The 60000-nt window shown below is 42.6% G+C and overlaps 2 protein-coding genes across 2 annotated transcripts in view; one reads left to right on the plus strand and one right to left on the minus strand.

Moving 5' to 3' along the window:
- Positions 1-4026: 4026 nt before the first annotated feature.
- On the plus strand, positions 4027-32792 carry flad1 (flavin adenine dinucleotide synthetase 1). Its single transcript, XM_080426372.1, is given in 13 exon segments — positions 4027-4063; positions 8593-8772; positions 9391-9768; positions 16679-16792; positions 18431-18698; positions 21078-21110; positions 21113-21139; positions 21142-21174; positions 21177-21222; positions 21741-21839; positions 24144-24333; positions 30468-30541; positions 31618-32792. Coding segments are annotated over 12 exon segments (1575 nt in total). The 5' UTR covers positions 4027-4063; positions 8593-8595; the 3' UTR covers positions 31754-32792.
- A 19821-nt stretch (positions 32793-52613) lies between these two features.
- The window catches only part of efna4 (ephrin A4), a 107338-nt gene continuing 99951 nt past the window's right edge, over positions 52614-60000 (minus strand). Inside the window, exons 5-7 of the mRNA XM_080426397.1 lie at positions 54878-54904; positions 54492-54628; positions 52614-52871 (exon numbers count right to left, since the gene is read on the minus strand). Of these exons, the coding sequence (XP_080282523.1) occupies positions 54525-54628; positions 54878-54904 (131 nt within the window). The 3' untranslated portion in view covers positions 52614-52871; positions 54492-54524. The remainder of the gene's footprint in view (positions 52872-54491; positions 54629-54877; positions 54905-60000) is intronic.

The following is a 60000-nucleotide window of genomic DNA, read 5'->3' on the forward strand; positions in this document are numbered from 1 at the left end:
CTTCCTCCAGTGTGTGACGCAGTGTCGCTGTCTTTGCACCATGTCTGCCATGGTCACGAATCAAGCCACTTCCGCGAAACAAATGGCGACGTCATCTGGCCCCGCTGTTTGTTTTCTGGGGTTTTGCACCTGGCGTGTGAGTCACGGGCGCACGCGCGTGCACGATACGCGCATCGTGTGTGGCGCGCGCGCGCACGCACGCGCGCACACATTAATCTCACAGGTGCTCTATTGACACGAAGAGCAACAGTCGTTTTACTGTCAAAGCAAATCCTACAAAAACAGTAGCCCTCTCACATGCACGCGCACGGCCGCACAAACACACACATCACACACACACGCGCGCGCGCGTGCGCATCCCTCTCTCTGGCTCTCTCACACACACTCCTCCCTCTCTCCCTCTCTCCCCTTCTTTCTCTCTCTCTCTCTCTCTCTCTCTCTCTCTCTCTCTCTCACACACACACACACACACACGCACGCACGCACGCACGCACGCACGCACACACACACACACACACACACACACACACACACACACACACACACACACACACACACACACACACACACACACACACACACACACACACACACACACACACACACACACACACACACACACACATTGCGCAACAATAGAATTTCCGAGATCCTACAAGTCATACCTAGATACCTGGTAATAAAGGACTCATGTCATGACTTATAAGAGAACACTAGGTTGAGACCTAGCAGAAATAATGCTACAATAGGCCAGTGGTTCTTAAGCTTTTTAGGCTTTTTTTCAGCCCCCCCCCCCCAAAAAAAAAAATCATATTTGAACTGGGGACCCCCACCCTGACAAGCACTTGGAATTGTAGGAGTTGAGGCATTCAATTTTGTTTGAATATTGTGGGCATTGCGAGGCGTTGTGAGCGTGTGCTATTATTCTTATATTATATTATTCTTATATTATTTGCCAATTTCCCAATGTTTCACCAGTTTTTATAGTCTATATGATTAGCCTACTTTTGAATCAATAATGGGTTCCCCCCCCCCCTCTTTTTTAGATATCAAAAATGTCTTAAAAGTCCTTAAATTGTCACTTCACTGTCATCTGGGGACCCCCTAAAAGATCATGTGGGGACCCCTCTGGGGGTCTCGACCCACAGGTTGAGATCCAGTGCAGTGGGCTAACTGACCATTGTGGACTTCCTGCCCTTCATGAATCATGAACATTCTTCAGTGTGTAACTGACTCACCCTCAGTATGCTTTAAGCTGTGATTACATTTTACATTTTATTAACCACTTCTAACCTGGCATCCCCATTTTGGGCATGTCGTTATACGGTGAACCCTTTTGTTAAGTAAAGAAAGAAAACAAATACAAATCTACCGAATTCCAAGAATAAGAAATATCAAAATTGTCGCACTGCGACGTGTTGTGAGCTTGTAGATCGTCTATTTCCACTATTTGTGGAACGAAGAATGAGGCTAAACCACATTTGGGACTATGCATCCCTATTCTGAAATAGCACAAGCTAACCTGCCCATACAAACAGTCTGGGCTGGACAGACAGACAGACAGACAGACAGACAGACAGACAGACAGACAGACAGACAGACAGACAGACAGACAGACAGACCCTGTCCTATAGACCAGGGGTCTTCAACGTTTTCAGGCCAAGGACCCCCTAGCTGAGAGAGAGAGATGAAGCAGGGACCCCCTCTATATTGTATAAAATTGTGTTTCAGTTTAAACTTTTTTTATTTACTTGGTCTGCTCTTTTTTCCCTCTACCCCTAAACCTCTTTGCCAAAAATAGCAGATCTACAAGCTCACAACGCCTCGCGCTGCGAGGCGTTGTGAGCTTGTAGATCTGCTATTTTTGGCTAAAGTTTTCCTCAGAAAAGGGATGCTAGGGTTCAAGTGGTTATGGTAAAAAAAAAATCTTATCACACAAAGATTTGGCGGACCCCCTGGAGTAACTCTGAGGACCCCCTAGGGGTCGTGGACCCCCTGTTGAAGACCCCTGCTCTAGACCGGTGGTTCTGAACCTGTGGGTCGGGGACAGATGATTTGCTTAATGTGCAACATAGTTTTCTCAACAGTAAACAAAATATGTGAAATATAACCTGAGAAAGAGGCAACATTTTTGAAAATTGCCAATATTTATCTGTGGAACCGACAAGTCAAACTAAATGTGATATATCCCCCCCCCATTCCCCCCATGACTATTTTCCTTGTGACCCATAAAAATGGGTCCGGGACCCACAGCTTACAGTACCTACAGAGTCACTCCATAGAAACAAAGCCTCCAGGTGAAGGTGGTCGTTGCTAGGTTACTTACAGATGAGGTAAACAAAGTGGATGTGAGCGTGCAGTTATTATCAGGATATAATTGTTACATTAGAATGCCTCTCAGCCAATCACTGAGGTATAATGACAACTGGGTGCAACAGTTACTCGAAATCATTTATTTAATCAATTATAAAAAATATTAAAGTGCTAAAATAGCAGGTCTACAAGCTCAAATCATGTTGCATCACAACATGTTGTCAGCTCATATACAACACCACTGTATGACAACGTATGAAACAGGTTTAGTTGATTCTAAAAATCTATTCATATTTTTTCGATTCATGGTTCTTGATTATTCGATTAATTTCAAAAGTAATCAATAGAAAAATCACTAAGGAAATAATTTATAGCTGTGGCTCTGCATGAGGAGGATAGTAGGATATGTGCGTGTGTGTGCGTGCGTGCTTGCGCGTGTGTGTGTGTGTGTGTGTGTGTGTGTGTGTGTGTGTGTGTGTGTGTGTGTGTGTGTGTGCGTGTGCGTGTGCGTGTGTGTGTGTGTGTGTTGAATAAATGGACTTTTATTTCTGGCATATTTTTTTATTATGTATTATCCCCCTCCTTACAAATATTAATAAGGAAGTTGTTCAATTCTGCCTCTATGTCACACATTATCATGAAACTCAGTGGTGGAAAGTAACTTTTACTTTTACTCAAGTACTGTACTTAAGTACAATTTTGAGGTACTTTTACTTTACTGGAGTTTTTCCAATTTTTGTACTTTTACTTCTACTCCACTACATCTCAGAGGCAAATATTATACTTTTACTCCACAACAATTATTTGAAAACTTTAATTACCTGTTACTTTATAGATTTTGATTAATATTACAAAACATACATTAACACATTTGAAAATATCCGATCTGCTCACAATACATCGCGATTCACTGTGAGCTTGTAAATCGGCAATTTTTTTTTATTAATTTGAAAACTTGTGAAATTGGACATTCTGCACAATGAGTAGTTTCTACTTTTGGTACTTTAAGTACATTTTGATACAAATACTTGTGTACTTTTTACTCAAGTAAATTTTGAATTTTGCTTTTGCTCGAGTATTTATACATTGCAGTATTGATACTCAAAACATTTAAGTACTTTTTCCACCTCTGATGAAAATAAAATCAACCTCCAGACAGTCCTCCGACACAGCAGAGCCAGCAGAGCAGCTGAACTCTTTTAAGTGGCGTAGAAGAAGAAGTAGAATTGCAGCTTAGCATAGTTAGCATGCTAACTAGCATGCTAGAGAAAACAAAAAAAGCCTACTAAAATATTATAATACACTTTCATCATTCATATTTTTTTTCAATTATAATTGGTTTTGTATCTTTTGGTAAATTCTGTATTTTCGTATTTATCTTCATGTCCTCACAGAGGCATAAAACCACAACAAATTGTCCTAAATGTTTTATTATTATTATCATATAACCAGCCCTTTTTGTATTTCGTCCGTAGGACGGTGTCGCGTGCCAAAAATAGCCGATCTGCAAGCTCACAAGGCGTCGCGTCCGCTACGCCTTGTGAGCTTGCAGATCGGCTATTCTCGAGCGCCGTGCCAAAGCATGTCATTTTCATAACTTCCCCTCCTTGAGACCCGCCTCCCCGCGACGCCGATTGGCTCTCTGGGCCTCCCGAGGGACCCGGTGTGAGTTGTGATTGGACGACTGACCGCCTGACGTACGTGTGACGTGTGTGTGGACCCATATGGAGGACATTCTGCGACACAGAGGGTAAGAAGATGACTCTGCTTTTAATACTTTATAATACGATAATATAATATAATAGCAGTTATTTTGCAGGGCATTAATGTCGATAATGTTACATTAATAATAGTCATTATACGCTTTATTTATAACTACTATGTTGGGAGGACAGAAACGACACTAAAAGTCACTTCATTCCTGAAAGTTCCTTCCTTCTTTTCTCTGGCCATTCCAAGAGAAGGAGACCAGATACTGTCTAGTAGTGTACTGTGTGTGTGTGTGTGTGTGTGTGTGTGTGTGTGTGTGTGTGTGTGTGTGTGTGTGTGTGTGTGTGTGTGTGTGTGTGTGTGTGTGTGTGTGCGCGCGCGCGCATCTGTACACTAGTACAGATGCATAATAACATGTTGACTGTTGTTGATAGGTTGCATTAATATCAAATCAGTGGTGGAAAAAGTACTCAAATTCTTTACTTTAGTAAAAGTACCAATACTGCAATATAAAACTACTCTGTTACAAGTAAAAGTCCAGAATTCAAAATTTACTTGAGTAAAAGTACTAAAGTATTGGCATCAAAATGTACTTAAAGTACCAAAAGTAAAAGTACTAAATATTTGAAAATAGCAGATCTACAAGCTCACAACGCGTCGCGATGCGACGCGTTGTGAGCTTGTAGATCGGCTATTTTCAAATAGCCTAGGTATAAAATAGGGTTAAACTGATTAAGGTATGTTTCATTATATCATAATTTATATCTGAAAAGTAACTAGTAACTAAAGTTTTCAAATAAATGTAGTGGAGTAAAAGTACAATATTTGCCTCTGAAATGTAGTGGAGTAGAAGTAAAAGTATTGGAAATTGGAAATACTCAAGTAAAGTACAAATACCTCAAAATTGTACTTAAGTACAGTACTTAAGTAAATGTACTTAGTTACTTTCCACCACTGAATATCATGAATCAGAGGGGTTTACGGTACCCCCTCATAAACATACTCTCATATACAGGTACAAGCACTGAAATGTTCCACATAGACTGTGCTAACACAACAATAATAATGATAATAATAATAATTATAATAAAATAATGATATATTTATACATACCGAATATCTTTTTTGTTGTGTCTCTCTGGTTGCTGTGGCTGTTAAATTGACACAAAAAAAAAACTTGAATGACAAAAAAATAATAATTAAAGCATTATTATTATTATTATTATTATTATTATTATTATTATTATTATTATTATTAAATATAAGTAATAATACTGGATGCAGTGAAGTATAACTAATAAATAGAATAAAACAATTCACTGTTGATTGTTGACTTGTAATTGTTATACTCACAGGGCCATACATTTATGACCCATCCACACGTGAGCTTGAAGATGCAATGTTCATATTTACTGGTGATAGATTCTACAGTAACTTATATTTATTGATAGAATATAACTCAGCCAGAGCAAGTGCAGATGACTAGTGACAGACTATTTTAATATTTTAATCTTTATTCTCATCTGTCTACTCTTACGTTTACATATCCTGTGTTTCACTCTTACTGCTGTTGTTGAGACTTCACCTGAATTCCCCCACAAGACCAATAAAGCTTTCTTCTTATCTTATCTTATCTTCATACGCGGTAAAAACCCAGGGGGTCCGGGACCCCTAGGGGGTCCTCAGAGTTACTACAGGGGGTCCGCCAAATCTTTGTGTTATGATTTTTATTTAAATTTTACCTTAACCACTTGCAGTCTTGTCTTGCACTTGAACCCTAATTATCCCTTTTCTGAGGAGAACTTGAGCCAAAAATAGCAGATCTACAAGCTCACAACGCCTCGCAGCGCGAGGCGTTGTGAGCTTGTAGATCTGCTATTTTTGGCAAAGAGGTGTAGAGGGGAAAAAGAGCAGACCAAGAGAACAAAAAAAAGTTTAATCTGAAACACAATTTTATACAATATAGAGGAGGGGGTCCCTGCTTCATCTCTCTCTCTCAGCTAGGGGGTCATTGGCCTGAAAAGGTTGAAGACCCCTGATTTAACTGATAGTGGATAAAATGTGTCCAAATGGACCCGGGCCGGTTACATTCATCAGAGTTACAAATGGATAAATAATCACAGAGGATTTCGTTAGGTCAATTGCGTTGTTGTTTCTTCATAGTAATAATCGCTATACATCTCAAATGATGTTTGTCCCCAAGATGTCTGACTCATCTTGTTGCTCAGTGGTTTGTACTGGACTTCCATCTGTGACCTGCTCCTTCGCTGTAGCTCTGGGACTCGGTCACATAGCATTATATCATCCAGAACTGGGGGTTTGACTTATGTTTTCCAATGTTGTATCACACATTCAAAGGATTTGCAGAATTTCCCATTCAAAAACATGGGAGTGCTCTCTTCCTTGCTGCCTGGGGCCAGTTGCACCACTTTACACTAAGTTCAAACTTAGCCTAGTTATAGCTTAAATGGCTTTTAAAAAAGATCTGCTATTTTTTGTTTTTTTAATGTGAACATTTGTGCAAATCTTTAAATATATATATTTAAACAAATATATATATGTTCACAGATTTGCACACATTTTCAAGATTAAAAAAAAAATAGCAGATCTACAAGCTCATTGCCGCGCTATGAGCTTGTATATCTGCTATTTTTTGAATAGCCAGAGAAATCTAAAATGACAGATGTGTCCCCGGATTGAATGTGTTTAAAGGAGGAGTTCACCCAAAAAATTACGTATTTTCTATCAATTGCACACCCCATGAAGCCTTGAATTCATGGATTTGTTTTTGTTTTTGTGGCATTCCTAAGACAATAATTTGATGACTGTGCGTGTATCCGGTAGGAGACACAAATAATCTACTTTGTGTCTCCTACCGGATACCTTAGCCGGTAGGAGACGGGAATCAAATTATTGGCTTAGGAATGCCACAAAAACAAAAATGAATCCATGAATTCAAGGCTTCATGGGGTGTGCAATTTATAGAAAATAAGTATTTTTTTGGGTGAACTACTCCTTTAAGCTATAACTAGACTAAGTTTTGAGTGCCGCTTAGTGTGAGCGGTGGTGCAACTGGACCCCTGGACACCGATGCTGATCGGAAGCATGCTTCTGTGTGACGTTCTGCACAGGCTATAAAAAAAAACCCTGAGAAAAGAAACGCGTCGAAAGCTAAATCAAATGTATCTGCATATATACTATACCAGGGCTACTCAACTTAAGATGGCTCAGGGGCCACTCAGCAAAATACCAAAAGTCCAAGGGGCCGCAAGCTAAAAATGACGGTCCTATTTTGGATTTTGTAACATTGTTATTGTTATAAGAAAATGTACATTTTGACATCATATTCTTTTCACTGTACCTGTTTATTTTGTGTGTATGTCCAGTGGCATCAGTTCAGCAAAAGCTAAGGTATGGCAATGTTAGGGTTGCCAACTCCCAGAGATTGAAATAAGGGACACCTACCCTGGGCGCGCGGCAAAAAAATGGGGGTCAAACCCCCCAAAAAAACAGAAATGCATAGAAAACTATGCATTATACCTGTAACAATTGATGTTTGTTTTTGAAAAAAAATGTAGCAATCCATATATTTGAACGGAAATGTATATTTTTATCCTGTGCTTAATTTCTTTTTTTTTTCTTTTTTGACCATGAGGGGCCGCCAAGACGCTGCGTTGGGGCCGCATGCGGCCGGCTGCGGGTTGAGTAGCGCTGTACTATACTGTACAGCATTTAATAAGCATTGTAAAATATGTGCGTGAGGTTAGACATAAGGTGCAAAAAGGACAGCAACATGAGACGGGCAAAAAAAAGGAATCCTGCACGCTGTCTGTACTTACAGCCAACAATGTTTTATTAGAGTTACAACGTTTTAGTCGCTCTGACCTTCATCAGGTATACTTTTATATTTATATATTTTATACCTGATGACGGCCCTAGCGACCAAAACGTTGTATGTCTAAGAAAGAAGTAGGTGCGCAAAAGGACTTTTTGGCAAAAAGTAGCTACGCCAGCGGCAGGTCCACATAGGAAAGTGGACCTAAAGTGGAAAGTGGACAAGCTGGTACAACATGAGTAACATACTAGGGGTGTGCCGATACACTAATTTCACCAAACGATACGATACGATATTTGGCTCACAACTTCGATACGATTTCGATACGATACGATACGCACTTTTTTTTATTATGAAAAATATATGGGGGAGAAAAAAAAGCAAATGCAAACAAATAATTCTGTTTTTGCATTATTCAGATATGCGAACTTGTAGCTTTTCAGCTACAATAGCCGTTTTGAATCCAAATAGGGCAATAGTGTGACACCTGACCCGAAAAAAAACAAACATGTTGTCACCCTTTTCACCTCGGGGCTGTTTGCATACCTGATTATTATTATTGTAATTTTTTTTTTTTAAACGATTTTTTTTCTTCCAAAACGATACATATCGTCACGAAAATGTATCGCGATATATCGCGGGACGATATATCGGCACACCCCTATAACATACAAACTAATAATAATAATAATAATAATGAACTTTATATTTCTATGTGTTTGTGTGTTTGTCAGCCGATGCAGGCGACTGTCAGGTTGAGTAGATCAGCGGTCCGACTGAGGAGAGTGGCGGCTCAGGTTACCAAGGCAACCATGGCTGAAAACCACACGAGTTCTGGCCCCGCCTCTTCCTCCCCGGTGAAGGGCGGAGCCACAACGGCGGCCATCCTCATCATCGGAGACGAGATTCTCAAGGTGAGTGCAGGAGATCTGCTATTTGAAAATAGCAGATCTACAAGCTCACAATGCGTCGCATCGCGACGCGTTGTGAGCTTGTAGATCTGCTATTTTCAAACATTTGAGTACTTTTACTTTTGGTACTTTAAGTACATTTTGATACCAATACTTTTGTACTTTTACTCAAGTAAATTTTTTATTAAGGACTTTCACTTGTAACAGAGTGTTTCTACATTGCAGTATTGATACTTTTACTTAAGTACAAAATGTGAGTACTTTTTCCACCACTGCTACAACCACAGTCTTATGCTGCTGGCCACTGAGCAGCTCCACTGGAGCAGTTGGAGGTTCAGTGCCTTGCTCAAGGGCACTTCAGCACTTGAGCTGCAGTGTCCGTTTTGATATAATCTTCGGTTAATTGCCCAAAACCTACTCCGATCCGAATGACTCTTGGTAGGATTCAAGTCCTCCGTTGTCTTATCTCGTCTTCTGCTCAAACAGTAACTCTGTTTGGTTTCGACTCTCCCTCCTACCTCTCTGTCTGTCTGTCTGTCTGTCTGTCTGTCTGGCCTGCCTGTCTGTCTGTCTCTCTAATCTGTCTCTCTCTCCATCTCTCTGTCCCGCCCCCTCTCCCAGGGTCATACCGTAGACACCAACAGCGCGTTTCTGTGCCGCGCGCTGAGGAAGCTGGGCGTGTGCGTGGAGCGCATCACGGTCATCCCGGACGTGCCGGAGGTCATCGCCCAGGAGGTGGCGCTCCTCGCCCCGCAGTACACGCACCTCCTCACCTCGGGAGGCATCGGCCCCACCCACGACGACGTCACCTTCCAGAGCGTGGCCATGGCGTTCCGGGAGGAGGTCCACCCCCACCCGGAGCTGTGCCAGCTGGTGACGGAGTTTTTCGGGGCGGCGGAGAAAGACAGCGCCGCCATGAAGCTGGCCATGGTGCCGCGCTCCGCTAAACTCAACTACGGCAAGGACCCCCACACTGGGAAGCCCCTACGATACCCCCTGGTGAGTGTGTGTCTCTATGATACCCCCTGGTGAGTGTGTGTCTATGATACCCCCTGGTGAGTGTGTGTCTCTATGATACCCCCTGGTGAGTGTGTGTCTATGATACCCCCTGGTGAGTGTGTGTGTCTCTATGATACCCCCTGGTGAGTGTGTCTCTATGATACCCCCTGGTGAGTGTGTGTCTCTACGATACCCCCTGGTGAGTGTGTGTCTATGATACCCCCTGGTGAGTGTGTGTCTATGATACCCCCTGGTGAGTGTGTGTGTCTCTATGATACCCCCTGGTGAGTGTGTGTCTCTATGATACCCCCTGGTGAGTGTGTGTCTATGATACCCCCTGGTGAGTGTGTGTGTCTCTATGATACCCCCTGGTGAGTGTGTGTGTCTCTATGATACCCCCTGGTGAGTGTGAGTCTCTATGATACCCCCTGGTGAGTGTGTGTGTCTCTATGATACCCCCTGGTGAGTGTGTGTCTCTATGATACCCCCTGGTGAGTGTGTGTGTCTCTATGATACCCCCTGGTGAGTGTGTGTGTCTCTATGATACCCCCTGGTGAGTGTGTGTCTACGATACCCCCTGGTGAGTGTGAGTCTCTATGATACCCCCTGGTGAGAGTGTGTCTCTATGATACCCCCTGGTGAGTGTGTGTCTCTATGATACCCCCTGGTGAGTGTGTGTCTATGATACCCCCTGGTGAGTGTGTGTCTATGATACCCCCTGGTGAGTGTGTGTCTCTATGATACCCCCTGGTGAGTGTGTGTCTCTATGATACCCCCTGGTGAGTGTGTGTCTCTATGATACCCCCTGGTGAGTGTGTGTCTCTATGATACCCCCTGGTGAGTGTGTGTGTCTCTATGATACCCCCTGGTGAGTGTGTGTTTATGATACCCCCTGGTGAGTGTGTCTCTATGATACCCCCTGGTGAGTGTGTGTCTCTATGATACCCCCTGGTGAGTGTGTCTCTATGATACCCCCTGGTGAGTGTGTGTCTATGATACCCCCTGGTGAGTGTGTGTCTATGATACCCCCTGGTGAGTGTGTGTGTCTCTATGATACCCCCTGGTGAGTGTGTGTCTCTATGATACCCCCTGGTGAGTGTGTGTGTCTATGATACCCCCTGGTGAGTGTGTGTCTCTATGATACCCCCTGGTGAGTGTGTGTCTCTATGATACCCCCTGGTGAGTGTGTGTCTCTATGATACCCCCTGGTGAGTGTGTGTCTCTATGATACCCCCTGGTGAGTGTGTGTGTCTCTATGATACCCCCTGGTGAGTGTGTGTGTCTATGATACCCCCTGGTGAGTGTGTGTGTCTATGATACCCCCTGGTGAGTGTGTATCACTACGATACCCCCTGGTGAGTGTATGTCTCTATGATACCCCCTGGTGAGTGTGTGTCTCTATGATACCCCCTGGTGAGTGTGTATCACTACGATACCCCCTGGTGAGTGTGTATCACTATGATACCCCCTGGTGAGTGTGTGTGTCTATGATACCCCCTGGTGAGTGTGTATCACTACGATACCCCCTGGTGAGTGTGTATCACTATGATACCCCCTGGTGAGTGTGTATCACTATGATACCCCCTGGTGAGTGTGTATCACTATGATACCCCCTGGTGAGTGTGTGTGTCTATGATACCCCCTGGTGAGTGTGTGTGTCTATGATACCCCCTGGTGAGTGTGTGTGTCTATGATACCCCCTGGTGAGTGTGTGTCTCTATGATACCCCCTGGTGAGTGTGTGTCTCTATGATACCCCCTGGTGAGTGTGTGTGTCTATGATACCCCCTGGTGAGTGTGTGTGTCTATGATACCCCCTGGTGAGTGTGTGTCTCTATGATACCCCCTGGTGAGTGTGTATCTCTATGATACCCCCTGGTGAGTGTGTATCTCTATGATACCCCCTGGTGAGTGTGTGTCTCTATGATACCCCCTGGTGAGTGTGTGTGTCTCTATGATACCCCCTGGTGAGTGTGTGTCTCTATGATACCCCCTGGTGAGTGTGTGTCTCTATGATACCCCCTGGTGAGTGTGTGTCTCTATGATACCCCCTGGTGAGTGTGTGTGTCTCTATGATACCCCCTGGTGAGTGTGTGTCTCTATGATACCCCCTGGTGAGTGTGTGTCTCTATGATACCCCCTGGTGAGTGTGTGTCTCTATGATACCCCCTGGTGAGTGTGTGTCTATGATACCCCCTGGTGAGTGTGTGTGTCTCTATGATACCCCCTGGTGAGTGAGTGTGTCTCTATGATACCCCCTGGTGAGTGCAGTGGTTGAAAAAGTACTCAATTGTTTTACTTAAGTAAAAGTATCAATACTGCAATGTAGAAGTTACAAGTAAAAGTCAGAAATTCGAAATTTACTTGAGTAAAAGTACAAAAGTATTGGTATCAAAATGTACTTAAAGTACCAAAAGTAAAATTACTAAAATGTTTGAAAATAGCAGATCTAGAAGCTCACAACACGTCGCATCAGATCGGCTATTTTCAAATAGCCTAGGTATAAAATAAGGCTAAAGTGGTTAATGTATGTTTTAAAATGTATTTTTAAAACATCTGAGATGTAGTGGAGTAAAAGTAAAAGTATAGACAATTGGAAATACTCCAGTAAAGTAAAAGTACCTCAAAATCGTACTTAAGTACAGTACTTGAGTAAATGTACTTAGTTACTTTACACCACCAGTGAGTGTGTATCACTATGATACCCCCTGGTGAGTGTGTGTCTATGATACCACCTGGTGACTGCGTTTCCGTTAGCCTGTATGCCGGCAATTTACCGATAAAAAAATCGTAATTGACCATTAAATTGAAACACCGTGACCTGTTGGGAAAATGCTATTTTATCATTATTATTATTTGGATAATGTAACACAACATTGCAATATGGACAACCATTAATATCATATTCTGTTGCTGTACGTACGAGTGTGTATCACTACGATACCACCTGGTGACAGTGTTTCCGCCTGTATGCTGGCCATTTACCCATTTAAAATCTTAATTGACCATTAAATATAAACATTGCAGTCCAGAATGCGTTTCTCTCTTCCTAATCAGCACTGAGGTTCGCTGGGGTATATTACACATGATGAACAGACCCCGGACCTAGCTCGGTGAGGTCATAGAATGTGAACCAACCCAGACCCAATTGACGATAATACAACAGGGACTCGAACTTGTATGTATTATACGAGCAAGCACATTGACTGCAATGTAGAGAGCGGTGGAGCAAAGTGGTGGACTGACTTAGTGACACATAACAGTAACACAACACAGCAAAAGCTTCTGATGTCGGTTACTGCGTGCCGTTTATTATATTATGGCTGCTTAATTTATCCATTGGCCGGAAAAAAAATAATCTTGCCGGTCACGGTGGCCGGCCAAAACCATTGCCTACCGGAAACCCTGTGTGTGTCTGTCTGTCTGTCTGTCTGTCTGTCTGTCTGTCTGTCTGTCTGTATGTCTGTCTGTGTGTGTTTGCGTGTGCGTGCACTTGTATTACCTTATAAGTAAGGGCCAAATAAATGAGTATAATAGAATTTGAGAAATAGATGTATTTATGAGGACCATTTTCCTGGTCCTCACAAGAGAAATAGATTGTTTACAATTAGGAAAAGATTTAGGTATGGGTTAGAGTTAGGATTCCACATTTAGGGGTTACGTTTAGCCGTTAGCAACAGATCTACAAGCTCACAACACGTCATAGCGTGGCGCGTTGTGAGCTTGTATATCGACTATTTCTGGCTTTAGAGTTGGATTAAAAATGGAAAAAACAATGTGATGTCCTCAGAAGTATAGTATTACAAACATGTGTGTGTGTGTGTGTGTGTGTGTGTGTGTGTGTGTCTGTGTGTCTGTGTGCGTGTGTGTGTGCCAGACTGTGTCTGTTTAAACATAGCATCGACAGAATAAACACCAAAAAACAAAACAACAATTATTTATAATTTTCTTCTTCCTGGAGTGATGGTGAATGCTGTCACAATGTAAACAGAGTGTTGTTACTTCCAGTAATAATTTGGTTGATGTCGGGCAGAAACCTCATATCTCCATATATTTCAACTTTGTATGTTTTTCTCATAAATGAATGAATGCCCTACTTCATCATGCAAGAGTGTCACACAAAAGAAGGGAAAATAGACGATCTACAAGCTTGTGACGTGTTGTGAGCTTGAAGATCGGCTATTTTCATTATTTTAAAATATGTTTTTAAATAATGAATAAAGGAATGACTTTGGACATAGGAGGTTTCCACCTGACAGTGAGGATTGGATGTAGTGTCTCTTCATGAAGTTGTTCCAAAGGAAACATGACAATTCCCCCATTCCTCAGCGTGATGAATGATGCTGACGGTACAGCAGTAGAGCTCTGGCACAGCTAACAGCTCTATGACTTATGGATATGATGATGAGCTACAGTACAATATCTGTTAGAGCCCGACCCATGACTGATGAGCTTTGGGCCCGATGCCGTTCCACATTTTGGAGAGCTTACGTTTGAGAACATTTAACTTATAAGCAAATACATAAAAAAAACTAAAACTAAAACTTTTTCATTGATAACAAATAAGTATGTATACGCGCAGGGGTCCTCAACTACAAATCTTGAGGGTCCACAAATCATTTTTTGAATAAGGCAAAGGTCCGTTTATTTAAGTCGGTCAATCGAGCTTAGCTTATCAAATCGGATCCCCTCCCAACCAACCAACTTAATAAAACTGGGGTGTAGAGCAGTGGCGCAAATCTGGGTTGAGGCTAATAAGGCGGTCCCCCGCGCGCGTTTTTTTAGATTTATTTTCCTCTAATCTAGCTAATTTGACACTGTGTTATGTTAATTATTCATTATTAATAACTTACGATGCATAAGTGGGTTCAGGTTCTATTAAATAAGTATCTTTTAATTATTTAAACATTTATTTGTATTATTCTAAATGACTGTGGGGGGGGGGTCCAATCTCCCCCGTACCCCCTGGGATTTCCGCGTCTGGTGCAGAGTATGAAAACATACATGAAAATAAACATGAAAACAACAGAACAACAATTCAAATACTTTTTCACACCCCCTCCAAGAATCCCAGGGTCCACAGGGAGGTGTCCCGCGGTCCGGTCCTGGACCGCGGTCCGCCTGTTGAGTACCCCTATACGGTATATTAAACAATACATTTATATATTCTTTTACTTTGATTATACAATGAACAAGCAAACAAGTACCGTAATTTCCGGACTATAAGCCGCTACTTTTTTCCCATGCTTTGAACCCTGCGGCCTATACAACGGTGCGGCTAATCTATGGATTTTTACAGCTAACGGCCACTAGGGGAGCTTCTAAATCTATGGATTTTGCACCTGCGGCTTATAGTCCAGTGTGGCTTGTTTAATTACACATTTGTTTTTTTCCCCTAAATTTGGCTTATATTCAGGTGCGCTTTATTGTCTGGAAATTACGGTAAATATAACACACGCACACAGACCGACCCTCTTATAGACGTCTCTAGACTCCTGCAGAGCCATGTCGTACAAAGGACTCGTCTCTGTCGGGTGGAAACCTCATTATGTCCAAAACTGTACTGTTACTTTTTCTAAGTATCAAAAATTGCAGCTCTACAAGCTCTTTCGACCTTGTAGATCTGCTACGTTTGATACTGTAGTGTGACGCTGTTGTATGATCAAGTAGGACATTAATTCACGAAAAACACAAAAAGTTAAACTACGGAGATAAGAGGTTTCTGCCCGACAACAACGAAGTAGGGGTGCATCAGTTAATTGAACTAATCGATTTAATAGATAAAAAAAATAAAAAAATAAAACACGATAATTCAAGATAATTGAATACAATAATCAAATAATATTTGACCCTGAAACATTTGTATGATGTCACAGTGTGATGCAGTGGTGTAAAGTCACTAAGTATATTTACTCAAGTACTGTACTCAAGTACAATTTTGAGGTACTTTTACTTTACTGGAGTATTTCCAATTGTTTACACCACTACATCTCAGAGGCAAATATTGTATTTTTACTATTTTACTCCACTACAATTATTTGTAAACTTTAGTTACTAGTTACTTTGCAGATATAAATTATTATATTATAAAACATACATTAACCACTTAAGCCCTATTTTATATAGGCTATTCGAAAATAGCCGATTTACAAGCTCACAACGCGTCGCATTGTGAGCTTGTAGATCGGCTATTTTCAAAAATTACTCAAGTCAATTCTTAATTCCGGACTTTTAGTACCTTTACATTGCAGTATTGATACTTTTACTTAAGTAAAACATTTGAGTACTTTATCCACCACTGGTTACTGTCACACCCACGTTGTGAGCTTGTAGATCGTCTATTTTCCCTTCTTTTGTGTGACACTCTTGCATGATGAAGTAGGGCATTCATTTATGAGAAAAACATACAAAGTTGAAATATATGGAGATATGAGGTTTCTGCCCGACATCAACCAAATTATTACTGGAAGTAACAACACTCTGTTTACATTGTGACAGCATTCACCATCACTTCATAAAGTATCCCCAGGAAGAAGAAAATAATAATGACAATGTCCAGTTCTGATGTGTTTCTCTGTTGTTTTGTGTTTATTCTGTTGTTGATATATTATTATATTTGACTGATCAAATGATTGCTGATGATGAAGTGAGCATCGATTAATACATCACATTCATAAAACGTTATTCGTTTCGCGGACCATTCCTTTATGCTATGCAAGGTTATATTGTTCATTCAATCCTTGCCCTCGTGTGTGTGTGTGTGTGTGTGTGTGTGTGTGTGTGTGTGTGTGTGTGTGTGTGTGTGTGTGTGTGTGTGTGTGTGTGTGTGTGTGTGTGTGTGTGTGTGTGTGTGTGTGTGTGTGTGTGTGTGTGTGTGTGTGTGTGTGTGTGTGTGTGTGTGTGTGTTCCAGGTCAGTGTTCGTAACGTGTACATATTCCCCGGCATTCCCTCCCTGCTGGAGAGAGCCTTCCATGGTCTGGAACACCTGTTCGCTGGTTCAGGAACCACCTTTCACACCAGAGAGGTGACAAACGGCAACACACACTGCTTTGATACATACAGTACCATCATCATACACCTGTTTGTTGGTTTTGATTGATCGATTGAATACTTTGATTGAATACTTTATTAGTCAAAATGTAAACGGCACTGAGGTACAGTAAAACAATTGGGCTAAAATAATAACACAAAAAAGTCCGGGGGACATGTTTCCATTGTGGTCCTATGTATTCAATTCACCAACAGAGATTTAGACCTGAGGCCGATTCCAAAAACGCCTTCTAAACCCTGACCTAAGTTTTCTGAAAAAAAACAAACAATTCAGGAAAAAAATTTATGTTTTTATATACTGTACATAACAACCCCAAAAGGGGTTCCCGTCTTGAAAGGTATGAGTTCCCCATTAATACATGTCATCAAGAAATACAAAATTGGTGGTAGGACCCCTCATTTTTATATCTATCTCCACTTCTAGTTTTCTGACAGATGCTTTTTCAGGTCAGTTTTGAAATAAGCCAGTGTTTCACATCGGTTCAGGAACCACCTTTCACACCAGAGAGGTGGCAAACAGCAACATACTGCTTTAACCGCTTAGACTTAAACTATTACACTTAGCTTAACGAATACTCTGTACTTGGTCCACTCCTTTTGGTCCCTCTGCACCACATCTCTTCGCCCCCAAAACAGCCGGCAAGTTGTGAGCTTGTAGACCGGCTATTTTCCACAAAGAGATTTAGTGTAGAAGGAAAACAGGAGGGGGCCAGGTACCCTGGGGTCTGAACGTGTACATTGGTATATGAGGTTTAAGTGGTTCTCAAATTGGGGTCCGAAGATCCCCAGGGGTCCTTGGGGGGGGGGGGGGTTCTCAGCAAATGTGTTAACCCATTAAGACCGGGAACGCATCTGTTTGTAAAAAAAAAATCTTCTTTGGGCTATTCAAAAATAGCAGATCTACAAGCTCATTGCGCGGCACCGAGTGCCGCGCAATGAGCTTGTAGATCTGCTATTTTTGAAAAAATCGTGACAGTTTGTGAAAATCCTTTGAATATATATATCTTTTTTAGAGCGAACATTTTTAACTCAAATCTTTGCTTCAGGGTTTTACAAATGTCTTTTTCATGTCAAGGACTCCCAAATTATATGTAATTGGCCGCGGACCCCCATCTCAAACTATTTTGTAATAGGGACCCCCAGAAGTAAAGATTTGAGTACAAAACGTTCCCCTTAAAAAAAAAATATAATAATAATATTTGCACAAATTTTCACGATTTAAAGAAAATAGCAGATCTACAAGCTCATAGCGCAGCAATCGGTGCTCGATGATAATACAGCATCACAATAATTTTAACCAGTTTATCCATTTATACGTTGCGGCTATTAAAAAATAGCAGATGTACAAGCTCGCAGCGCGTCACAATCTGCTATTTGGAAAAATCTCAAATATGTTTGGAAGATTTTGAATAATTTTGCATCTTCTGGGAGTCTTCTCTTCTGGGAGTCTCTGGCACAAAATATTTTCAGATGGGGGTCCGTGGCCAATGTGGGGGGTCCTTGACATGAACAAGTTTGAGAACCGCTGGTTTAAGGGGGTTTATTTTAAACCTAAACTTTCATCTTTTTGAGGTGTTTTCTTTCTTTCTTTCTTCTTCCTTTTCTCTGGCAGGTATTTGTAGACGCTGACGAGGCAGAAATCGCCCCGGCTCTGACGCGCCTGCAGGCCGGCTGGGGGAAGAAGGTGTCCCTGGGCTCCTACCCGGACTGGATGAGCAACTACCACCGCGTCAGGCTGGTCCTGGACTCAGACAGCCCAGAGGAGGTGGAGCGCGCCCGGGCACAGCTGCTGGAACAGCTGCCTAAAGGCAGCGTGGTCCCTCTGGTCAAAGACCCAGTGACCATCGCCCCAGACGAGGTCTACAGACTGGCTAACAGCGGTGAGGGGGACGACAGTCACCACAATACCAAACACTGTATCAAGTCCTCACGGTTCATTTAAAGGACGAGGACGTTGTAAGGGATATCTCTTTGTTAAAAAAATAAGTGTTAAATAGCTCTATATTCACCATAGTAATCGCAGAAAATAGAAAATAAATGTTCATGTTGGGGTATCAGTTATATCCTCTCAGGAGAGAGAACTCATACAGGATAAACAGCTGACATTGGGAAGTGATGAAACGAGCAGACGACATTGGAACTGGAGCACTATGAATGATCTTTTAGGGGATCTTTCTGGGGCCTATTTAAACATCTCACAGCACCTTTAATTCTGCACAAACGTAGCCAAATGGACCTTAGTTATGGGTCCCTTTTGGTTCCATTTTTTCACTTTCGATACGGCACATTTCATTGTAGCACCACCGGAAACGGAATTATCCGGGTTGCCCGAGTTACAAATCGGTAGATGAACACTGGGGACTTTACGGCTTAGTCTCGTCTGTTGATTACACATTTCGACCGTAAATGGTGGTAAAATAAGGTGTATAAACTATTATATAAAGCACTAAATGATGTGTTCATCATAAGCTATATGAACCCCCATTTATCAAATTGAAACGGATCAATCACTCAGTCCTCGCATCTCACCCTCGTGAGGTAACGGTGGACAAATGACAATCATTTGTCCACCGTTTGGTGGTAGTAGCAAATATTCAAAGGAGAACTCTTCCTATCATTGTGAAGCAGAATTCACCAAGCGTTGGATTGGAAGATTTTCGTTCCCATCCGCCGCCGCTCTAAAGCTTCCGCTGATCCGCCATTATGTCGGTGTTGTTTTTCTCCGCGCTGAACGCTGTTTAAAAGAAACCGCGACTACTGCAAAATGGAATGTCGCCGATTGAAAATGTCTTCTCTGGGCCACTCGCACAGCTACCCTGTGTGTCTACAAACAGTTTAACGCGCGATCTTAAGGTATTTAGCGAGGTCTGTGGCAACGTGAAAAAAACTAAAAATAAATCGCTGGCACTGGTGAGTACATTATGATATTAAACTCTGGCGTGGAATGTGTTAAAGGGAATCGTTAAGGAATCGGACCCAACACGCCACCAAAGAGTCACATATTATAAAGTTTAAAGCTGCAATCCATTCAAACTATGTTGAACATTACAGAAGCACAGCTGTGTGTGGTTGTAGTAGTTGGTCTCCCTGCTCTTCTAGTGAGACATTTAGATGCTGTGGTCGGGTACGACACCTACTGGTTGACAAGTGGAACTGCCTGAAGGTTAAAAATGCAATTTCTCCCCTGAGCAAGCAGGCATGCATGCTCTATTAGCGTTGTGGTGTTCTTATGGTTTAACTAAAACTAACATAATAACCAAAACTAATATTTACGAAACATTCTAATTAACTGGAATAAAAGCAAAAACGAGGCTTTACGGAAAAAAAAATAAAGATAACTAACTGAAACTGAACTAAAACTAACTAAAAGCATAAAGAAAATGTCCTTAGTTTCAGTCTTTGTCATTATTTCATACACAAGCCTAATATTTTGGACGGATATGATATCTTCCAGTATTTTAGCTGCAGCAGAGTGTTAACTCTGTGGTCAGACATTGTCCACAATCTTCAAAAATAGCGAAAAAAAACTAACTGACACTAAAACTAATGAAAACTAAACTAAAACTAAAAGCCTTTTCAGAAACTCTAAACCAGGGGTCTTCAACGGGGGGTCCGGGACCCCGGGGGGTCCTCAGAGTTACTACAGGGGGTCCGCCAAATATTTGTGTGATATGATTTCCTTTTTTTTTACCTTAACCACTTGAACTCTAGCATCCCTGTTTCTGAGGAGAACTTTAGCCAAAAATAGCAGATCTACAAGCTCTCAACGCCTCGCGCTGCGAGGCGTTGTGAGCTTGTAGATCTGCTATTTTTGGCAAAGAGGTTTAGGGGTAGAGGGAAAAAAGAGCAGACCAAGTAAACCAAAAAAAAGGTTAATCTGAAACGCAAATTTATGCAATATAGAGGGGGTCCCTGCTTCATCTCTCTCTGAGCTAGTTGGCCTGAAAGGGTTGAAGACCCTGCTCTAAACTAAACTAGCAAACCCCACTTTGAAAACTCATCCAAACCAAACTGAAAATGAATAAAAAAGTCAAAACGAAACAAGAATAAAAACAATGAAAAGAAATGCCAACCTATAATGACCAGAGGGATCTGGGATCAAATTCCCAGGAAGCACATTTCATTTTACGGATTGCAGCTTTAACATGATCCATCACTAAAGCCATTTATTGGGTCATAAATATTAGATGAATCATTTCGCCCTCCAACAAGCTCTCTGGTCTCCAGGTTATAAGTGGGACATGATCTCTTGTCTCCAGGTTCTCCGCTGGGAGACAAAGTGTCTTCGGCTCTGAGACGATAGAGGAGGCGCTGGACCGTTACTCTACCAGGAGGTGTGTGTCGGATTCAACGGAGGAAGGATTGTACCGCTCTGCTGCACCTCTGCTACGCTGCTCTGAAACGGTGAGGAGAGGAGGAGAGGAGAGGAGAGGAGAGGAGAGGAGAGGAGAGGAGGGGAGGGGAGAGGAGAGGAGAGGGGTGGCTGGAGGAGTGGGAGGGAGAGAGGGGAGGAGAGGAGGAGTAGGATGATCAAACACTATTCATGTGACGAAGGTTATATCTGACGTGAGATCAGTTGAGTTGAGGAGGAGTAGATCATGTCTTGTAGATACACTTGTAGCTGCTGTCTGTCTCCTTTATATCAATCCATCTTTCCTTCTCTCTCTCTCTCTCTGGCATTACTTTGTTCTCTCTCTCTCTCTCTCTCTGTCTCTCTCTCTCTCTCTCTCTCTCTCTCTCTCTCTCTCTCTCTCTCTCTGGCATTACTTTGTTCTCTCTCTCTCTCTCTCTCTCTCTCTCTCTCTCTCTCTCTCTCTCTCTCTCTCTCTCTCTCTCTCTCTCTCTCTCTCTCTCTCTCTCTCTCTCTCTCTCTCTCTCTCTCTCTCTCTCTCTCTCTCTCTCTCTCTCTCTCTCTCTCTCAGGAAGTGTCCAGACAGTAAAGACAAGGTGAAAGCTCTCTACATTCGTGTCGTCTCTCCCTTTCCAGAAATGGAGCGCTTTCTGCAGGACACCATCAACAGGTGACACACACACACACACACGCACGCACACACACACACACACACACACACACACACACACACACACACACACACACACACACACACACACACACACACACACACACACACACACATGAGGGCATTCTAATTTAGAATTTGAATGGAATTTGCATCTGACTCTCACTTGGTGAATTCACATTCATTTAAACTGCTAATGAGGACATCCACACAGAACGCGGATATAACGAGGCGATAAAGCCGCAATTGTTGCTGCTGACAGGTGCCCCCCCCCCCACCCCCCCCCCCCAGCCTGTAGGAGCACGCGCAATGACCAATATCACCCTCCTCCCCGCCCGGGCTCCCCTCCCCCGAACACGGGCCAATTGTGTTCACATAGATGCCCGACAAAACCTCTGTGTTGCTGGGCAGGGACTTGCACTGCACCTGGTCGTCCACTAAAACTATGACGAAAATATTTCGTCGACTACCTTTTTTCACTGACGAAAACTAAATAAAAACTAAATAAAAACTAAGCTATGATGACTAAAACTAAGACTAAATATATTGACAATTCCGTCCACAAATAAAAACTAGACTAAAATGTTAGTGAGGATCTAGTGGAGAAGAGATCCAGTAGAACTAAAAGACAAGTCATTTTATGTTTGGTTGGTTGTGCTCGGGTGTTGCGCTCTGAAAATAGCAGATCTACAAGCTCACAACACGTCGCAGCGTGACGCATTGTTGGCTTGTAGATCGGCTATTTTCAGCATGCAACCAAGTGTACATTACGACGCCATCAAGGCACCGCCAAGATACATTATAGTCGCCTAAATCAACTGTAGATTTAGTCGACTATAATCTTATGATATTTAGTCGACTGAAACTAGACAAAAACTGAAACATTTCAGAATGACTAAAATATGACTACAACTAGATGGAATTTTATTCAAAAGACTATGACTAAAACTACATCAAAATTTGCTGTCCAAATCAACCCTGCACTGCACCTGAGGGGGCAGGCTTTTCAACGCGAATAAAAGCATCAACCGGTGTGAATGAGGCAACAACAGAATGATGTTGATGTGATCACATTCACGCACATTTTTTCTGCATCGTTTATTCGTCACGCTCCCGGTTTGGAACCACTTTTTGAGGATCTCTTCGCCGAAAATAGCCGATCAAAGTGGGTAAGGACCTTTCTCCTCTGAGCGTTCACTCAGCTTTTTAATTAATTTCCTGTGATGTGCAACATCATGACTGTCGTTTCCTGTCCATATGAGTGGCGCCCTGCGTAACTTTCGACCTGTCAGAGTGAAGGGGTTGATGATTGGACGACGTTCGACCTGTCAAACTGAAGGGGTTGATGATTGGATCGGCTCCGCATGAGCCCTCCATCACACACAACCTGTCGTTATTGGGTAGAGGCTGTAGAAGGAACTGTTTTTTTTTTATTATATATTTTTTGCCTCAACTTGAGCCTCAAATTTATATGTACTTGGCCACGGACCCCCATCTGAAAATATGTTGTGCCAGGGCCCCCGCATACAAGATTTGAGCTGTTAAGATATTTTAAAAAATATCTTTAAAATTTCACATTTCTTTCAAGATGTTTGGAAAATAGGCGATCTGCAAGCTCACAACGTGACGCTTTGTGAGCTTATAGATCGCCTATCTTCAAATAGCCAGTTGATTTCGGCGCCAACGCATTTTGCTGGGGACCCCCTGGAACCCTCTCAAGGACCCCTGGACCCCACTTTGAGAACTACTCTCCTAGGTCGGGGGTCTTCAACGTTTTCAGGCCAATGACCCCCTAGCTGAGAGAGAGATGAAGCAGGGACCCCCTCTATGTATAAAATTGTGTTGCGGATTCATCTTCTTTTTTTTTTACTTGGTCTGCTCTTTTTTACCTCTACACCAAACCTCTTTGCCAAAAATAGCAGATCTACAAGCGCACAACGCCTCGCAGCGCGAGGCGTTGTGCGCTTGTAGATCTGCTATTTTTGGCCAAAGTTCTCCTCAGAAAAGGGATGCTAGGGTTCAAAGTGGTTAATGTAAAAAAATATATATATCACACAAAGATTTGGCGGACCCCCTGTAGTAACTCTGAGGACCCCCTAGAGGTCCCGGACCCCCTGTTGAAGACCTCTGTCCTAGGTAGTTTAGCACTTGATCTCAGACTGATACTAAACCCGTCTCCCAGTCACCCCCTCAGTATGATTGACCGACTCGACAACGACAAAATGTAGCTCCTCAGCAGGCTCATAGCAGATCTACAAGCCATCGCTGCAACCAGGTACAAATGGTCCCTGTGTGTCCCAACAGGTACGACCTGGAGCTGATCTCGGTGGAGGGCAGCATTCGCCAGGCGCTGATGGAGGTCCAGGAGAGGAGGCCGGAGCTCCGGGCCGTGCTGATGGGCACCAGGCGTACAGACCCCTACTCACACACACTCACACACATGTGCCCTACGGACCCCGGCTGGCCTGAGTACATGAGAGTCAACCCTCTACTGGTAAGACACGCACACACACGCACACGCACACGCACACACACACGCACACACACACACACACGCACACGCACACGCACACGCACACACACACACACACGTTCCACTGACCCCAGCTGACTTGAATACGAGTGTGTCTTGCTAGCAGGGGTAGACAGATGTAAAGGTCACAACGTGGCCTTTGCATCTTGTTTCATCAACATGCATTATGCATGATTTAGTATTAAAGGCAGGTTTAGGAGCTAGTGTCCACAGCCCTCCTCTAGAGACACATAGTGTGTAGACTCTAGTGTCCACAGCCCTCCTCTAGAGACACAGAGTGTGTAGACTCTAGTGTCCACAGCCCTCCTCTAGAGACACAGAGTGTGTAGACTCTAGTGTCCACAGTCCTCCTCTAGAGACACAGAGTGTGTAGACTCTAGTGTCCACAGTCCTCCTCTAGAGACACAGAGTGTGTAGACTCTAGTGTCCACAGTCCTCCTCTAGAGACACAGAGTGTGTAGACTCTAGTGTCCACAGCCCTCCTCTAGAGACACAGAGTGTGTAGACTCTAGTGTCCACAACCCTCTAGAGACACAGAGTGTGTAGACTCTAGTGTCCACAGGCCTCCTCTAGAGACACAGAGTGTGTAGACTCTAGTGTCCACAGGCCTCCTCTAGAGACACAGAGTGTGTAGACTCTAGTGTCCACAGTCCTCCTCTAGAGACACAGAGTGTGTAGACTCTAGTGTCCACAGTCCTCTAGAGACACAGAGTGTGTAGACTCTAGTGTCCACAGCCCTCTAGAGACACAGAGTGTGTAGACTCTAGTGTCCACAGTCCTCCTCTAGAGACACAGAGTGTGTAGACTCTAGTGTCCACAGTCCTCTAGAGACACAGAGTGTGTAGACTCTAGTGTCCACAGTCCTCTAGAGACACAGAGTGTGTAGACTCTAGTGTCCACAGTCCTCTAGAGACACAGAGTGTGTAGACTCTAGTGTCCACAGTCCTCTAGAGACACAGAGTGTGTAGACTCTAGTGTCCACAGTCCTCTAGAGACACAGAGTGTGTAGACTCTAGTGTCCACAGCCCTCTAGAGACACAGAGTGTGTAGACTCTAGTGTCCACAGTCCTCTAGAGACACAGAGTGTGTAGACTCTAGTGTCCACAGTCCTCTAGAGACACAGAGTGTGTAGACTCTAGTGTCCACAGCCCTCTAGAGACACAGAGTGTGTAGACTCTAGTGTCCACAGTCCTCCTCTAGAGACACAGAGTGTGTAGACTCTAGTGTCCACAGCCCTCTAGAGACACAGAGTGTGTAGACTCTAGTGTCCACAGCCCTCCTCTAGAGACACAGAGTGTGTAGACTCTAGTGTCCACAGTCCTCTAGAGACACAGAGTGTGTAGACTCTAGTGTCCACAGTCCTCTAGAGACACAGAGTGTGTAGACTCTAGTGTCCACAGCCCTCTAGAGACACAGAGTGTGTAGACTCTAGTGTCCACAGTCCTCTAGAGACACAGAGTGTGTAGACTCTAGTGTCCACAGCCCTCTAGAGACACAGAGTGTGTAGACTCTAGTGTCCACAGCCCTCTAGAGACACAGAGTGTGTAGACTCTAGTGTCCACAGTCCTCCTCTAGAGACACAGAGTGTGTAGACTCTAGTGTCCACAGTCCTCTAGAGACACAGAGTGTATAGACTCTAGTGTCCACAGTCCTCTAGAGACACAGAGTGTGTAGACTCTAGTGTCCACAGCCCTCTAGAGACACAGAGTGTGTAGACTCTAGTGTCCACAGTCCTCTAGAGACACAGAGTGTGTAGACTCTAGTGTCCACAGTCCTCCTCTAGAGCAGTGTATATCAACCCTGGCAAACGTCCCAATTTTGGGCCGGGGCTACTGCTGAGGTGTGCCGCGCCGTTTGAAGGAGGTTTGAAAAAAAAAAGATTAAAAAAAAAAACAATAATAATAATCAGGCATGCAAACAGCCCCAAGGTGAAAATGGTGACAACATGCTGTTTTTTTTCGGGTCAGGTGTCACACTATTGCCCTATTTGGATTCAAAACGGCTAGTGGAAGCTGAAAAGCTACAAGTTTGCATGTCTGAATAATGCAAAAACAGAAATATTTGTTTGCATTTGCTTTTTTTCTCCCCCATATATTTTCATGATAAAAAAGTGCGTATCGTATCGAAATCGTATCGAAGTTGTGTGCCCAATATCGTATCGTATCGTTTCGTGAAATGTGAAAATCGGCTATATACCGTATATATCTATATATACGGTATATAGATATACCGTATATATATATATAATTATAGATACCGTATATCTAGGTGTGCCCTGGGATTTTTTGGCCAGGTGTGCCTTGGCACAAAAAAGGTTGATAGACACTGCTCTAGAGACACAGAGTGTGTAGACTCTAGTGTCCACAGTCCTCTAGAGACACAGAGTGTGTAGACTCTAGTGTCCACAGCCCTCCTCTAGAGACACAGAGTGTGTAGACTCTAGTGTCCACAGTCCTCTAGAGACACAGAGTGTGTATACTCTAGTGTCCACAGTCCTCTAGAGACACAGAGTGTGTAGACTCTAGTGTCCACAGTCCTCCTCTAGAGACACAGAGTGTGTAGACTCTAGTGTCCACAGTCCTCCTCTAGAGACACAGAGTGTGTAGACTCTAGTGTCCACAGCCCTCTAGAGACACAGAGTGTGTAGACTCTAGTGTCCACAGCCCTCTAGAGACACAGAGTGTGTAGACTCTAGTGTCCACAGTCCTCTAGAGACACAGAGTGTGTAGACTCTAGTGTCCACAGCCCTCTAGAGACACAGAGTGTGTAGACTCTAGTGTCCACAGCCCTCCTCTAGAGACACAGAGTGTGTAGACTCTAGTGTCCACAGTCCTCTAGAGACACAGAGTGTGTAGACTCTAGTGTCCACAGTCCTCTAGAGACACAGAGTGTGTAGACTCTAGTGTCCACAGCCCTCCTCTAGAGACACAGAGTGTGTAGACTCTAGTGTCCACAGTCCTCCTCTAGAGACACAGAGTGTGTAGACTCTAGTGTCCACAGTCCTCTAGAGACACAGAGTGTGTAGACTCTAGTGTCCACAGTCCTCTAGAGACACAGAGTGTGTAGACTCTAGTGTCCACAGTCCTCCTCTAGAGACACAGAGTGTGTAGACTCTAGTGTCCACAGTCCTCTAGAGACACAGAGTGTGTAGACTCTAGTGTCCACAGTCCTCTAGAGACACAGAGTGTGTAGACTCTAGTGTCCACAGTCCTCTAGAGACACAGAGTGTGTAGACTCTAGTGTCCACAGCCCTCCTCTAGAGACACAGAGTGTGTAGACTCTAGTGTCCACAGCCCTCCTCTAGAGACACAGAGTGTGTAGACTCTAGTGTCCACAGTCCTCTAGAGACACAGAGTGTGTAGACTCTAGTGTCCACAGTCCTCTAGAGACACAGAGTGTGTAGACTCTAGTGTCCACAGCCCTCCTCTAGAGACACAGAGTGTGTAGACTCTAGTGTCCACAGTCCTCCTCTAGAGACACAGAGTGTGTAGACTCTAGTGTCCACAGCCCTCCTCTAGAGACACAGAGTGTGTAGACTCTAGTGTCCACAGTCCTCTAGAGACACAGAGTGTGTAGACTCTAGTGTCCACAGCCCTCCTCTAGAGACACAGAGTGTGTAGACTCTAGTGTCCACAGTCCTCTAGAGACACAGAGTGTGTAGACTCTAGTGTCCACAGCCCTCCTCTAGAGACACAGAGTGTGTAGACTCTAGTGTCCACAGTCCTCCTCTAGAGACACAGAGTGTGTAGACTCTAGTGTCCACAGCCCTCCTCTAGAGACACAGAGTGTGTAGACTCTAGTGTCCACAGTCCTCTAGAGACACAGAGTGTGTAGACTCTAGTGTCCACAGTCCTCTAGAGACACAGAGTGTGTAGACTCTAGTGTCCACAGTCCTCTAGAGACACAGAGTGTGTAGACTCTAGTGTCCACAGTCCTCTAGAGACACAGAGTGTGTAGACTCTAGTGTCCACAGTCTTCTAGAGACACAGAGTGTGTAGACTCTAGTGTCCACAGCCCTCCTCTAGAGACACAGAGTGTGTAGACTCTAGTGTCCACAGCCCTCCTCTAGAGACACAGAGTGTGTAGACTCTAGTGTCCACAGCCCTCCTCTAGAGACACAGAGTGTGTAGACTCTAGTGTCCACAGTCCTCCTCTAGAGACACAGAGTGTGTAGACTCTAGTGTCCACAGTCCTCCTCTAGAGACACAGAGTGTGTAGACTCTAGTGTCCACAGTCCTCTAGAGACACAGAGTGTGTAGACTCTAGTGTCCACAGTCCTCTAGAGACACAGAGTGTGTAGACTCTAGTGTCCACAGTCCTCTAGAGACACAGAGTGTGTAGACTGTAGTGTCCACAGTCCTCCTCTAGAGACACAGAGTGTGTAGACTCTAGTGTCCACAGTCCTCTAGAGACACAGAGTGTGTAGACTCTAGTGTCCACAGTCCTCTAGAGACACAGAGTGTGTAGACTCTAGTGTCCACAGTCCTCTAGAGACACAGAGTGTGTAGACTCTAGTGTCCACAGCCCTCCTCTAGAGACGCATGCTAGCGTGCACGTGTCATGCGTGAACGCGTGCGTACCGTGCCGTACCTTGCGAGTGAAAAAATCACTGGCCACACGCCGTCCTACTCCGTGTGGCCTCCATGACACCAATGGTTGCGAGGCGTTGTGAGCTTGTAGATCAGCTATTTTCACAATTTTATTTATCTGTGGAACCGAGTCAAACTAAATGTAATGCCTCAACTCCTACAATTCCAAGTGCTTATCAGGATGGGGGGCGGGGAGGGGGGTATGATTATTTTTTTGGTGGGGGTCACGGCTTTTAAAGTTTGGGAGCCCTTGTTCTAGACTACGCTAGCTCTTTCAGAGTCACTTACGCCATTAAAAAAAAAGTTTTGTGTGGTTGCTGCTGGGTGTTTGTTTTTCATCCTGCTGACATCCAGCCTCCATCCATCATACTCACAGCCCTGTGATGTGGTTCTGTTCTGGTGAGCGCTGAACAGACTGCTGTTCTAGAACGGCGCCCGTGTTGCGAGCTCCACCGGGCTCTGCATTCATCAATCTTTGTGTTTCCTAAACGAGTCGGACACTTGGTGGAAAACTGACACGTACAATCACGCCTTTCTCTGCGTCATATTTCCAGACACACACATTTCTGTCCTTCTTTCTTTCTTTCTTTCTTTCATTCGACTCTGAACATTTAAGTTAGGTCTCACGAGTTAACCACTTAAACCCTATATGGTTGACCGGAGTCCCTCAGGGCTCTATACTACAGTAGTGTCTTTTCTGTTTTCTGTTATTGTGGGGAAAGCTTTTTCTGAAAATAGCCGATCGACAAGCTCTCACAATATTGATATAATATCAATATCTGAAACTCTGAAACTCTGATTTGATGCTATTAGTTCCAACAGAACACAACATTTTACTCTGGAATGTTCGCGCGTAAACACAGGACAGTAATTTATCGTATAGAATTGTGATTTTATTACATGGCTAATGGTCAAAATGTTAAACCTTGTGGCCACGGCCAGCACCCCCACACACAAATCTCACGCACGCACGCACACACACACACACACACACACACACACACACACACACACACACACACACACACACACACACACACACACACACTTTACAAATTGGCACTGAATATTGAACACACACCTGTTTATACACTGTACCTCACACACACACACACACACACACACACACACACACACACACACACACACACACACACACACACACACACACACACACACACACACACACACACTAGTGCTGCACGATTCTTGCTCAAATGTGAATTTGCGATTTTCCTCCATAAGAATTGAGATCACGATTCTCACACAATTCTCTTGTAAATATAGAAATATTAAGCAAAAAAAAAAAATTGTCATAATTTAAAATCGAGATCGCATAGGTGTCTGAATCGAGATCACGATATTTTTTCGATTAATCGTGCAGCACTAACACACACACACACACACACACACACACACACACACACACACACACACACACACACACACACACAATCACACACACACACCGTCTCATTGTCCACTGTGTGTGTTCTCTGTCCACAGGACTGGTCTTATCACGACATCTGGTCTTTCCTCAGGACGCTCTATGTCCCCTACTGTGTCCTCTATGATAAAGGGTAAGGGTTCTATGTCTCTACTGTGTCCTCTATGATAAAGGGTAAGGGTTCTATGTCTCTACTGTGTCCTCTATGATAAAGGGTAAGGGTTCTATGTCCCTACTGTGTCCTCTATGATAAAGGGTAAGGGTTCTATGTCCCTACTGTGTCCTCTATGATAAAGGGTAAGGGTTCTCTGTCTCTACTGTGTCCTCTATGATAAAGGGTAAGGGTTCTATGTCTCTACTGTGTCCTCTATGATAAAGGGTAAGGGTTCTATGTCTCTACTGTGTCCTCTATGATAAAGGGTAAGGGTTCTCTGTCTCTACTGTGTCCTCTATGATAAAGGGTAAGGGTTCTATGTCTCTACTGTGTCCTCTATGATAAAGGGTAAGGGTTCTATGTCTCTACTGTGTCCTCTATGATAAAGGGTAAGGGTTCTATGTCCCCTACTGTGTCCTCTATGATAAAGGGTAAGGGTTCTATGTCCCCTACTGTGTCCTCTATGATAAAGGGTAAGGACTGGTTCTCATAGTGGGGTCTGGGGACCCCCAGGGGTCATTGAGGGGGTTCCAGGGGGTCCCCAGCAAAATGATTGATAGTTAGGAACCACATTGACTTTAACTCTTGAGAGTGTAATAGACTCCAATAGACCAGTGGTTTTCAACCTTTTTCATGCCCCTAAAGGACCCCTAAATTGATATTCCTTTGGCCGCGGACCCCCCTTTGAAAATGTTTTGTGCCAGGGACCCCCAGAAGCAAAGATATCAGTTCATTTTCGCTTAAAAAAATATAAATATTCAAAGATATGCTCACTTTTTCAAGGTTTATCAAAAATAGCAGATCTACAAGCTCATAGCGCGGCACTCGGTGATTGTGACGCTATTAACTAATTTTGCTGGGGACCCCCTGGTACTCTGACCACTGGTGGTCCCCGGACCACTGGTTGAAAACCACTGCAATAGACGATTTTATATTTTAAAACCGGTTCAATAATCTTTTTCAATATAACGATGAACATAATGAAGTCATTATTATACCCACCTGCTGTTGCTGCTCTCTGGTTGGTCCTGAACCCTGTCCGTCACCCCCGGCAGGTACACCTCATTGGGCAGCATGGACAACACCTGCCGAAACCCCTCCCTCCAGACGGTCGACGGGAGGGGCGTGGCCCGCTACAGGCCCGCCCACCTGCTGGAGAACGAGGAAGAGGAGCGCAACTCTCGTGCCTGAGGATGATGAAGATGATGAAGATGATGATGTTAGGACACTCGACACACTGTTACTTTGCTGCTTATCGGGGGCAGGATGCGCCCACCTAGCCGGACCCCCGCCCTCTCCCTCCCGTCCAAACAGCTATTAGCAGGAAATGGACCAGTTTACTGACAGAACACTATATTAATGTAATTGTAAACTAACCATATTCCACATCTAGAGCTACAGTCTGACGTCTGTGTGTGTGTGTGTGTGTGTGTGTGTGTGTGTGTATATGTTACAGCGAAATTGGAAAACCAGTGAAATTGAAAAAGGAGCACTCGTTTTCATCCCCCCCTCGCTTCCCCCTTTGTTATCGATTCACTTTGATTGCGTTAATCTGTCTTTGTAATCAACACACCTGTTACTAGGCTATTCTGTACAACCAACACTAGAGGGCAATGCAAGCCACACTAGAGCCCCCCCCCACACACACACACACACACACACGCACGCATGCACACTAATTAGAGAGTGTCGTGGATAGTAACCCATGAAAAGATCTATTCTCCCCCTATCGGTTTACAACTCGGACGGCGCTGAGTCGACTAGCAGACCATCGGCCGGTCGGCGCGGGCACTCGCGCCCGGAGGCGCTCGGGCGCGCCTCCTCGGCATCAAGGTCTGCTGAGTCGGCGCGCCTCCGTCATGGACAATAACTATTATCACCGTCTCGCGAGTTAAAAATACAGCGTTACTCTGCTCAGTTTGGCTAACTGCTTCATTATCCAACCTGTCATAGAATATTTCTCTCATATTATCCATTTTATTTTCTGCGCTCCTCCGCCTCGCATCAAAGCCCCGCCTCGTGCCAAAGCCCCGCGCCTAAAAACGAGCATACCTTTCCAATTTCCCAACGAATGCCAATTTCTCTGTAACATATACATGTGAGTCAGTGTAATTGTGTGTGTGTGTGTGTGTACGTGTGTGTGTGTGTACGTGTGTGTGTACGCGCGCGTATGTAATCACTCTAAAGCTAGTATCTCTGTGATTTTCAATAAAACATTCAGTTGTCTCTCCCAGCTGTTTGTTCATGGAAGCTCAGCTCTCCTACAGTCGGCCTCTCCTCCAACCGTCTGAATCTCAGGTTTCTCGCAGCTCTCCTTCTGTCCGTCTCCCCTACGTCTAATAAATGGTACGCGCAGCATCAATTGTTACGGATGTCCTTGTCTCGAGTTCAAACCTACAAGCATCTGTATGGGGGAGGGGGGGGGGGGGCGGCTACCAAGGGTGAGAGAAGATAGCACAGCCAGGACAATGGGGCCAGGACCCAGTTGCACCACTTCACACTAAGTTCAAACTTAGCCTAGTTATATAATGTAGCTTAAATGGCTTTTTAAAAAAAACGTTTAGTCCAGGAAAGTATCTGTGTAATCTTTTGATTTATTTGGCTATTTTTAGATTTTTTTTTGAAAATTTGTGCAAATCTTTAAATATATATTTATACTTTAAAAAAAAAAACATTTGTAACATATTTTTCTTCCAGGGACCCCCAGAAGCAAAGATTTGAGTTATATATATATATCTATTCAAAGATTTGCACACATTTTCACGATTTTTCAAAAAATAGCAGATTTACAAGCTCAGAGTGCCGCGCTATGAGCTTGTAGATCTGCTGTTTTTGAATAGCCGAAGACATCTAAAAATGACACAGACGCGTCCCCGGATTGAGTGGGTTAAGCTATATAACTAGGCTAAGTTTGAACTTCAGTGTGAGGCGGTGCAACTGGCTCAGCCTGGTCACTACTCTGCCACAGACACCGGGAGCTCCCTGTCAGAAAGCTTGTGCTATGGGAGCCAACACACGGGTATCGATCACGAGGGCGTCCCACGCCTACCCACGTGGACGTACTAAAGAGAGACGCGTGGGGAGGAAAGTACCGGTGAGCTGGTCAGACGTATGGAGATGGAGACGCTGCTGGAGGGTAGCCTGGGACCAGACCAATCTGCCAGTGCAAAAAAAAAAAAAAATGCCCTCTGTGATTTAGGTCTGGCACCGCTCCATTGTGAATTAATTTCCTGCTCCAGAAGTCTGGGGTAACCAATCAGGGCCCGGTATTCAAATATGGGAGACTGTGATTGGTAGTTGGTTGTACTGTAGGTCTAACCAATTGCGTCCAGAGCCATTGTTTTGGTCCCGCCCCCTTGGGAAAAAAACGTCCTCGTAGAAGCACCAGACTCATATCCACGCAGTGATATAGTCTGTCTATAGATACACAGTGATATAGTCTGTCTATAGATACACAGTGATATAGTCTGTCTATAGATACACAGTGATATAGTCTGTCTACACAGTGATATAGTCTGTCTATAGATACACAGTGATATAGTCTGTCTACACAGTGATATAGTCTGTCTATAGATACACAGTGATATAGTCTGTCTACACAGTGATATAGTCTGTCTATAGATACACAGTGATATAGTCTGTCTACACAGTGATATAGTCTGTCTATAGATACACAGTGATATAGTCTGTCTATAGATACACAGTGATATAGTCTGACTACACAGTGATATAGTCTGTCTACACAGTGATATAGTCTGGCTACACAGTGATATAGTCTGGCTACACAGTGATATAGTCTGGCTACACAGTGATATAGTCTGGCTACACAGTGATATAGTCTGGCTACACAGTGATATAGTCTGACTACACAGTGATATAGTCTGCACAGTGATATAGTCTGGCTACACCGTGATATAGTCTGGCTACACCGTGATATAGTCTGCACAGTGATATAGTCTGGCTACACCGTGATATAGTCTGGCTACACCGTGATATAGTCTGGCTACACAGTGATATAGTCTGGCTACACAGTGATATAGTCTGACTACACAGTGATATAGTCTGCACAGTGATATAGTCTGGCTACACCGTGATATAGTCTGGCTACACCGTGATATAGTCTGCACAGTGATATAGTCTGGCTACACCGTGATATAGTCTGGCTACACCGTGATATAGTCTGGCTACACAGTGATATAGACTGGCTACACAGTGATATAGTCTGGCTACACAGTGATATAGACTGGCTACACAGTGATATAGTCTGGCTACACAGTGATATAGTCTGGCTACACAGTGATATAGTCTGGCTACACAGTGATACAGTCTGGCTACACAGTGATATAGTCTGACTACACAGTGATATAGTCTGGCTACACAGTGATATAGTCTGGCTACACAGTGATATAGTCTGGCTACACAGTGATATAGTCTGGCTACACAGTGATATAGTCTGGCTACACAGTGATACAGTCTGGCTACACAGTGATATAGTCTGACTACACAGTGATATAGTCTGGCTACACAGTGATATAGTCTGGCTACACAGTGATATAGTCTGGCTACACAGTGATATAGTCTGACTACACAGTGATATAGTCTGACTACACAGTGATATAGTCTGGCTACACAGTGATATAGTCTGGCTACACAGTGATATAGTCTGGCTACACAGTGATATAGTCTGACTACACAGTGATATAGTCTGACTACACAGTGATATAGTCTGGCTACACAGTGATATAGTCTGGCTACACAGTGATATAGTCTGGCTACACAGTGATAAAGTCTGGCTACACAGTGATATAGTCTGGCTACACCGTGATATAGTCTGGCTACACAGTGATATAGTCTGGATACACAGTGATATAGTCTGGATACACAGTGATATAGTCTGGCTACGCGAGGCTAGCTGGAGGGCTCGTCTGAGGACGACCGAGAGGGAGAGCTCAAATACTGCAGATTGTTGTATTTGACACTTTTAGCATTCACTTTGGTTTACAATTACAACTACTATTCTACACAGTAGTACACGACAGATTCAGATAACCACTGGATATTATCACTGTCGGGCTGAAACCTATTATCTCCATATTTTAACTGTGTTTTTTTGTTAATTAACGCCCGACAGAGACGATACAATACAAACATATGAACTATCAATGTTCACTGAAAACACGGTATAGAGAACATATAAACTATAAATGTTCATTGAAAACACGGTATAGAGAACATATAAACTATCAATGTTCACTGAAAACACGGTACAGAGAACATATAAACTATAAATGCTCATAGAAAACACAGTATAGAGAACATATAAACTATCAATGTTCACTGAAAACACGGTATAGAGAACATATAAACTATCAATGTTCACTGAAAACACGGTACAGAGAACATATAAACTATAAATGTTCATTGAAAACACGGTATAGAGAACATATAAACTATCAATGTTCACTGAAAACACGGTATAGAGAACATATAAACTATCAATGTTCACTGAAAACACGGTATAGAGAACATATAAACTATCAATGTTCACTGAAAACACGGTATAGAGAACATATAAACTATAAATGCTCATAGAAAACACAGTACAGAGAACATATAAACTATAAATGTTCACTGAAAACACGGTACAGAGAACATATAAACTATAAATGCTCATAGAAAACACAGTATAGAGAACATAATAAACTAAATGCTCATAGAACAGTGAACAGTGATGATGATAGTGGAGGCTGATCAAGTTCCAGTGCCGTGCATTAACATACATTATCTGGTGTAGTTCCCGTTTCCCGCCTCAAGGGGCCAGTGTCCTCACATTTTTCCATAACCACGGCGAGATTACAATAAATTACCTTCTCCGTTTTCAGACCATGATTGAATTGAGCAGCATCGATCCCCCCTCTACTTCTCTCTCTCTCCATCTCTCTCTCCCTCCCTCCCTCCCTCCCTCTCTCTGTCTCTCTCCATCTCTCTGTCTGGAGATTATAGTTAACGCCGTCGCACCGTAGATCGATTTGGCCCCGATCTAATAAAGCGGGTCGCCTACGAGACCAAGACGGCCACACACACACACACACACACACACACACACACACACACACACACACACACACACACACACACACACAGCGGCATCTACAATTACCGTCTCAACCCCTCATCTCCGCTCCATCTAACCGCCGGCCCCTAGTTGTTAGGGCTCACTTGATTTGTTATTAATAGCACCAATAAAAGGAGCGATATAAAGAGGCCTTCATAGTAATTACAATATATAAGATATAATATGATGGCGTGTCTGAAATAGAGGGACAAAAACAGACCGTGGACTCTGGAATTATGCTATATGTAGGTCTGGTTCTCACATCATCTAAATGCTATATTTAATAATTATGGTTGTTATGGTTTTCATTGTTTTGATGTTCCAGTATCTATTACAGATGCACAGAGAGGTCTAATATAATGGTCAGATTACAGTCCAGGGTAGGGTGACCGTATTCTCAAAAACCCAAACCAGGACCCAGAATGACTTCAATCTGAAAAACAATCTACAAGCTCACAACGTGTCGAGTTGTGAGCTTGTGAGCTAGTACAGTACATCTGCTATTTTCACTACTTTTGACCATTTGCATTTTGTGTTAGAATTATTTCAGCACATAGCACACCCTAGGCCAGGACTGCACCTTTCAACAGAACATGAGCAATCCATCCAAGATGCTCCAATCCATCCAAGATGCTCCAATCCATCCAAGATGCTCCAATCCATCCAAGATGCTCCAATCCATCCAAGATGCTCCCCATGTTCTAATCCGGTGGTTTTCAACCCTTTTCATATCAGGGTCCATTATGTATTCGGCATTTGAGCCACGGAACCACCGTTTGATGACATTTAGCCTCTCAGACCCCAAGACTTGTTGTCTTGGATACGATTTTGTCCACAATTCCATGCTGTATCGATGTTGGTAGCAATAGGAGAGATAACAGGCACACATTGATCAAAATAACAATTCTTTAATTAAGTAATGCAGATGTTTAACAATAATTTAACTCTTTAGAGCATAAAATGAAACCAAATGGACCCGTAAGGGTCCATTTGGTTTCATTTTACGCTCTCAGGAGTTAAAGATCTATATAAGGGTCCATTTGGTTACCAACTCTCCATCATTTAGCTGGGGACCACCTGGAACCCCCTCAAGGACCACTGGTGGTTGGTCCCCGGACCACTGTTTGAGAACCACTGTTCTAATCAATTAGCTAACAGGATTAACAGGCACCTCCTCAATCAGATCTTCAGCACCAATCACCCAACTACACATCTATAGAGCATCGCAGTTCCCGCCCACTTCCTGGTTTTTCGTGGTGCCGGAAGGAAAAGCTCAATGCATTTTTCCCATTGACATTTCCAAAAATATTTATATAAATTAATTTAAGCCTCGAATCAAGCCATCCAGGGTCCTGGTGAATCATGACCATAAAACGTTTGATTCTGTGAAAAAACTTTTTTGAAAACGGCAAAACAGAGGGTATTTATTAAATATAGTATATCATATCATTAAATATAAAATAAAAAAAATCACAGAAAAAAACGTTTTATGGTCATGATTCACCAGGACCCTGGATGGCTTGATTCTAGGCTTAAATTAATTAATTGATTTTTGGAAATGTCAATGGGAAAAATGCATTGAGCTTTTCCTTCCGGCACCACGAAAAACCAGGAAGTGGGCGGGAACTGCGATGCTCTATAGGCTTCAACAGACCACTCCCCCAACAGCATCTTCTTGTGCAGGTAGACAAAAATATGGTTTCTGTCGGGTGGAAACCTCATATGTATCCAAAACTGTTACTTTTCAGGATTCAAATAAAAAAATATATATCAAAAGTAGCAGATCTACAAGCTCGAGCTTGTAGATCTGCTACTTTTGATGCTTTTGTGTGGCGCTTGTATGATCAAGTAGGGCGTTAATTTACTAAAAAACACAAAAAGTTAGAAAATGGAGATAAGAGGTGTCTGCCCGACAGCAACGACATATTAAAGAGATTCCAGGCACAATAGAATGTGCACCTTCTGTGTAACTGGGAATCTAAAAGTTAAGAAAAGCATAACATGCATTTCACTATGAATGTGTACTGCTGAACATGTGTCTGTAAGAGGCTGCTCTGTGAGTGTGACACACTGTAGAACCGCTCTACATAATGACTATTACAAACAACCAACATCATGGACTGGAGGAACCAAATCCACGTGTGCTCCGAGCGGATCAAATAACACGCCCATGGAGCTTTAAGAATCACATTAAGAGTCTCTCTCTGGCTCTGGTTAAATGGACCTTATTGGCATGTAAGCTGAGAACTATGTTGTCAAAGCATCCAGATAAAAGATCAATATTTTCTTCACACTGAATGCCTTTTTATCCTGTGTGCACGTGTGTGTGTGTGTGTGTGTGTGTGTGTGTGTGTGTGTGTGTGTGTGTGTGTGTGTGTGTGTGTGTGTGTGTGTGTGTGTGTGTGTGTGTGTGTGTGTGTGTGTGTGTGTGTGTGTGTGTGTGTGTGTGTGTGTGTGTGTGTGTGTGTGTACTTGTATTGCTATACTTGTGAGCGTCAAATATCTCCACACGTGGAATTTGAGAAGTAGACATTGTGTGAGCAAGAAAAAATATATAGTTTTATAGTTAGGCTTACAATTAGGGAAAGATGTGGTTATGGAAAACATTAAACAGTTAGAGGTTAGGTTCAGGGGTTGAGGATAGAGTTATGTCTGATTTATAGGTATTTGAACGCCTGTACCGTGCACCGAAAACGCCTCACAACGCGTGTGAGCTTGCAGATCGGCATTTTTCTTTTGGCATTCATAACATCGTTCACATGTTGATGTCCCTACAAGTATAGTAATACAAACGTGTGTGTGTGTGTGTGTGTGTGTGTGTGTGTGTGTGTGTGTGTGTGTGTGTGTGTGTGTGTGTGTGTGTGTGTGTGTGTGTGTGTGTGTGTGTGTGTGTGTGTGTGTGTAGGGTCTGGCGTGCTGAACCACACAGTAACAGTCTATCAGGCCTCTGGATACGTTGTCAACAGCAGGGCACACGAGTCGGAGCACAGTGATCAATAATATTCATTTCATCCTCGACACATCATGGAACATGAGCGGGTATTTTCTCTAAATGCTCTTACAATATCTCTAAACTATGCTATAAGGTGGAAAGTGGGTCGGGGAAAAAGCTATACCTATCAAAGCATCTGTACGGAGTTTTTTAATAGGGATCCACGGACCACGATATTGACATTTTGGCCGATATCCGATAACCGATTAATTGCATGGTCAAGTCGATTGATATAGATACCGATACTGATAAACGTTTCCAGTAGGGTTTACACCTGTTACATAGTAAGTGTGATTCTGGGTCCAGAATCCAGATGCAGACGCAAAAACTGTGAATTATTTTTACCTGATTTATTAGGCCTGCTGATGCACACAGTTCAACTAAATGTAGTAAATATTAGGGGTGCAACGATTCAAGGTGTTAAGTGTCTTACTCAAGGACACATCATCTCTATTTTTTTCCTATTATGATACACTCAGCTTTAATTGAATCACTTAAGCCCTATATACTTCAGTATAACAGTGAAAATAGTACAACATCAAAATGATTGAAAAACAACAACAACCTATAATTAGGTTAAAAGTGGTTGAGTGTGGGAGTAAAAACAAAACAAATAAGACACTTAGGGCTGCCATTGTCCTTCAAGGGTCCAGTTTTATTAGAATATTTTGTTTTGTTGTTCTTACTGTGCAGTTAACATGCAGAAATGTCGGTTTTAAACGGACATTTCTAATAGAACAACTTCACATCGCTGGAGTCCTATACGCAAACACGACTTCACACGCTGCCGAGTGAAGTAACAAAGAAAAAAAAACTGCAGCCAGAAGAAGACTCGCCTCGCATCGGCGAACGTGATCGTTTTCCACCAAAAGGAGAGACGAGCTCCGCTCCGCTCCCTAATCCAATCCCGGGGCCGGTCCCCGCCGTGTAAGACGAGACGTGAAGCAGCATGAGACAGCAATTCAGCCCCGGTTGTCCTCGCGGGGGACGCTTTAGCGCCGAGGATGAATAGACGCTCAGATGTCAGAAATCATCAGGAGAGAAGAGAGACCTTTTGAGTTCTATGCAAATTACCAGCTCCCATCTGCATGTAAAGGCAACCAGGCAGAACCGGGGAAATGGGATGTTCGCTATCAAAGTGTCACACGTTAATAGTGGATGAAAGTGAGCGAGGGAAGAGAGAGAGAGAGAGAGAGAGAGAGAGAGAAGGGGGAAGGGGGGGGGGGGGTGTTTGGGGTGTGACTGAGTGAGGTGTGGAAGAACTCTCTGCTTTTCACATCAAGGCCGTCTCATATCATCGGTGTCGGGCAAAAAGCTTGTATCTCCGTAATTTCAACATGTTGTGTTTTTCTCGTAGATGAATGCCCCACTTTGACTACTTAAAAATAAAGGGAAAGTAGTTACTTATGTCTCTGGGTCTTTATACATATTGAACCCAAAGTATTACGATATTGTGACTAAATAACTACCCTCAATCCATTGGGAAACAGGTTATTTTTCTCACCCCTCCCATCTCCGGAAAAGTAACGTTTTTTGGGGACATACGAGCTTTTTCCGCCTCGACGGCAGCGACGACATAATCCCGGGGTTTGTCACAGAGCTCTGCCGTTCAGAAACACAAAACCTTCCAGACCACCTGCTCATGTGTGAACGCTCCGGGGCGGGGTGGGTGGGGTGGGGGGGGGGTGGGTTCACAGAGATGCTTTCACACACAGCTGGCTGCCTTTTATTGTTGAAGGACCCGCGGGGCGGCGGAGTCTAAAGCACCGTGCCACAAACTAATGATACATTTCACCTCGGCGGGAGTTCATTTGTAACCCCTCGGCAGCACACGTTGAGTCTGTATTTATCCTGACAGAGCTTGAGCAACATCTAACGGCACGCGCACGCATGAGTGCGCACGCGCACACACACACACACACACACACACACACACACACACACACACACACACACACACACACACACACACACACACACACACACACACACACACACTTGTATTACTATACTTGTAAGGATATTATCAACATTTTAGGACAGTGTTGAAAATTGCAGACAACAGCTGAGAAATTGCTGAATAAATTGTAGATATATGAACTCACAATGTGTCGCAGATTGGCTACTTTCCGCAGCACCAGTGTGCAACTAAGTATAACTCTAACCCTGACTCTTGAACGCAACCTTTAAATGTCTAAACACACACACACACACACACACACACACACACACACACACACACACACACACACACACACACACACACACACACACACACACACACACACACACACACACACACACACACACACACACACACACACACACACACACACACCCACCAACAAGGACCGATGTACAACAAGAACTAATGCAGGCCTACAACCAAACAATAACAACAGATCTGCAAGCTAACAAGAACACATTGAAAACTGCTATTTTCACTACTTCTGTGCCACACGTGTATGACAAAATAGTGCATTAATTCACACAAATAAATACATTGAGTTGTAATTTTTTTATTTCTTTGGGCTATTCAAAACTAGCAGATCTACAAGCTCATAGCGCGGAGCTTGTAGATCTGCTAGTTTTTTTGGAAAAATCGTGGGTCTTTGAATATAATATATATTTTAAAGCGAACATTTGTAACTTTGCTTCTGGGGATTCTACAAATGTCTTCTAATCCTAACTAATGTTCCTATAATATCAGTGGTTCTCAAAAATGATATGTATTTGGCTGTGGACCCCCATCTCAAAATATTTTGTTCCAGGGACCCCCCAGAAGCAAACATTTGAGTTAAAAATGTTCGCTTAAAAAAAAAGAAAATACATTCAAAGATTTGCACACATTTTCACGATTTTTCTAAAATAGTGAAATATCTACAAGCTCGTAGATCTGCTATTTTTTGAATAGCCCAAAAAATATTAAAATGACAGAGATGCGTTACCGGATTGAATGGGTTAAAAAAACACAGAACAAATAAAGCAGTCAGAGGGTGTTTACATCCTCCTCGCGGGCAGAGCGGGGCCCAGAGAGGCGACACAGGGTTAATCCGCACGCTGAAAGACCAAAGGACGGCCGCAGTAACATGTCATCACCACAGATCACACACCATGAAATAAGAACATTATCTGGGGCCTGCGCCAGGAAATTGCCTGCATGCAGCGGAGCTGGGATTGTACTTGGGGAGTACAATTTTGAGGCTACTTTTACTTTTACTTGATTATTTCAGGTTTTTTTCTGTGCTTTATATCCACCTTATTCCATAGCCTTCTCCAGGGCGCCGCCATTGTCTCTTACAGGGGGCGCTATTGAGTTTTTCTCTGTGTGCATGCTGCTTCATTCAATATCTGTTCGCTTCCTAGTAGGCTACTGCAGGTGTAATGCAGGTAATCGGTGCGTTGCCAGATTTTCGCAAGAGAAATAAGCGGAGGGGTCTATGAAAACAAGCCCAAAAGGGGCAACAAGCTCACTGTCACATGACGACACGTTGTGAGCTTGTAGATCTGCTATTTAAAAAATTGGGGGAAAAAGTAAAACATTTTGAATATTTTTGAAACATTTTAACAGCACAAATCTTGTATGGGGGTCCTTGGCACCACATATTTTCAGATGGGGGTCTGCGATTCTGCGGACAAATACATATTAATCTGGGGGTCCTTGACATGAAAAGATGTGGGAACCACTGGTTTAAAACACATTAGAAAGCAAGCCCAATTAAGCAACTACACTTACAAAAAAGCCCCAAATTGCTCATTATAAGCAGACATGGCAACACTGGTAAACAGGAAAATCAATGATATGGGGCTCCCCACTTCCCTACTCCCCTACCTGGCCCCTACCCAAGAGGAAAATAGCAAGAGTTTCATTCTCCGGTTTACTTCCCGTTTCTGCGTGACGTAGGTGGACGCCTTTTTAGGAGACAGGAAGCAAGTTGGAGTCTGATTGATTCCAATGGAAGAGTGAACGTGAACACAGCTTCTGAACCATTCTTTAGCTCCATGGTCACTGAACTAAATATTGGACCCGATCGTCACAAGACACACAATATGCACGATTTTCATACTAAAATGGCTTTTTTTTTTGACACAAATTAGGAGAAAATCTACTTTGTTATCCACCTTTCTCTATCCCAGCAACACACTCTCGCGAGATCTGGGAAGATATCTGAAGGGTCCATCTCGGTCCATCTGCAGTCTGACGGACGAGACATAGAGGGCTCTGTCCCTTATATTATATTGTATTATTATATTAGATTTGAACTCTATGCTCTGTCCCCATAAGATGTTCTAAAAACTGATAAACTGAGATTCTAGGCTATATGTGAATGTAGTAGGCCTACGTGAAATCATTATGGACATTTCAGAAATTAAATAAAAAGTGTGTTCCAATGCTCAATAATATCATTTTCCATTATTAACTGTCTTGGTTGATGGGGTATGATTTGGGAATCATGACATTTTGCTAAACATTCATGCTAAACACATTGTAGTCTATAGTGGTAAAATATATACCTTATAAATAAAAGGACCTGTTACAATGTTGAGCAGAAACAGGAGCACATCTAGCAGAAGATAAGACTGAATAATATGTGTGAGTTTGTGGTGGGATTTTTTGGGGTTTCTTTAAAATCATCTTTGTCAATAACAGTGCACTTTCAAACATGTAAAGCATTTATTTTCTTTAATGAATCAAATACACAAATGCACATCCACATGACGTTGTCAGCCAGGGAGAGGGGAGAGGGAGGGTGGTGGGATGGTCGGAGGAGAAGACAACCACGCCTACTTAGGAGACCATTTGTAGGATTTGTGTACTACTTCGCCTCTAGTGGCTCCAATGGAGAATGTGTATCTTTCTATATTAAAAATCTTTGCCCCTACGCCCACTGTGGGCGTAACCAGGAATAAGGTGAATACTTCTATTCCACTCATAGACTGTAAACAATATGGACGAAGGGATCGCTGACGTCACCCATTGGTTTCTACAGACCTCGTTTGAAGACACTTTTTCCAGTGAATTCAAATCCACCGTCTTGGAATTTCCCGGTCCCGACAAGCAACTGCTATTGGCTGGAAGGGCGGTGAGGGCGGGTCTACGCTCAGTAGAGCCAGTAAAATCTTGAAGGAAGAATAGCTTGAATGTATATATTTTTAAAGCGAACATTTTTAACTCAAATCTTTGCTTCTGGGGGTCCCTGGAACAACATATTTTGAGATGGGGGTCGGCGGCCAAATCATTGTGGGGGTCCTTGACATGGAAAAGTTTGAGAACCACTGATTATAGAAACATACGTTTTTCAAAACACTTTAGGATTCAGAAGACATTTGTAGAATCCCCCAGAAGCAAAGATTTGAGTTACAAATGTTACATTTTCACGATTTTTCTAAAATAGCACTCTGTGCCCCGCAATGAGCTTGTATATCTGCTATTTTTGAATAGCCAAAGACATCTAAAAATGACTCAGATTCTTTCCCGGTCTAATTGGCTTCATATCCAGTGGAGCTTCCTTGCCACCTGATTCCACTACATCAGAGAAATATTGTACTGTTTTACTGAACTACGTTTATTGACAGCTTTATAACCACCACACACATGAAGGACCCTCACAAAGTACACACTATCTTTCTGTCCTCTCTGAATCAGGGTGGTAATAGTTACTAGTTACTTTCTGTCCTCTCTGAATCAGGGTGGTAATAGTTACTAGTTACTTTATGTCCTCTCTGAATCAGGGTGGTAATAGTTACTAGTTACTTTATGTCCTCTCTGAATCAGGGTGGTAATAGTTACTAGTTACTTTATGTCCTCTCTGAATCAGGGTGGTAATAGTTACTAGTTACTTTCTGTCCTCTCTGAATCAGGGTGGTTATAGTTACTAGTTACTTTCTGTCCTCTCTGAATCAGGGTGGTAATAGTTACTAGTTACTTTCTGTCCTCTCTGAATCAGGGTGGTAATAGTTACTAGTTACTTTATGTCCTCTCTGAATCAGGGTGGTAATAGTTACTAGTTACTTTCTGTCCTCTCTGAATCAGGGTGGTAATAGTTACTAGTTACTTTATGTCCTCTCTGAATCAGGGTGGTAATAGTTACTAGTTACTTTCTGTCCTCTCTGAATCAGGGTGGTTATAGTTACTAGTTACTTTCTGTCCTCTCTGAATCAGGGTGGTAATAGTTACTAGTTACTTTTTCCGATTTTTTTTTTCATTTATTTTATTTTATTTTCTTATTGTATTTAATTTAATCATTAATTTAATCATTTTACAAAAAAAATATCAAAAATAAATGAAAAAAGTAATTGAAAAAACACGGTCCCCTCGCGTATTAGGAGGGCAGGGTGAGTCACCAGAACCAAGGACGGGTGTTTTTGATGAATCTAACATGTTTAAGTTACAATGGGTTCGTATAGGAAGGGGTCTGATAAAATGAATATCAAATATCTAAATACTGAATCGAGAAATTTAAAAACTGTCTTGGGGGCTCGCAAAGGCCTGAGTAGACGATAAAATGACCAAAAGTTTTTTTGAAAGTGAAATATCCCTTTAAGTAAAGTACTCAAGTAAATCGTTGCTGTCGGGCAGAAACATCTCATCTCCATTTTTTTACTTTTCGTGAATTAATGACCTACTTGATCATAATAGTATCAGTTTTGGACATATGCGGTTTCCACCCGACAGAGACGATGTGTACTTTGTTAACGTCCACCCATACGTTACAGCCTACATACATGGAAACATATTGACAGTTGTGTCCTTAATGGGCCTGTTTTGAAGTGTTTTACAGTAAGGTGTGTGTGTGTGTGTGTGTGTGTGTGTGTGTGTGTGTGTGTGTGTGTGTGTGTGTGTGTGTGTGTGTGTGTGTGTGTGTGTGTAATGATACGCCAGGGACGTGGTGTCGTGGTCCAGTCTTATCTTATCAGATCAGAGGGTTCGTTGGGAGATAAAAAGTCAGTTCAATATTTCCCTCCAGAGGGGGTCTCGGGTTACAATGGCCTCGGAAACCGCAAGGTCATCGCACCATGTCCCTCAAGTCTTTATCAAGTCACTCCTGAGGATTACACTCGATATCTGCAGATATTAAAGACGTGTGTGTGTGTGTGAGTGAGTTTCCTCTATTTCTACGAGATCTGCTGTGAGAACTGTCTTTTAAAGGTAGGGTAAGTGATTTTCTTTTGTTAAAGTAAGTGTTAATAGTACTCAATTTGGAAGTGATGACACAAAATAAATGAACAGAAAACTACATTTGGAACTGGAACACTATAAAATGTAAGCTGATAAATGGAAACCTGACTGGCTGAAATTGGCCACCCCACCTGAACATTTATGTTCTGTTTATTAAAGAGCTGGAGAGCCTACTCTGTGTGGAGTTTACATGTTCTCCCCGTGTGCCCTAGGGTAGTTAATACCCTCACAAAAACATGTAGTAATCTTGGTCGCTATACCGCCTCCCCCATGACAGCCGGGGCGCCTGATGGAGGGGAAGGGAACTGGGAATAACGTGTTCCTTCCACGCGCTACGTCCTACCAGGGAAACTCCCCCCCTGTCAGGTGACAAGAAGGTCAGTTGGCTCTCATGCATTGAAGGAGGCATGAGCTCGGCCCTGGGCTCCCTAGGCTGGTATGGGGGGCGGGGGGTAGCGCCCAGGATCACTTAGATCATTGGCACCGGGTGAAAAGGGTTACAAAATCGTGGGATAAATTCAAAAAATAAATAAAGAGCTGGAGAAGACAGGGAGACCCCCTGTTACTGAACAAACACTCTATAGTCTAACAATGATTACCAATATGATCAGAATATAGAGTTTTAACCTTTTAACACAAAACGTTTTGTTTTAACCAAACAAATATCACTTACCCTACCTTTAAACTCTCTAGCCTTAGTGAAACGGGCCTGAGTTGCAACTTTACTTGGCACGCTCTTTTCTCCCTCTACACCACAGCTCTTTGCCAAAACAACGAGCTCACAACGTGACACGTTGTGAACTTGTAGATCTGCTATGTTTGGCGAATGTTCTGCCCAGGAACAGGGATTCTGAGGTTTAAGTGGTTATCGATATGTTTAACCCATTAAGACCGGGAACGCATTTGTGTGTCATTTTTAGATTTATTTGGCTATTCAAAGCAGACATTTTTTGAATCAAGCTCAAGCTCGTAGCGTGGCACTGAGTGCCGCACTACGAGCTTGAAGATCTGCTATTCTTTTGAAAAATCGTGAAAATGTGTGCAAATCTTTGAATATAATATATTCAAATCTTTGCTCCTGGGGATTATACAAATGTCTTCTAATCCTAACAGTTTAAGATTTGAGTTACAAATGTTCCCTTTAAAAAATATAGATACATTCAAATATTGGCACAAATTTTCACGATTTTTCTAAAAATAGCCAAATAAATCTTAAAATGACACACAAATGCGTCCCCGGTTTTAAAGGGTTAAAAATAAATACATGAAAATAAAGTTGTTTGACAAATGAAAGCCAGGGGGGGGGGGTTATTTCTGTTGCAATGGTCTTGTTTATTTAGCCGTTGCCTTGCCTATGGTCGTAATAAAGGCTCAGAATGCAGTTATAGGCTCTTCACAGAAGATGCTGCTACACTGTAAAAAAAAAAAAAAACCTCAGTGTTCATTCAATCCAGAGTTACAATTGGATAAATGAAAACAGTGAGGGATTTTTAAAAAACATTTTTTTACGGTGTATACTTCACTAAAATGTGAAAACAAAAGCAGAGAGAATTGAACAGTTTAAAATAAAATAAAAAACAAATGAAAACAAAACAGATCCCTCATGGAAGCGGCCTGTTAACGGTGTACACACAATCGGGTGTCCATATGCACGGAACTATCTTCAGTATTCATTTAACACACTGGGTTGAACCATTTTTTTGGGTCGCGGAGACCATTTTTATGGGTCGCTACTCCCTCTATTTTTTGTATCCTGTTTTTTTTTGTAATTATTATTTCAAAAGATTTTCAAAAATGTCAACATAAAAAAACCATTACTTTTTCAAAATAATTTAATTAATTAAATACAAAAAATAAAAAAACGTTTTTTAAAAGTAGTGAAAATAGCAGATCTACAAGCTCGCAACGCATTGTTGAGCTTGTAGATTGGCTATTTTCACTAGATTGGGGCCCAGGGACACAAATTTCTCCTTTGGGTCCCGAGCTAAAAAGCTTTAGGGACCACAGGGTTAAAGTAACACTGAGGTGTTTGCTGTGTGATATTATTGAATGGTTTATCATCTCTATAAATGACCAGTTTATCAATACTTTATCATCTCTATAAATGACCAGGTTATCAATACTTTATCATCTCTATAAATGACCAGGTTATCAATACTTTATCATCTCTATAAATGACCAGGTTATCAATACTTTGTCATCTCTATAAATGACCATGTTATCAATACTTTATCATCTCTATAAATGACCAGGTTATCAATACTTTATCATCTCTATAAATGACCAGGTTATCAATACTTTGTCATCTCTATAAATGACCAGGTTATCAATACTTTGTCATCTCTATTAATGACCAGGTTATCAATACTTTATCATCTCTATAAATGACCAGGTTATCAATACTTTATCATCTCTATAAATGACCAGGTTATCAATACTTTGTCATCTCTATTAATGACCAGGTTATCAATACTTTATCATCTCTATAAATGACCAGGTTATCAATACTTTATCATCTCTATAAATGACCAGGTTATCAATACTTTGTCATCTCTATTAATGACCAGGTTATCAATACTTTATCATCTCTATAAATGACCAGGTTATCAATACTTTGTCATCTCTATTAATGACCAGGTTATCAATACTTTATCATCTCTATAAATGACCAGGTTATCCATTCTTTGTCCTTTATAAAACTAAAACCATTCACATCTACATTATGAGTGCTGGCCTTAGCGTAATACACGGGAGAAATGAAATATAATGATATATTTATGGGAAATCAGTATGAATGAATTTAGAGAACACACCAAGTTATTCTGGGGAGGTAGTTATTCAATGGCATAAATATATAAAATATGACTTTTCATTAATAGTGAAATCCATAAAAAAAAAATAAAGGAAAATAAGTGGACACATCCAAAAAAATATTAAGTTGATTTGAATTTGTAAAGATATAATTAATCTATTAAACGATTTCCAGTATTGTCCCGTTTTTTTGTTTTTTTTACAAACTGATGAAATAGTAATTTGCATATCCTTGCTGTCGGGAAGAAACCTCTTGTCTCCATATTTTGACTTTTTGTGTTTTTTTTTGGTAAATGAACGCCCCACAAAAGTAGCAGATCGCCGGTGGATTTGGTACTTTTGCCGTTTTTGAAAAATAACAGTTTTGAACATTTGAGGTTTCCACCCTGACAGAGACGCTATGTTTTCCCCTGAAAAAATAAGCGATACAGTGAATCCTCAATAAAAATAATCAGGGTTCGATTTGCAAAAAAAATAATCTTGGGGGGAAGAGGGGGGGGGGGGGGCATTTTGTTAACCACTTAAGCCCTATAAACGTCCTTGTATGACAAATGATCACAAACGACCAAACAAGCTCACAACGTACAGTATGGCGACGTTGTGAGCTTGTACATTTTGCTAGTTAATTCCTTATTCTAATCAATTCTTTTTTCTTTTTTTGACACATTTGGCCAAAACAGGGATGAAACAGGGTTAATGTGGTCAACATACATTTGACATTAAATTGTAAGAATTGTGATATTATCAAACATAACTATCAGACATATCAGACCCCAGAGGGAAAATACATGTATTTCATTCAGTCAGACCAGAAGCAGAGATAAAACGTATCCCCACCGGACATTCAAACTCATTCATTGAATGACCAGAGGGGGGGAGGGGGGGGGGATATCAAAAGCAAAGGCATGGATACCCCCCCCCCCCTCCCCCCTACAGCAAATGGAACGCAGACTCTAATCAACATCATTTAAACTTGTTAGTTACACGTGAAACACGTCATTAAGTTAAAAAAAATACATCCAAATGCAAATATACAAAACCTGTTTCTTGATGCCAAACGGAATGTATTTACCTATAAAACAAATCATCAACGTGAAAACTAAAACATAAAATATATAAACTATATAAAACCAAAAACAGAGAACTCTGTGTTTACAATAAAACAATAACCTGACACCCCTCGTCTCAAAGAGGGGTTTCCATGGTTATGGAACAAGGACGTCCGTCCCCATTGGTCCAAGTGTTCAAGCAGACGTTCTAAAAAAAAAAAAAAACGCCCCTCGCACCCGATTGGTCGGCGGCACGGGGTAGGAGCCTGACGAGCCAATGGGGCGCGGCCGCGCGGCGCCCGCTCAGAGGAGCGAGACGAATCCCGCCGACTAGCTAGCCCCGCCGTCTGATCCCACAACCCACACAGCCTCATTCATACACAGCAGATCTACAAGCCCCACACAGCCTCATTCATACTTCCAGTCTGGCGTACCCGAACATAGCAGATCTACAAGCCTGCGGCGCGTCGCGGAAGCGACGCGCCGCAGGCTTGTAGATCTGCTGTGTTCGGGCCGCCAGACACTGTCGTACGATAAAGTATAAATGGAGCTTAAGCTCCTCTCTTTCTCTCACCTGCTCCTCTGTGGGTAAAGTTTTTTTCAGTTTTTTATATAAAGGCTTACTGTCTTCTCTGCTCCAGTTTAATCCTGTTTCTGGACAGCCATACCCCCCCCCCCCTCCCCCCAGCCAGGGTCCAGGAAGACTGTAGATTCTGGTCCAAACCAGTCCGGTTCAAACCAGTACAACCAGTATGAGCCCAGTAGAGGGCGTCACAGCACTGTCGGTCCAGGAACCGTTCGTTCCCACCAGGGTTCCTTTTTTTCCCCTTTTATCCCAGGATTATTTCCAGTTCAATCCTCATATTTCTTTAATGATTTTTTTTTTTTTTGGTCCCACTTTGGATTGAAATGGAAATAAAGACAAGAAAATGAAATGGAATTAAAAAAGGTCTCTGTGTGGATTGAAACAGAAGTTCCTGTGTGAGTCCAATTGTGTCTTTATCCACTGCTCGCTTACAGGAAAGGTGCTCGGAGAGTGTGTCTGTGTGTGTGTGTGTGTGTGTGTGTGTGTGTGTCTGTGCGCGCGCGCCTGCGTGAATACGTGTGTTTTGGCGAGTGAGTCTGGATAAATATCAACAGAGTTTTTTGCCTTCCGGGACACAAGGCCACAGAGCGACTCACAACATCCTCTTGACTCGTATTCTAGTGTTTCCTCTCTCTCTCTCCTGTCTGTCTGTCTGTCTGTCTGTCTGTCTGTCTGTCTGTCTGTCTGTCTGTCTGTCTGTCTGTCTGTCTGTCTGTCTGTCTGTCTGTGTCTGTCTGTGTCTGTCTGTCTGTCTGTCTGTGTCTGTCTGTCTGTCTGTCTGTGTCTGTCTGTCTGTGTCTGTCTGTGTCTGTCTGTCTGTGTCTGTCTGTCTGTGTCTGTCTGTCTGTGTCTGTCTGTCTGTCTGTGTCTGTCTGTCTGTGTCTGTCTGTCTGTGTCTGTCTGTCTGTGTCTGTCTGTCTGTCTGTCTGTCTGTCTGTGTCTGTCTGTGTCTGTCTGTGTCTGTCTGTCTGTCTGTCTGTCTGTCTGTCTGTCTGTCTGTCTGTCTGTCTGTCTGTCTGTCTGTCTGTCTGTCTGTGTCTCTCTCTCTCTCTCTCTCTCTCTCTCTCTCTCTCTCTCTCTCTCTCTCTCTCTCTCTCTCTCTCTCTCTCTCTCTCTCTCTCTCTCTCTCTCTCTCTCTCTCTCTCTCTCTCTCTCTCTCTCTCTCTCTCTCTCTCTCTCTCTCTAATTTGAAGGACCCCCAGTTTGACATGCGTCAGGCCACGGACCCCCATTTCATAAACAAATCTGTCTTAATTCAACTCTGAGAGTGTACAAAATGGAACCAAATGGACCTGAAAGGGTCCATTTGGTTCCATTTTGTACGCTCTCAGAGTTACAGCCCCGTAAGGGTCCATTCGGTTCCTAACTATCATTCATTTAGCTGGGGACCCCCAGGAACCCCCTCAAGGACCCCTGGGGGAGGAGGGGGTCCACGGACCACACCACGTTGAGAAGCAGTGCTCTGAAGCGCTCAGTCTTGAGGGTCATCTCTTCAGAGAGGGTTTGTAGATCTAAAAGGATCAGGTGGGGTCACCGGGAAGACGAGGACAGCGAGGAAACCCAATCCACCGGATTCCTGAGGAATGACAACACACAAGGATATCTGATTCACAACACACACACACACACATTCCACAAGTATACACATGTACACACATGTACACACACTGCACACCCTCCTCAGCGGCACTGCTCTCTAGTGTACTTTGATGTACTTACTGTATTATCATGTATTAACCCATTCAGACCAGGAACGCATCTGTGTCATTTTTAGATGTCTTTGGCTATTAAAAAAATAGCAGATCTACAAGCTCATAGCGCGGCGAGCTTGTAGATCTGCTATTTTTTTCCTTGACATGAAAAAGTTTGAGAACCACTGATATATATAGCAACATAAGTAAGAAAAAAAAAACTGTTAGGATTTAGAAGACATTTGTAGAATCCCCCCAGAAGCAAAGATTTGAGTAAAATTTTCAAAAATAGCAGAGCTACAAGCTCATAGTACGGCACTCGGTGCCACACTATAAGCTTGCAGATCTGCTATTTTTTGAATAGCCCAAAGAAATCTTAAAATACAGACAGAGATGCGTTCCCGGTCTTGAGGGATTAATATCAATGCTTGAGACGGTAGCTGTTGAGTGAGGTTTAGCGCACAATGCATTTTCACACAATGAATCAAGAGTCAATACTTTTTCAAGACTTGGATGAGTCTGTGATGTGAATAGCATCATTGTCAGAGTGTAAAGTAACCCTGTGAAGAGCTGCACTAGATACTCCTCTAGCCTTACGAGACCATTGGATTAAACGCTTGTATTTATAACTGTTCCAAATGGCCCGTCTAACATGTTCGTTTTGGACAGTTTTTAAAAACAATTCATGTTCCTTGTTGTATGTAATTGTATGTTTTTCTATGGACCATGAGTCTGCAATAAAGACATTCATTCATTAACCCTGTTTTATAGTTTGGTTATTAAAAATAGCTGATCTGCAAGCTTGTAGATCTGTTATTTTGGATTTTTTTTTCACAAATTTGGAATAATTAAAAAAAAATCTTGTATGAGGAACCCTGGCACACAATATTTTGTGGGGGTCCTTGACGCGAAAACGTTGCACTGTTGTATTACATATTGTAGTTCTATTGTAGTTATGGTACGTTGCAGTGTGTAGTGTATGTACTGTACTGTGTGAGATGCTTGACAGTGTGTTTGTTGATACACGCCAGTGTTGATTTTGTAGACTAAAACTGTGACGAAAAATGTTGGTCGACTACCTTTTTACACTGACTGAAAACTAAATATAAACTAAATAAAAACTAAATAAAAACTAAATAAAAACTAAGCTATGACGTCTAAAACTAAGACTAAATATATTGACAATTTCGTCAACAAATAAAAACTAGACATCTTATGTTTGGTTGCGCTCGTGTGTTGCACTCTGAAAATATCCGATCTACAAGCTCAGCGCGACGCGTTGTGAGCTTGTAGATCGGATATTTTTAACTTGCAACCAAGTGTAAAATCAGGCATTACGACGCCATCAAGGCACCGCGCCAAGATACATTTTAGTCGACTAAATCAACTGTAGATTTAGTCGACTAAAACTAGACAAAAAGTAAAACATTTCAGATGACTAAAATATGACTAAAACTGAATCTAAAATGTCAGTCAAAATGAACACTGATCCACACACAACAGACCTGAGCTCAGGGGTCAGAGGTCAGAGCGCAACGTTAGACCACCGCCACGAGGAGGAGGAAGAGGAGGAGGAGGAGCGGCGGGAGGAAGGTGAGACGTGACCTCAACGAACCCACACTGCTCCTAGACGCTGGAGTCACTGAGACACACACACACACACACACACACACACACACACACACACACACACACACACACACACACACACACACACACACACACACACACACACACACACACACACACACACACGCAGGGAGACAGACAGACAGACAGACAGACAGACACAAACACAGACAGACACACACCCAGACAGACAGACAGGTTGGTTGATAATCTGGAGTCGTTTGGAACAATGTGGTGAATAAGAACTTAAAGCCCTCCTCACCTTGTGTCTGTTTGAATTCCTCTGACGCTATGAAGCCAAACGAGAGAGAGAGAGAGAGAGAGAGAGAGAGAGAGAGAGAAACAGGGACAGAAAGGAAGAGAAAGAAGAAAGAAAGAAGAAAGAAAGAGCGAGAGAAAGTGAGAGAAAGAGAGGAATGGGACAAAAGTTGAGAGGAGAAGAAACAAGTTGCTGATTAGTCATTTTTGTGCTTTACTTTCCTCAAACAACTACAGCGCGAGCACACACACACACACACACACACACACACACACACACACACACACACACACACACACACACACACACACACACACACACACACACACACACACACACACACACACACACACACACACACACACACACACAGGTACACAGACGTGCACAATGAGAGAAACAGACAAACGAGCGGGGGAAGGTATTTACCATTACTCACAGCACAGACAACATGACAAATCACTGCTGACTGCCTGAGCGCAACCCCGAAATATGTCCCCCTATGCAAATTCATCCTAAAGGTCGGACAGAAAAAAAAGAAGTAGGAAAGAGAGACGGGGAGAGATAGTGTTATGTAAATGAGGAGGAGGAGGAGGAGGAATGATAGAGATTAGAGGAGGAGAAAAGAAAAGAAAAGGAGGGGGATAGAACAAAATAAAAAAATAAAAGGAGGCACAAAGTGGAGACGACAGGGTGAGACGAGGGAGTGGACAGAAGATGAAAGAGAGAGAGAGTTAGGAAGGAAGGAGAGGAAAAGGAGGCCAAAAAGAGATTGAAAGAAGGTCAGAGAGAGAGGGGGGGGGGGGGGGGATTGTGTCTGGGTGTCACTTTCTCAGCGGGTGGGGGGTGGGGGGCAGACTTAACCCATTAAGACCTGAGGCCGAAACTTTGGATGCCAAAAAACGCCACTTTTCAGGAAATGGGAAAAAATAATCTGTGTTCCAATGGATCCAATGTGGTTATTATTTAGTAACAAGCTCTAGTTAATGCGTGTTAATGTCTTTATGTTTTTAATGTTTTTTTTTTTTTGCTTTATCTTTTTTACTGCATGGTGTGTTTTTGATCCTCTGTGAAGCACTTAGAAACTTTGTTTGGAAAGGTGCTACATAAATAAAGCTTTATTATTATTTATTATTATTATTATTAATAATACTTTTCATTGATTCAACATGTAAATACCACAGACACACTTTCACTTCACAAATACTTAAAATAGCAAAAGATAGCTGATCTACAAGCTCACAACGTGCGGTAAGCTTGTAGATCAGCTATTTTTCCGGACTACTGCGTGACACTGCAGTGTGACGAAGTAGGGTGTTCACTTACGGGAAAGAATCAAACATAAAAAGTTGAAATATGGAGAGAGAGAGAGAGAGAGAGAGAGAGAGAGAGAGAGAGAGAGAGAGAGAGAGAGAGAGAGAGAGAGAGAGAGAGAGAGAGAGAGAGAGAGAGAGAGAGATTGAAGATGTGGAAAAGGACAAAAAAGGAGGGGTGGAGACTGGAGAGGATCAATGAAAAGGTGAGGACTAAAACAAGTAAAACAGAAAGACAGTAAGAAAGGTAGAGAGACAGAGACAGACAGACAGACAGACAGACAGACAGACAGACAGAATGAGGGAGAACAGCACAGAGGTACAGTAAAACAACGTAGGCTAAAAGAAAGTAACAAAAAAGTCCTGGGGATGTGTTTCCATTGTGGTCCTATGTATTCAATTCACCAACAGAGCATAGAATTTTAACACATTAATACAGGGGTCTTCAACAGGGGGTGCGGGACCCCTAGGGGGTCCTCAGAGTTACTACAAGGGGTCCGCCAAATCTTTGTGTGATATGATTATTTTTTTACATTAACCACTTGAACCCTAGCATCCCTTTTCTGAGGAGAACAGATCTACAAGGTCACAACGCCGTGAGCTTGTAGATCGGCTGAGTTATACTGTAGGTGTAGAGGGGAAAAAGGGCAGAAAAGGTGAGAAAATCTGAAACACAACTTTACACAATATAGAGGGGGTCCCTGCTTCATCTCTCTCTCAGCTAGGGGGTCCTTGGCCTGAAAACGTTGAAGACCCCTGCATTAATACATGTCATCAACAAATACAAACAGCTATATTTACAGAGGAGAAAAAAGAAAATTGGCGACACCTCGTCAAGGGGATTTAATATCTACCTCCAATTCAGGTGCTTTTTCAGGCCCGTTTTGAAAGAAGCCAGTGTTACACATCCTTTAATGCAGGGGTGGGCAGCATTTATTTCCAGAGGGCCATACTGACTTTGATACAGTGAGTGAGGGGCCACACATTGTACAATTGAATTAAAACTTGAAACACATAGTGCTGAAGTTAAAACTGCATGAATTCGGTAGACATGCCAGACTATCCTTAGAATAAAGCCCTTGCTTTCACAACAAGAATTTTCAGTTACAAAATGATGATCTTTTATTTATTTATGTTTTACAACTGTACTGTACTCTGTGCTCTGTTACAATGAAAAGATGACTTACATAAAACAATCCACGTCAATGCCGTATCAACTTTTAAATGAGCCTATACATTTAGACAGGATCTTATCTTAACTGATATGCACCACTTCAAAGGTCACTGATGAAAACACATTGCATTATGTTATAGATATGGACTCAAGGCAGAATGTTTCACTGTTAGATTATAGACATAAAACATTTGAGTACATATGGATGGAAGAATACAGCTATGTATTCAAATGGTAAATATTATTACTATTAATTGGAGTCGAGTTAAAGTAATTTGTTCCAAAAACATTAATATATGGCAGCCTTTTAGAATGTCGATTTTTTGTTTTTCTTTGAGGACTTGGCGGGCCGGATTGAGATGGTTAGGGTCGGGTCCGGCCCTCGGGCCGTATGTTGCCCATGTGTGCTTTAGTGGATGGTGTCAGGGTATTCCATATTAGGATGGGCAGAGTAGCAGAATAAATATTTGTCCACGTTTGTGCTAAATGTGGGTGGTACCAGATCGTAGGCACTCCCTCAGGTGTTGTGGCGGTGGGTGTCACTATCTTTGGAGAAGTAGTTAGACAGGTATGAGCCCTGATCCTACTGAGTATCTTATAAACAAATCCTACTGATATTTGCTCAACCCTGTCTTCATCCCGTCTACATCGTGACAAGCCAAACCTCTACCAACGTTTAATGATGCTTTAAGCTCTTTTCTCTCACACACACACACACACACACACACACACACACACACACACACACACACACACACACACACACACACACACACACACACACACACACACACACACACACACACACACACACACACACACACACAACACACACACACACACACAACTGATTTACATAACGTTTTAATTGACTGAGCTGCTGTGGAGAGAAATAAGGCCAAGTCCGTTTGTCTGTCTGTCATTCTGTGTGTGTGTGTGTGTCTGTGTGTGTGTGTGTGTGTGTGTGTGTGTGTGTGTGTGTGTGTGTGTGTGTGTGTGTGTGTGTGTGTGTGTGTGTGTGTGAGAGTGAGAGAGAGAGTTGTCTGTCTATCTGCCTGCAAGTAAGTAAGTACGTGCACATGTGTGCGTGTGTTTGCGTGTGTGTTGACTGTGTGTCTGTCCTTCTGTCTGTCATTCTGTATGTGCGTGTGTGTCTGTCCATCAGTCAGTCAGTCAGTCAGTCAGTCAGTCAGTCAGTACTGTGAGTGTCTGGGCGTTCAGACACAGTGATGCATATGACATCAATAACTAACTGCCTCTCATGTTCCCTTACGGCTAACAGCCGTCTCTCTGCTAACCAACCGGCAAATTGCATGCTAGGCTGCAGCCTTCGCACGCGTGTGTGTGTGTGTGTGTGTGTGTGTGTGCACGCCTAGGCGTATGAAAAATCGCTGCCAACATGACATAATTACACTTGAGATACTTGTGTTTAACACACACGCACACGCACGTACACATGTGTGTGCTGAAGTGATAATGAGTTGAGGTGAAACATTGTATTAATTTAATTCAACCTGTAAAATGTTCTGCTATGGAAACGTGTTAAAATGAATATCATTGACGTCAGGCAAATAACCTTGTATCTCCATAGTTCAACTTTTTTTTTTATGTTGTTCTTTTTCCTACATTAATGCCCCACTTCATCAAGCAAGAGTGTCGCACACAAGTAGTGAAAATAGCCGATCTACAAGCTCACAACGTTGTGAGCTTGTAGATCGGCTATTTTCACTATGTTATATTCTTTTTTTTTAAATAGTATGTGCAAAGTAACGGTTTGCATATACACGTTTTTCACCCGACGGCGGCGATTATGAAAATGTATTAATCAAAGTCATTCTGCTTTCGTGTCATAATTGAGTGGATAAAATATTAAAAAAAATGTAGGTAATTCATAGAACATAATTATAGAAACATGACGCTATTTTACAATCAGAATAAAACAATGACCTCAATATGTGAAATGAAGTGTTATAGTCACTAAACCAACTTGGATCATCTGTTTTATTTTTTATTATTGTTTTATAATTTTAGATTTCATTTTTTTTAATGATTACATTAAAATTTATCATTTTTTAATGTCATTATTATGTATTAAACATTTTACAAAACAATACCACATAAAGTCCTATGCGACAAATAGTATTTTTTTGTAGTAATAATATCAATAGTACGACAAATAGTAATTTTAGCAATTTGTGAACATGTTCTTGTTTGAATAAATAAACAAACAAAAGAACTCTTTGAAAAAATATTTGTATAAATTTTTTTTCCAGAATGTATAACTTTGTTTTGGAGGGGGGGGGTGAAGATTTTGCTCCGACATAGAGATGTCAGAGTTAATGCAATGAATTAAGACGGTGATGATTCAGTGTGCGGTTAAAATACTGTGGACCAACACACTACCTCTGTTGTCCAATGAATAGTCTCGCATAGCCAGACGACTGTTCCACTGGCACTATAGACCGCCGAAGTCTGACGTCATTTACACATCCTTTGTTTGTCTACCTGGTTCGCAGTTTTCCACCCCCGTTCTGAATCCCATAGACGTATTGAATATCGCGTCAAATAAGAACTGTGTTCCAAAAATAAACACATGACCCCGGCGTGTTGACTCTTATGGATATGAAGCATCAACTGAC

Source organism: Gymnoscopelus braueri, assembly GCF_963280865.1.
Source record: "Gymnoscopelus braueri genome assembly, chromosome: 4".
Classification (NCBI taxonomy): Eukaryota; Metazoa; Chordata; class Actinopteri; order Myctophiformes; family Myctophidae; genus Gymnoscopelus; species Gymnoscopelus braueri.